The 65,243-nt window shown below is 66.5% G+C and overlaps 4 protein-coding genes across 9 annotated transcripts in view; 3 read left to right on the top strand and 1 right to left on the bottom strand.

The window, feature by feature from the left end:
* The first annotated feature begins 7,047 nt into the window (after window positions 1-7,047).
* On the top strand, window positions 7,048-22,856 carry CARD14 (caspase recruitment domain family member 14). Its single transcript, XM_080681179.1, has 18 exons — window positions 7,048-7,502; window positions 8,467-8,634; window positions 9,359-9,478; window positions 10,031-10,156; window positions 10,473-10,622; window positions 12,339-12,455; window positions 12,930-13,072; window positions 13,188-13,282; window positions 14,649-14,709; window positions 14,878-15,070; window positions 16,499-16,625; window positions 16,924-17,161; window positions 17,745-17,808; window positions 18,391-18,505; window positions 19,170-19,343; window positions 19,831-19,952; window positions 21,213-21,328; window positions 21,820-22,856. Exons 1-18 carry the CDS (start codon window positions 7,182-7,184, stop codon window positions 22,025-22,027), a joined length of 2,658 nt encoding a protein of 885 aa, XP_080537305.1. The 5' UTR covers window positions 7,048-7,181; the 3' UTR covers window positions 22,028-22,856.
* SGSH (N-sulfoglucosamine sulfohydrolase) lies at window positions 22,817-29,277 on the bottom strand. Its single transcript, XM_080681212.1, is given in 9 exon segments — window positions 22,817-24,109; window positions 24,111-24,145; window positions 24,935-25,138; window positions 25,557-25,638; window positions 25,893-26,049; window positions 26,347-26,497; window positions 26,708-26,813; window positions 27,372-27,532; window positions 29,144-29,277. Coding segments are annotated over 9 exon segments (1,533 nt in total). The 5' UTR covers window positions 29,256-29,277; the 3' UTR covers window positions 22,817-23,584.
* On the top strand, window positions 26,997-40,939 carry SLC26A11 (solute carrier family 26 member 11). 6 transcript variants are annotated; one of them, XM_080681195.1, is made up of 17 exons: window positions 26,997-27,305; window positions 30,240-30,472; window positions 30,937-31,129; window positions 31,782-31,867; window positions 32,239-32,318; window positions 32,941-33,083; window positions 33,392-33,567; window positions 34,662-34,734; window positions 34,957-35,007; window positions 35,331-35,391; window positions 36,352-36,407; window positions 36,836-36,976; window positions 37,228-37,355; window positions 37,618-37,717; window positions 38,089-38,222; window positions 39,273-39,342; window positions 40,160-40,938. In XM_080681195.1, the coding sequence occupies exons 1-16, from the start codon at window positions 27,127-27,129 to the stop codon at window positions 39,302-39,304; spliced, it is 1,866 nt and encodes a 621-aa protein (XP_080537321.1). In that variant the 5' UTR covers window positions 26,997-27,126; the 3' UTR covers window positions 39,305-39,342; window positions 40,160-40,938. The 6 variants fall into 6 exon arrangements, with proteins under 6 accessions (XP_080537321.1, XP_080537322.1, XP_080537326.1 ...); XM_080681200.1 differs by lacking the exon at window positions 26,997-27,305 and adding an exon at window positions 27,606-27,778 and having other exon boundaries at window positions 40,160-40,939; XM_080681198.1 differs by lacking the exon at window positions 26,997-27,305 and adding an exon at window positions 29,325-29,387 and having other exon boundaries at window positions 40,160-40,939.
* A 4,489-nt stretch (window positions 40,940-45,428) lies between these two features.
* RNF213 (ring finger protein 213) overlaps window positions 45,429-65,243 on the top strand; it is a gene marked incomplete at its 3' end in the record, with an annotated part of 87,659 nt that continues 67,844 nt past the window's right edge. Inside the window, 15 exon segments of the mRNA XM_080680866.1 lie at window positions 45,429-45,634; window positions 49,701-50,386; window positions 51,734-51,795; window positions 52,088-52,202; window positions 52,728-52,847; window positions 53,702-53,859; window positions 54,456-54,614; window positions 54,898-55,100; window positions 56,251-56,543; window positions 57,774-58,030; window positions 59,154-59,351; window positions 61,195-61,417; window positions 62,284-62,339; window positions 63,085-63,238; window positions 63,865-64,035. Of these exon segments, the coding sequence (XP_080536992.1) occupies window positions 45,538-45,634; window positions 49,701-50,386; window positions 51,734-51,795; window positions 52,088-52,202; window positions 52,728-52,847; window positions 53,702-53,859; window positions 54,456-54,614; window positions 54,898-55,100; window positions 56,251-56,543; window positions 57,774-58,030; window positions 59,154-59,351; window positions 61,195-61,417; window positions 62,284-62,339; window positions 63,085-63,238; window positions 63,865-64,035 (2,952 nt within the window). The 5' untranslated portion in view covers window positions 45,429-45,537.

The following is a 65,243-nucleotide window of genomic DNA, read 5'->3' as shown; positions in this document are numbered from 1 at the left end:
GAGGGGGTCTGAGAGCGTAGGGGGGAGTGGGGGGAGGGTTCTTCCCGAGAGGGTGGAGCCTGGTGTGAGGCCGTTTGGTTTGGTTAAGTGCTTGGGCGCTCTCTGGCTCAGCTCCACCTTCAAGGAGGACAGTGTGGGCCGGGAGGGATGAAGGACGCTCTGTTTTGGACTCTGATGTCCGCATTGGCGCCCCAGGAGGAAAGAGGAAGAAGGGAGGGCTGTAGGTTTGGGTGTGGGGCAAGGAGGACCCGCTGCCTCATTTGTGGCTGCTTTCAAAACAAACCATTTCCGGCTCATTTTGTGAGGCTTGGGAGAGACCGTGTCTGCTCACTCAGCCCTTCCCCGCCCGCTCGCTCGCTGCTTTCACATGTTGGTGATCCAGGGTCTTTGAGTCGGACGCGGAGGGAGGCGCTGCACTCACACGTGCGCCATCTGGCTGTCATCTGGAGCAGCGGCCGCCAGTCTTTGGGGCCTCGTGGGCCAGAGGTCCGCGGACACCGGCTGGCAACCGCTGCTCTAGAAGGCATGAGGGCAGCCTGATGCCTGTGCTGGGCGAGAGGCACTCCGGGGGCGCAGGGAGCCGGGGAGCAGGAGTGAGGAGGAAGGAGCAGAGGGAGGGGCAGCGGCAGGAGGCACTCGGCTTCCTGGGCAGAGCACACAGTTGCTCCCAGCACCCCCGGGCGGAGGGCCGAGCCTGGTGAGCTGGTGCTGCCTGGGCTGGCACCTCGCCCTCCTCGTGTGTGTCTGCGTCTCTCCTCTTCCCGTGGGAACACCCGTCACAGGGGGCTTCAGGCTCGACCTCATGGCCTCATCTTAACCTGCTTACATCTGCCGCGACCTAGTTCCTAAGGTCACACTCACAGGTGTTGGGGGGTTAGGACAGTCAGGGTGCCTGCTCTGAGCTCCTGGTGCTGCCCGCAGCCCTCAGTGTCCCCGGGCCTCTGCCTGCGCTGTCCCCTGGCCCCTCCCTGGGTGTGTCTGGGTCTCTCCTCGTCCCATGAGGACACCTGTCATATAGGGCTTAAGGCTCGACCTAATGACCTCAGCTGTCGCGACCTATTTCCAAAAGGCCACACTCACAGGTGTTGAGGGGTTAGGACTTTAACATTTCTTTTGTGGGGGGCACCACTGAACCCACAACACCCTGGTCCGTGAGCATCTGTGGACTGTCCCCTGCAGAAATGGAATGAGCTGCCCAGGGGCAGCGAGACAGACCTACTCGAGGGCCTGCCCCCCTCCCCCATCCTCACCCATCCCCCCGTCCCCTGTCCCGCAGGCCCTCCCTCCAGCAGCCACCCTGAGGGGAGGGATCAGTGGGGTCTGGCCAGAGGTAAGGCCCCCCCACACTGGCCACCGTGGCACCTGGCCACTCTCCTGGGCGTCGGAGGCTACGGAGCCCAGTTCTCTCCCAGACCCCGGCTTCCCGGAGCTGTGGGCGCTCTGCGTGCCGGGCAGAGCCGGGGTGGAAGGTCTGTGCCCTTGTTTCCTGGGTCAAAGTTGGCCTTTCCCCTCGCACCAGTCTCTGGGACCTGAACTTTGAGTTTTGGAGCAAGTCACGTGGCGTGAAGTCTCGTCAGATGCCCCGGGCACTGGTTTGGCAGGCTCTTCCCGCCCAGCCCCGCCCAGTGCCCGGAATCCACAGAGGAGCCTGAGCCTGAGCCTGAGCCTGCAGCCGGGAGGGCACACGGGCCCACTGCACGCCAGCAGCTCCTGCGCGGCTGGGAGCGCGCGTCTCTCGGTGAGTGTGCGCTGTGGGCCGGCCCCGCGGGGGGCTGGGGGGGCTGGGGGGGCTGTCCGCGGAGAAGGACTGCAGCGGCCATGCCCATTGTCCTTGGTTTACACGCTGTTGGAGCGCGTTCACTGCACACGCCTCTCAGGAGGCGTTCCAGCCAGGCAGCTGGTCATCCCGTGCAAAGGACCAGATCACATTCTCAGGTCCAGGGCAACACTCCCACCTGTGCCCACCTGTGCCCACCTGCCCTACCTGTGCCCACCTTTATCCCCCCTGTGCCCACCTGTGCCCCCCGTGCCCACCTGTGCCCACCTGCCCTACCTGTGCCCACCTTTATCCCCCCTGTGCCTACCTTTATCCCCCCTGTGCCCCCCTGTGCCCACCTGCCCTACCTGTGCCCACCTTTATCCCCCCTGTGCCCACCTTTATCCTCCCTGTGCCCACCTGTGCCCACCTGTGCCCACCTGCCCTACCTGTGCCCACCTGGCCCCACCTGTGCCCACCTTTATCCCCCCTGTGCCCACCTGTGCCCACCTGCCCTACCTGTGCCCACCTGCCCTACCTGTGCCCACCTTTATCCCCCCTGTGCCCTCTGTGCCCCCCGTGCCCACCTGTGCCCCCCGTGCCCACCTGTGCCCCCTGTGCCCACCTTTATCCCCCCTGTGCCCTCTGTGCCCCCCGTGCCCACCTGCCCTACCTGTGCCCACCTTTATCCCCCTGTGCCCTCTGTGCCCCCCTTGCCCACCTGTGCCCCCTGTGCCCACCTGTGCCCCCCGTGCCCCCTGTGCACAAGTGTGATGAGAAAAGAAACAACGTAATGCGCAGCCACAGGACCGTCGGTACATCTACTTTCTTCCCATCACGGAGTCAGCCTGCAGCCCAGCAGGTGTATGTAGCCACGCGTATCCAGGTGCTAAACCCTAACCTCGCTGAGGGCGGCGCCCCGTCCAGCGGAGGCTGTCGTCTGCAGTGAGAGTTAACAGAGGAGACACGGCGTGAGGTGGCTGTTTCATAGTTACGCCACGAGCTGTGTGTTTGTCGCCTCGTTGTCCGGGCAGGAGGGGGAGGGGGCAGAGAGACCGAGCACAGGACTGCGCTGGCGCTGGTGATGTGCCTCCTCCGGGGATCTGAAGTCCAGGACGGGGGCGCGGGCGCTGCTGCGTGCAGGCTGTTTTCTGTGCTCGAGACAGTCCACGTCCACAGCCGTTTAGGATGAGTTACGCGGATTAATAGGCTAAAGGCCTTGTGCCCAGGGAACGCAGTGTGGCCACGGTGGCTACAGAGCAGGGCGGGTGTGCTCTGGGTCGGGGTGGGGGGAGCCCCGAGGTCCTCTTAGCACAAGGGCTTGGGTCCCGCCCACTCAGCAGGGCCCTCTCCTCAGAGGGCCGACCGGGCTGTGACTGCTCCAGGCACGAGATCCACACAGACCAGAGCTGGGACCCAGCCAGGATCTGCCCAGGCCCCGCAGCTCAGCCCTCAGACGCCTGGCCATCCCACCCCCCACCCCCCACCCCCCACATACACACCAGCCGAGGGGTGTGGCCTTGGCTGCTCGCCCCCAAGAGCCGTCCTAGTTTTATGGCGTCTCCAATGCGCGTTTATGGCGCTGCGCCCAGGTGTCTCCGTGCCGGGGTCCCGGGGCTGCCGGAAGCGACAGGCGTCCGCCCTGCCGAGGACAAGCCGTCGCTTTCTGTGCGAGGCCCAGGCCCTGGCCTGCTTCCCACGGATGGACGTGGACCCGGGCACTGCCTCTGGGTGCCAGCGCGTCCAGCCTCACGTCCCCCCGTGGCGGTGCTGGGGCTTCATCACCCCCAAGGAGCCTTTCCGGGCACCCTCCCCCTCCGCGCCTGCCCGGAGGCGGCACCGCCACAGGCGCACTGCTGTCGGCTTACGCACATCTGTGCTGCGGCCACAGGATTCCAGGGGTTTGCTCCCTCCTGCGTCCCCCTGCTGAGGATTTGTGGTCTAGAGCAGGGGTGGGCAAACTTTCTGACTCGAGGGCCACCATGGGTTCTTAAACTGGACCGGAGGGCCGGAACAAAAGCACGGATGGAGTGTTTGTGTGAACTCATATAAATTCAAAGTAAAGGAGCGGAGGGGAGAGCAAGAGAACCGGATAGAACAGCCGGATCCGGCCCGAGGGCCGTAGTTTGCCCACGGCTGGTCTAGACCCACCTGCTAAGCCAGTGCCTGTGAGTCAGAGGCAGGTCCGTGTCCTGAGCCAGAGAAGCCAGGTGTCCCTCCCGCCGGTCACAGGACCCCAGGGCCGGGCTGGTGTCGTCGTCCTCTGGGCGGCGGGCGGGGGGTGGGGGGGTCCTCTCCTTCCCTGGCCGTCCGTGGGGAGGATGGGTGGAATGGGAAGGCCTCCGGGCCGGGGCCCTGCACTGACAGCCCTGGCCACCGCCCCTCCCGGCCAGGTCCAGCCATGGCGGAGCTGCACCGCACGCACTCCTCGCTGGCGGCCCTGGACGAGGAGACGCTGTGGGAGATGACGGAGAGCCACCGCCACCGGATCGTGCGCAGCATCTGCCCCAGCCGCCTCACCCCCTACCTGCGCCAGGCCAAGGTGCTGGGCCAGCTGGACGAGGAGGAGGTGCTGCACGGCCCCCGGTTCGCCAACTCGGCCATGAGAGTCGGTGAGCCTGCGCCGCCATCGGGGCCCTCTGCTCAGCCGAAGCGGAGGGGACCCGCGTTCTGGTGGGGGGGGGGGCTGTGTTAGAGTCTCCGGGGCCGCCCTAACGAACGACCACGAAGTCGGTGGCCAGGGACCGAGAACTGGGCTCTCTCACAGTTTGGAGGCTGAAGGGCTGAAGTTAGGGTGTGGGCGGGGCCAGGCCCCCCCCCCCCCCCCGTGGCTCCAGGGGAGGCTCCTTCCTGCCCCTTCCAGCTTCTGGTGGCCCCGGCACCCCTCGGCTGCGGCCCCGTCGCTCCAGCCTCTGCCTGTCCACATGCCTCCCTCTCTCAGACACTTGTCCTTGGACAGGCCCCCGGGCTGTGCAGAATGCGCTCCGCTCGCGGGTCACACTCATCACACCCAGGAAGACCCTTCTTCCCAGTCAGGTCCCACTGGCAGGCTCCAGGGGGACACTCCTTGGGGCCAGCCCGCCTGTTCCAGCCCAACTGACCACCTACGTTTATTCATTCAAAACCGGGGACCGCCTACCGTCACCGTATCAGCTTCTTAGGAGAGTTGAGTCAGTTTCTGAGATACTTGTTTCAAAGCCCGGGCGGGCCCTGGAGAGGTGGCAGTGGGCGGTCAGTGCCGGCAGTGGGCGGTCAGGGCTGGCAGTGGGCGGTCAGGGCCGGCAGTGGGCGGTCAGTGCTGGCAGTGGGTGGTCAGGGCCGGCAGTGGGCGGTCAGGGCCGCAGTGAGTGGTCAGGGCTGGGCCTTGGAGAGCCGGCAGTGGGCGGTCAGGGCCGGCAGTGGGTGGTCAGGGCCGGGCCCTGGAGAGCCGGCAGTGGGCGGTCAGGGCCGGCAGTGGGCGGTCAGGGCTGGGCCCTGGAGAGGCGGCAGTGGGCGGTCAGGGCTGGGCCCTGGAGAGGCGGCAGTGGGTGGTCAGGGCCGGCAGTGGGCGGTCAGGGCCGGACCCTGGAGAGGCGGCAGTGGGCGGTCAGGGCCGGCAGTGGGCGGTCAGGGCCAGGCCCTGGAGAGCCGGCAGTGGGCGGTCAGTCCCGGGCCCTGGAGAGGTGGCAGTGGGCGGTCAGGGCCGGCAGTGGGCGGTCAGGGCCGGGCCCTGGAGAGCCGGCAGTGGGCGGTCAGTGCCGGCAGTGGGCGGTCAGTCCCGGGCCCTGGAGAGGCGGCAGTGGGCGGTCAGGGCCGGACCCTGGAGAGCCGGCAGTGGGCGGTCAGGGCCGGACCCTGGAGAGCCGGCAGTGGGCGGTAGCTACTGACAGGTTGCTTTCTGCCTGTTGCCTGATGAGCCTCAGAAGCAGGAGAAATGAATCCACGCTGAGAGCCATGGGGCTGGGTGGGCCCAGGCCCGGGGTGCTGCTGCTTGCTGCTTTCCTCCCCGAGCTAGGCACGCACACCCACATCATCTTCCTAGCCTCTTATCCCCAGCTCTTAGCGCACGGTGGGGTCGTAGTAGCTGCTCAGTAAATGCCGGCCTCGCCCTTCTCCAGACTGACTGCGCTCTGGGGCCGAGGGGCCTGCGGCAGCAGAGGGTCCCCGCCCCTCGTGGGGAAGCCCGCCCCGCGCCTTGTCAGCCCAGACTGTCCTGTCCCCCAAGGGCACCTGCTGGACTTGCTGAGGGCGCGCGGGAAGAACGGGGTGCTCGCCTTCCTGGAGAGCCTGAAGTTCCACAACCCCGACGTGTACACCCTGGTCACCGGGCTGCAGCCCGACGTGGACTTCAGCACCTTCAGCGGTGAGAGCCGGCCTGCGACCGGGCCCCCGGGTCCTGGTCACCCCTCTCCCCAACCCTTTCCCGAGGCTCAGGCAGAGGTTCCGCACTGCCCCGTCCAGCGCTCAGGGGAGGAGACCCTCCGCGCTGCAGTGGGACGGGTGGGCGAGGGAGCCGCTGGCCTGGCTCTGAGGAGGAGTCTGTCCTGGCTGCAGCGCCAAGAGGACGGCCTTCAGGGACGCGGGCGCAGGGACGTGTCCTTTCCCCAGGGGCGCTCCCAGGCCCGCTTGGGGCTGTGCTGGGGGGCAGCGCCGCCCCGAGGGGCCGTGCGGGCCGCAGCCCTGTGCCTGAGCTCAGCCCGCCAAGGGAAGGCTCACCGGGCTTGGGGGGCGGGGGGTGAGTAATTCCAGGCTCCCCTGGCGGCCCTGAGGGAGGTGGGGGTTCAGAGGGCGGGACAGGAGCCCTGGAAACGGCACAGGAGGACACTCCTGCCTGGCGCCTCGCAGGCTGTGCTTGTGCCGCGCAGAGACCTGTCACGCAGACTTGCGGCCGTTCCTGCTTTGAGGAGGACGTTAAACTGTGTTAGCATTAAGCACGTCTGGGCTGAGGAGGGGCAGCGGGTCTGGACAGTGGGTCCCACGGGGCAGCCAAGTAGCAGAGAGAGTGGAAGGGAGGGAGGAAATGAAGGGTAGTCCCTGTACCCAAATCTGGAATCCTGGGGGTTATTTACCCCAATCTCGTGTGTAGTTGGGCCCCGAAGCCTTGAAGGAGACGACAGAGAGGGTGGGTCCTCTTTTTTTTTTAAATATATTTTATTGATATTTCACAGAGAGGAAGGGAGAGGGATAGAGAGCTAGAAACATCGATGAGAGAGAAACATCGATCAGCTGCCTCCTGCACACCCCCCACTGGGGATGTGCCCGCAACCAAGGTACATGCCCCTGACCGGAATCGAACCTGGGACCCTTCAGTCCGCAGGCCGACGCTCTATCCACTGAGCCAAACCGGTTTTGGCAAGGGTGGGTCCTCTTGAGAGTCCGGGGCAGGAAGCCAAGCCCTGGAGGACGAGGAGCGAGCAGGTGGTGATGCCGGCTCCCCGCAGGGCTCATGGAGACGTCCAAGCTGACCGCATGCCTGGCCGGGGCCATCGGCAGCCTGCAGGAGGAGCTGAGCCAGGAGAAGGGGCAGAGGGAGGCGCTGGCGCAGCAATGCCGGCGGCTGCAGGAGTGTCTGGGCCAGGCCGAGGCCCGGGCCGAGGGCCTGCAGCAGCTGGAGGCCGACCACGGCCGCATGAAGCGCGAGGTCAGCGCCCACTTCCACGAGGTGCTGAAGCTCAAGGACGAGATGCTCAACCTGTCGCTGCACTACAGCAACGCGCTGCGGGAGAAGGAGCTGGCCAGCACGCGCTGCCGCGGCCTGCAGGAAGAGGTGCTGCGGCCCCCGCCCCCCCCAACCCCGGAACTCCTGCCCCGCCAGCTTTGGCTGAGGCACCCCTGCAGGAAGCTGACCCTTTGCCTCCACCACCAGGGGGCCCCTCCCGTCACCCCCCTGCAAGGAGCCTGCCCTGTGATCCCCCCAGGCCTGGCTGGGGTGCCGGCCCACGGGGGCGGGGGGGCGGGGAGGCCTGCCGCCTATGCCTGGGCCGGGGCAGGTCTGGCTAGTCTGAGCTCCGCAGGAGTCCGCTAGGCCTCCTCCCTCCGGCTGTCGGTGTCGGTGTCTCAGCTGGTCCTGTGATGAGGAACCCCTCGAACCCCAACAATGTCTTTTACTCGTTCTTCCGTTGGGGATTATTCTCTTCTTAGTGATCTGTGGGGTTCTTTCAATATTCATTTGCTTTTTGCCTTGATGGCTTTGGTTTTCCTTTTTTTGTTGTTAGCCCTTAGCTGAGGATATTTTTCCATTGCCTTTTTTGTTAGAGAGAGTGGAAGGGAGGGAGGAAATGAAGGGGGGGGGAGAAAGAGAGGGAGAGGGAGAAAAACATCAATGTGAGAGAGACACGTGGATCGGTTGCCTCCTACATGCGCCCCGCTGGGGGCCGGAGAGTGAACCTGCAGAAAGGGTACAGGCTGGGACCGAACACCCAGCCCTTCGGTGCATGGGCTGGTGCTCTAACCACTGAGCTTACCGCCCAGGGCGCTTGTTCGTTCATTTTATTTGGAAATAATTTCAAATTTATTTTTTAAAATATACGAAGACAATGGTGCAGAGGACCCCCACATACCTTACTTGGACATTTGTGCCCCCTCCCCACACACCTGTGTATATTTCTGTGCACGCATTCCCCCCCCCCCCCCCCCCCCGCGCACACACACACAGTTTCCCCGAGCCTGGCATGGTCTGGCCGGGGTGCTCACGTCCTCCCGCCCGGCTCCTGTCCCCTCATCCCCCGCAGCTCTATCTGACGAAGCAGGAGCTGCAGCGCCAGAGGCTGTCTGCCTCCTGCGAGCGGGAGTTCCGAGAGCGGTCCCTGCGGATGGCCAACGGCCTGGAACCCGGAGCGGAGGAGCTGAGCCGCCTGAAGGAGGAGAATGAGAAGCTCCGCTCCCTGACATTCAGCCTGGTAGGCCCGGCCCCGGGCCCACTTCCTCCCCCTGCCCCCAGGCTGGGCTTCTGACGCCCCTGGGGAGGGGGGCTAGGGGCCCGGTGATGGAAACCTAGTGCCGGCCGCCGGCCCCAGCCCCGGCGCTGGTGGGATTAGCGGACGTCGCTCAGCTCCTCAGCCCCGGCTAGGCTGCCTCGGAGAGGACTGGGCTGGTTACAAGGGGTGGGGTTCACTGCGTGGGAGAGTGGGGAACTCTGGATGCAGGGGTCCCCAGCGCCCGGAGTCGTGCAGCCCCTCAGCCCCTCTCCCGGGTCTCTGAATGAATAAGTACCTGCGCTGGAGCTGTTCCTTCAGGAGGTGCCCCCTCGGCGCAGAGCTCGCCATCCTGCATCCCGGCCTGGGTTGGGGGGGGGGGAGGGGGCGACCTGCAGCGTGAGCCCCAGGAGGCTGGTGTTGCTGGGTCCCTCTCTGGAGCTCCCCGGCAAGTGCCTAAAGCAGGAGGCTCTACCCCAAGAGGCCTGGGCCTCCAGTACCTTCCAGTACCTTCCGGTACCTTCCGGTCCTGCCCAGCCGCGCCCAGCAGAGCCCCAGGGCAGCTTCCCCTCCCCCAGGCCTCCGTTCCGGCCCCGAGGGCAGTGATGTCACCTGCCCACCCGCCAGCAGCCTCCAGCTCCCGTTCCTGGGACAAGCTCCTAGGGGCAGGCGTGTGGGAGCGGGGCCGGCTGACCCCCCTGTGCCCCAGGCGGAGAAGGACATCCTGGAGCAGAGCCTGGACGAGGCCCTGGAGAGCAAACAGGAGATGGTGGACCGCATCCACTCGCTGAGGGAGCGCGCCGTGGCCGCCGAGCGGCAGCGGAAGCAGGTGACCACGGCTTTGCGCCGGGGAGACGGCTCTTCAGTCCATGCTGAGCTTAGGACCGAGTTTGCCCCAGGAACGGGCCCTCGTTAGTTCATTCCTGTGTTGGCACCAACTCACAGTCCGAGACTAGAGGCCACAGCCGTGGGTGGGTGATGAGCAGACAGGCGGGCACGTAGGCGGTGAGAACAGGGGCGCTCAGGGGCAGGTGCGTGCGGCCCGCTGAGAGCCGGGGGCTTGCTGAGTGGCTGCCAATGGTGAGGGGCGGGTGGGGAGACAGGACAGTGAGGGGACAGTGGGGAGAAGGCCGGTGCAGGAGCATGAGCAGGGAGGGGAGTTATCTGTGCGCCCTGCTCTGGGCATGGATGAACAAAACAGCCACACGCGCAGCGCCCACGCGGACTTGGATGGCTCAGCGCCGTCTGCTGGGCACAGCATCTCCGCGGCGCTCCTGGAAATCGCTCTCGGGGCGCGCACGAGCTCACCCTGTTTCTCCCCGTCCCCTCGCTCTCCCTGACGCTCCCCCTCCTTCCTCCACGGCTCTGCCCCTCGGTCCAGTTCTGGGAAGAGAAGGAGCAGACGCTGCTGCAGTTCCAGAAGACCAAGGTGGACTGCGAGATCTACAAGGAGAAAGTGACCGCCCTGCAGAGCCAGGTGGCCGGGCTGCAGAAGGAGCGGGACCAGGTACCCGAGAGGCGGCGGGGCTGGGAGAACGGGAGCCGGCGGCGGCTGGGGGCTGGCAGCCTCGTGCAGCCCGCCCCGCCCTCCGCGGCCACTGGTTCCAGACTCGGGGCCTCCCTCCTTGGTCCAGGCGGCTTCTCGACTCCCTCCGTTGTCACCTGCTGACATGCTCACTGAGACTCCCTTCATCTCTGTGCGCACCCCGGGCGGTGGTACACCCGCACGCGTGCTACGATGGTGAACCGTGGCGTGTGCCTGCGGGTGAGCCCAGTGTTCGCTGCCCCTTCATGCCCCGGGCACCCCGTGTCCCGGCCCGCAGGCCTACTCGGCCCGAGACGCCGCCCAGGTGGAGATTGCCCAGAGCCTGGCGGAGAAGGACGCACTCCGCAGGAAGCTGTTCGAGCTCACCGACCAGGGCTGCGACCTGCGCCAGCAGCTCCGCCAGCTGCAGGCCGAGTTGGCACAAGGGGTGAGTCCTGCCCTGCCGTGCGCCTGGCAGCAGGGGCAGCGTGTGCGTGGGGTGGGGTACGGTGGGAGGCAAGCTGGGCCCCACGCGCGAGCCCTGATGGCGGGCGCTGGAGACGCACAGGGGGCAGCTGCGGCTGCTCTGCCTCTCCCTTCGTGATGATGTCTTGCACGTCCTGGAAGGGGTGGCCCGACAGAAGGTTCTGGAACCTGTCAGGTATGGTGTTGGGCTGAGGAAAGAAAGACGAAGCTGAGCTAAAACGACTATAAAGGCCCTAGTTACGGTCTGGCTGGCCGCTCCAGTCCAGGCACCTGGTGTAGGGGCGGGGCCTCCCCTCCAAGTGCACAGCCCTGCCCCTCGCCCTCACCCCTTCCCGCATCAGCCGTGTGCAAAAGCAAGACTAACAGGCCGGCCGCACCCTGCCAGCTGCTGTGTCTGCGTGTTGGGGGGAGGCTGGGTTTTTCTTCCCTGATTGGTCTGCCCCATTTTCTACGTGCAGTGTGTGCAGATACATGTACACGCATATGTACCAGGTGTGTAGCCAGGAAGAACTGTGTGCACGGGGGTGGGGAACGTTCAGCCATATAATGCCCACAAAATCATTTGGTCTGGCCCTAACAAGGCATTAGGGGTGAGTTAGTTAAATGTTTGGCCAGATAAAGCAGGCTAACGTTTAACAACGTTTTCTTTTACAATCCTGTAAAATAAAAGGGTGACATGCAAACTGACCCTAACGGTGGAACGACCAGAACGACCGCCCGACCAGTCACTATGAGGCGCACTGACCACCTCTCGGTCCCTTCTCCTGGCCGTCAGGCCCCGATCGCCCGATGGCAAACGGGGAGCCAGGGGGCGGGGGGTAGCGGCCAGGGAGGGGGGCAGCTGCGGGCAGCCGGGGAAGGTGGCCCTGGTCGTAGGCTAGGCCTAGGGACCGACCCGCGCACGGATTTCGTGCACCGGGCCTTTAGTGTGTTTGTATTGGTTTCAGAGAGGAAGGGAGGGGGGGAGAGAGAGAGAAACATCCGTGATGAGAGAGAACCATGGATCGGCTGCCTCCTGCACGCCCTCTACTGGGGGTTGAGGCTGCAACCCGGGCATGTGCCCTGACCAGGAACCGAACCGTGACCTCCTGGTTCCTAGGTCGATGCTCAATCATGGAGCCACACCTGCTGGGCGCCGGCTGATTTTTTTTTTTTAAATATATTTTATTGATTTTTTACAGAGAGGAAGGAAGAGGGATAGATAGTCAGAAACATCGATGAGAGAGAAACATCCATCAGCTGCCTCTTGCACACCTCCCACTGGGGATGTGCCCGCAACCAAGGTACATGCCCTTGACCGGAATCGAACCTGGGACCTCTCAGTCCGCAGGCCGACGCTCTATCCACTGAGCCAAACCGGTTTTGGCCCGGCTGATTTTTAAGCTGATCATTTTGGACGGCCCGTGAACGGTGGTGTCCATACCCAAAGGGGCCTTGGCAGAAAAACGGTGCCCACCCCTGACGTATACTCTCTGCCAGAAATGGAGTGCCACTCCCCCAGCCCAGTGCTGTGCATCCCGGTGGCCAGCCAGGGGGGCCCAGGCTGGGTAGATGCGGACCCAGGCTGGCAGCCGTGAGCGAGGGTGGAGAAGGGAAGGGGGAGGTGCCTGGTAGAAACCCCGAGAGCATCCGAGGGGACCCTTTCCTGCATTAACCAGCCCGCCCGGCACCTTGGCAGCCCAAGCAGGAGGCGGGGCCGAGGGAGCCCTGCTGGAGGGGAAAGCAGCGGCTCGTGCGCATGTTCGCCATCTGCCCGCGGGACGACAGTGACTGCAGCTGCCTCAGCTCCTCCGAGGTACGGCCAGTGCCCTCTGCTCCTGGGGACAGGCCCGTGCGGACGGAAGGGGGCCCGGCACATCGTGGGTGCTGAAGGGAGACTTAAGCGGATGCATCCAGGGGTGCATCCAGGCCTACACTGTCCACCTGGCGTGCTGTGCCCCCTCAGCATCTTGCACCGTCCGCCATCAGCACGTGACCCTCGCTAGCCAGTCACTTGGTCTCTCAGGGCCTCGATCGCTTTCTATGTAAAGTGGGAAGATTATTCTTATTTATTTGTTGTGAGGACTAAGCGACGTAAAATACAGGAAACCGCTAATAGAGTGCTGCCACATAGTAGGTGCTCAGCTAATGTGCCCTGGCTGCGAGCTCCCCCTCCCCTCCCTGTCCCCTCCTCGGCCCTGACGTTGGCGGCCATGGCTTACTCCCTCTCCAGAGCGGGGAGGGGTCGTGAGCCCGTGAGCTCGCGCTGACCCTGCCCCCCGTCCTCCAGTCCGAGCTCTGGTCGGACCTGAGCGCCACCTGCAGCCGCGAGCTGGCGGACAGCTTCCGCTCCAGCAGCCCCGCGCCCCCCAGCCAGCTGTCCCTGTACAAGCGAGCCGCGGAGGACCTCCGGGAGGATCCGTGGTCCTTCAGGTAGAGGGGACGGCATCGGCGTCGGAGGACACGGGTCCCCTGGTGGCTCACCGAGGACGAGGGCCGGGCCGGTGCTGGGTGCTCCGGACCCGAGCCGTCTTCTTCCCCCGCGCAGCGGCTTCTCGGAAATCCTGGAGGGGGACCGGGGGGGCTCCCCGGGAGCGAAGGCAGGTGACGCCGACCTGGATTACGAGATTGTAGACAGAGCAGGTGAGTGTGTCCCCCTCTGCCAACCTCTGCAGCTGCCCACCTCCCCTGGGCTGGGCCACAGAGCCAGGGGGAGACACGAGGACAGGTCTCCTCGGGGGCCGGGCAGAGGGAGGGGAACCGGAACGCTGCCCTGACCCTGGGCCCTGGCCGTTCAGGCCGGTGCCCGCCGCTCTGAGCCTGGCGTCCTCTCCATTGTCACCGAGCCGTGAGGGAGTTGATTGTCTCCGTGCCCGCTCAGCCAGCTGTTCAGACAGCTGCTCGCTCCGTCCCTCCTGCTCTGGGCCCTGGGCACTCAGGCTGCAGTGCCCCTCCCGCTGGCCAGGCACCTGGGGGAGCCTCTCCCCTCCCTGTGGCTCATGCCTTGTATCTGTCACTTAGCTGGTCCTCTCTCCTTCCCAAGCCGCGCGCCCCTCACGTCGGCCTCCTTCCCTTCCCACCCTGCACTCCCGCCCCAGCCTTGGGCCTCACACACAGTAGGTGCTCAGCACCCCGCCTGCAATTCGCCCTGCGGCCACCAGGGGGCGCACGCACCCACGCAGGTCCACAGAGGCACCTGTGGTGGGCAGTGGTCACGCGGCCGGGAGCCGTCCTCCTTCCCGGATCGCTGGTGGTCTTATTTGTGACAGTGACCAATGGAGAGGGTGCACCCGGGGAGCCAGCCTGGCTGAGGCCAGGAGGACAGGGTGCTTGCGGCTCTTCTGGGTGAGCCCACGTAATGTCCCGCGTCCACGCGTTCCAGGGGAATTCGCCTCACATGCGCCAGGAGCGCCCAGCGGCCTCCCCGTGGCTGGAACGTACTCAGGAACAGGGTTTCCTGTGAGCTGGGCACGGGCCGCCGTGGCGGGTGGCAGGCAGCTGTCCGCCCTCTGCTGGCCTCTGGTCCTCCGGGCGGCCGGTCCACCAGGTGGAGGAGCAGCCTCTCCCTCCCATAGGGAGGCCGCCGTCTGGGCTGGGCCCATCGGCCTCCCGGGCGCATGTCCAAGTGCAGAGCTGGGGGACGCCCAGGGACATCGAGGCCTCCGCGACCAGCAGCTGACGTGGCCCGGGGTAAGCGGGAGCAGCTGATGCAGGCGGCAGGCGCTGCTATGCAGAAAGGCGGGCCCGGGGGCCACCGGATTTGACTGTTTGAATGAAGGTGGACGTGGGTTCCAGCTTCCCCAGCTCATAAAACGTGGGCAACGTTCAGTCTCACAAAGGACACAGTGGAGGCCAGACCCAGGCCGTGCAGCTCTCCACCAGCTCCTCCCGTGTGGGGAGAGATGAGTCAAGGTCTAAGCAGGAGGAAGGAGGAGGACGAGAAGGTCAGCCACGAGAAGGTGACCTCTAGGGAGGCCGGCGCGGGGTCTGAGCCTTTGCTTCTGCCTAGACCTCCTGGAGTCTGAGAGCGGCCCACCGCTGATCTCCAGGGGCCCCTGCGTCTCAGCCAGGTGAGCGGAGGGGGGCCGGGCCAGCAGGCGGCAGAGTGAGGGCTGTTGGCAGGCGACAGCCTTTTTTGAGGGTGGGGTCGTGGCAGGAAGTGGGGGTGGAGAATTCCAGAATGCTGGGGCTGGGGACGGAGCCGGGCTGCACACGAGCTCCGTCGCCCCTTCCTGCAGCAGCGTCCCCGTGCGGCGGCGGCCGGCCCGGAAGCTCCCGAGCCAGGTCACGGTGCTGGCCTTCCAGGGGGACGCACTGCTGGAGCAGATGAGCGTCATCGGCGGGAACCACACGGGCATCTTCATCCACCGTGTCACCCCTGGCTCGGCGGCCGACGAGATGGCCTTGCGCCCAGGCACGCAGATCGTCATGGTGAGGTTCGGGGCTTCCTGTTGCTCTTTTTTTTTTTTTTTAAAAAAAAAAATGTATTTTATTGATTTTTTACAGAGAGGAAGAGAGAGGGATAGAAGGTTAGAAACATTGATGAGAGAGAGACATCAATCAGCTGCCTCCTGCACACCTCCCACTGAGGATGTGCCCGCAACCAAGGCACATGGCCTTGACCGGAATCGAACCCGGGACCCTTCAGTCCGCAGGCCGACGCTCTATCCACTGAGCCAAACCGGTTTCGGCTCCTGTTGCTCTTTTTAACGGTGTCTCGTTGTCAGCTCCCGTGCGTGTGCATGCACGTCTGTGTGTGCAAATACACATACCGGGAGACCCACCACTTTAACTCTTTCAAAACGTTTTGTTGTGAAATATTCACGATGCTGCAGGAAACATAAATGTACAATTAACTAATTACCATTAAGCGACTACAGCAGCAGGGAGGGGACTTGGATGTCGCTGAAACGTGAACTTCAAGCTTTTTAACATTGTAAGAAATTCACCAAATAGGCGTCACCTGTTCCCGAGGCTCGCCCGTCCCCCGGGGGAAACCCTGTCCCCATGCCACCGGACCCTTTCTCCGTGTCTGGTCGCCAGTGGCATTGTGGTTACAGCGCAGAGCCCTTTAAGGTGTTCGGGGACAGACCTGAGGCCCGAATGGGGCCAGTTCAGTTAAAGGCACATGTTCCTTCTCCTGACAAAGTGCCCTGTCCTCGCGTGAGGCAGCGAGGGAGTGAATGGAGGGACAGTGAGAGCCGAGAGCTTCCACAGCGGGCTGGGGGGATGGCAGCTAGCGGTGGACGCCAGGGATGGCGCTGACATCCTACAGGGCCCGGGCGGCCCCACAGCACAGAGTGACCTGGCTCCCAATGTCAGGAGTCCCAAAGCCGAGAGCCTGCGATCCGGAACGCTCTAGAACGAAGGTCCATTTTGGAGAGCAGACACTGGGTCCTGGGTGGTGCTCTCGGCATGCGGGTGGGAAGGGGTTGGGGGTTGACTCAGGTGGGAACAGGTGTGGCTTGAAGGAGCCAAATGCAGATGCCCCGGTTCAGGGCCTGGGACAGAGGCCCTGATGGGCGTGTGGACGGCTGGGGGTGGGGGGTGCGTGTGGACGGCTGGAGGTGCGTGTGGGCGGCTGGGGGCACGTGTGGGCAGCTGGGGGTGCGTGTGGGCGGCTGGGGGTGGGGGGTGCGTGTGGACAGCTGGGGGTGCATGTGGGTGGCTGGGGGTGGGGGGTGCGTGTGGACGGCTGGGGGTGCGTGTGGGCGGCTGGGGGTGCGTGTGGGCGGCTGGGGGTGCGTGTGGGCAGCTGCGGGTGCGTGTGGGCAGCTGGGGGTGGTGAGTGCAGATCTGTGCTCAGGCTTCGCCGCCAAGCCTGGTCGATAGCGGCCCGCCCTGGTGGTTTGCCCCCAGGTGGACTGCGAGGCCACGGAGCCCTTCTTCAAGGCCGTCCTGCAAGGCGTGACCCTGGAGCAGGCTGTGGGTCTTCTCCGCAGGGTGGACGGCTTCTGCTGCCTGTCTGTGAAGGTCAACACGGAGGGTACACACTGCCCGCCACCCCCACCCCAGGAGCTCCCCTCTCAGGACCTGCCCATCCGCCCAGTCCCGTCTCTGAGCCTTGGCCGTGCCTGCCCCAGCCCCCATGGCCTATCCCAGAGCCAGGCCGCACCCCCAGTCTGCAGAGGCCCCCCAGGCAGCTGGGGCCTCCCACCCACTGACTCTGGCACCACGATGGCTCCTGAGACTTTGGGGCGGTACCTTCTGCCCCTCCTCCTTTCACATTCCAGAACCTTCCTCCTGTGGGTCACGGCCGCGGCTGATCTGTCCTCTCTTACCAGGTTATAAGAAGCTGGTCCAGGACCTGGAGGCCAAAGCGGCCACCTCAGGGGACTCCTTCTACATCCGGGTCAACCTGGCCCTGGAGGGGCGGGCGGAGGGGGAGCTGGCGGTGCACTGCGGCGACACCCTGCACGTCACCGACACCATGTTCCAGGGCCGCGGCTGCTGGCACGCCCACCGCGTGGACCCCTACAGCACCAGGGACACGGAGGGCGGCACCATCCCCACCTACGCACGGTGAGCGGCCACCTCCGGGGAGGGGACACCGCCCGAGTGGAGTCCCCATGTGCCACCCCCACGTGGACAGCGTTTGTTTGTGAAAGGGTGGGCCTCGGTTCTAGAGCTTTCGGCCAGCGTTTCCAGCCTCAGCGCTGCGACCTGAGGCGGCCCCTCTGCCGGGGGCTCCCTGGCCTCATGCTGGCCCAGACCTGTGCAAGCCAACTCTGTCTCCAGACATCGCCAGTGGCCCCGGAGGTGGGCTCGCCAGTCACCTGGCGTGTCCAGGACTGTGTTGGTTTTAGCACAGAAAGTCCCACTCCCGGGACCCTGTCCTGGAACAGCTGGGGCAGGGCCGACCCCTCCGCCCAGCAGCATCCGCCCGCCGGGAGCCGGGTCCCAGGTCAGCCGGTGCGCACGCATCGTGGTGTCGGGGTGGTGCCGCTCAGCTCAGCGGTGCAGGGACGCCAGGAGCCACGTCCCAGCCAGGCTCCCACCCGGCACATCAGCGGGCAGCTCCGGTGGCTGAGGACTTGCAGGGTTTCAGGGGTGCTGCTGGGCACGGGGTGTGGAGCCTCCTGGCAGCCGTGTCTCCCCCTCCCAGGGCGCAGCAGCTGCTCATCACCCTCCTGCAGGACCTGGCTCAGCACAGCAGCTCCGCCCGCAAGGTGAGGCCCTGCCGGGTCCTGGCCCGGGCCCTGCGGGGGGGCCCTGCCTCTCCCTGCCTCCTTCCGCCCTGGGCTGGCAGTGGGGTGGGGCTGGCTGGGGTCCTGTTGGGAGGGTGTAGGCTACTGATCTGCGGGGGTCTCCCTGCGAGTCCCTGCCCCAGGGGCCCTGCACACCCTCCCCTGGGCCCACACAGGGCACCCGGATGGCAGGTTCCTCCACCGCGAGCAGAGGCGCCCCTGCCCCCCTGCCCCCCTGCCCCCCTGCCCCCCTGCCCGTTCCTCCCTCTGAGGGCGGGGCCTGGCGTCCTCCCCACAGAGGACACTGTGCCCTGAGCGAGGAGCTAGGGCGCCCCCCCCCCCATCACAGCGGGCGAGGTGTGGGGGCCGCCCTCACTGCCGTGCCCTGGGCGAGGGCCTCTGCCCCAGGACCCTCTCCTGCTCCCTTCTCCTCCCTGGCACGGGGCCTGGGCTGTTGTGTGGGCACAGCCTGAAGGTCCAGGAACCAGCCTGGATCCCCCGGTGGGGCGGTGCCTGCCCCGGCCCGGTGTGGACGGCAGGACAACTGGTCCCTTCTCCCTCCAGCCATCTCCTGGAGGCCCCCAGAGGGTGGTCCGCATCGTCACTGTGGCCAGAACCAAGGCCAGCGCCCTGTGCTCACCCTTTGACGGGGCCCAGCCAGACCCCAGCCGGCTGGGAGGTGAGGCGGGGCGGGAGGGGCTGGGGAGGGGCTGCTCGAGGCCAGGGTGTGGGGAGGGTGCAGGCTGCTGGGCTGGCTCAGCGGGACCAGGATGGACCCTGAGAACCATACTTGGCGCCTGGGTGGCTCTCTGGAGCGGTGAGCTGGGTGAGGTCTGAGGCCCCGAGGGAGGTCAGCACGGCGGCGCCATGCGGGTGAAACCGAGCTATGAGGGCGATGGGGGTGAGTTTAGAGTAAGCTCCATCCACCTGAGCTTAGTTCCTCCTTGAAAAGTTTTCTGGGTGCATAATATAGGGGGGCCGTGGGAACGGATAGCGACCTGAATGGTTGGGAGGGAGGCGGGGCCTGGAGCGAGGGGAGCGTGGAGCGGGCGTCCGGGTGGCGCTGGGGGCGAGGAGAGGGTGATGGAGGGAGGAGGAGGCCTTCTTCACCCTCCCTGTGCCAACGAGGCAGGTGGGACCAGCCGCACCACCCGCTGGGCCTGGCAGGCCACAGGGCTCCGTGGCCCACCGGCACCCAGGCTGCTCGGCCAGGGCGGTGCGGACTCGGCCCTTGAGCGGCGCCCCGCGTGGCCGTCGCTGTAGGCGCGGGGGCTGCGCGGGGGCAAAGCGCAGGCCCTGCTGCGGGCGGGGCCGGGGACCACTCACGGCTCTTCTCCCCACAGACGCCTCCCCCTGGGGCTTCTGGGCCGAGAGCTGCGTCACCCTGGCGCCCTACACACGGGTGCACCCCCGCAGGCCCCACCAGCCGCGGCCCGTGCTCCTGGTGCCCGGCCTGGTCGGGAGGGTCCTGAGTGAGAAGCTCTGCCTCCTGCCAGGGTTTAAGCCGTGCCCGGCAGGTGCGTTCCCCCTGGGCACCCCTGTGTGCGGGCGGGCAAGGCCTGGGCGGCTGCGGGACGGGCTCCAGCAGAGCAGCGGGGGCGCCACGAGGGCCCTGGGGCTGCCGAGCAGGTCACCACGCCGGGGCGGGCGGCACCCAGGCCCTCAAGGCCGCCTGGCACCGAGGATCTTGGCAGGGCCTCCCTCCCCTCTGGCTCCTGGTCCTCGGCCCCCGGGCTTGTGCGCACCCTCCTCCCCCAGCCTCCTCGCCACGTGGCTTCTCCCGTGTGTCTGTCTCCACCAGAGCTTCCTGTAAGCACCCCGCCTCGGGTTAGGGTGCCCCGCCGAGGAGCCTCTGAGTGGGAAGCGCAGGGTCAGGCTCACGGAGGGGACACCTAGGCAGAGCTCCCCCAGCGCTGGCGGGGCCCGGGGGCCGGGGGTACAGCGTGGGGCTCCCTCGGGACTCCGGTGGTTGGGTGTGTGACCCCCGTCCACTGTCCCCCTCAGAGTACTTGAGCCCGGAGGAGGGCGAGGCCGCCGGCCGGAGAGGGGGCATCGTCCAGGAGAGGGAGGCCGCCGGCCGCCACTGCTGGGTGCCCCGCGCAGCCCTGGAGCGCCTCATGGAGAAGGTGGGGCTGGCGGGGCGTGCAGCTCGGGGAGCGGGAACTGGCAGGGGGTGGAGGCGGAGGTGGGAGGTGGGAGCAGGGTCCCCGTGGCCTTGGGGAGTCTCTGAACTCCCTGCAGCCTGTTTCCCAGCGCAGGAGGCGGTTCGCAGCACCTGTGAAGGGACTACATGAAATGGAAGGGCACCCACGTTCTAGGGCTCAAACGCAGGAAAAGCTCGCTGTGAGCCCCCGTGTCACTGGATACAAGGCGGCCAGGCCGGCTGCCAGCGGAGGCGGGCGCCCCGTGCCCCGAGGAGGAGCTGCGGACTCCTGGGGACTGGCCGGTGCACAGGCCCCTCAGCCCCAGCGTGCAGCTCTGTGCTTCCGGGGGCAAAGCACGCGTGGGGGTGCGGTGCTGCTAGAATAGAGTGGCTGCTTTTTAAGTCCAGGCCACGTTGGTTAACTTCATGTGAGTTTCAGGTGTCAGCACCGTAATTCTACGTCCGTGTACCCGTTAGCGTGTTCACCACCAGCTGTCTATTTCCACCCGTCGTCATACACTGACCGATCCTCCACCCGTGTCACCCTCCCGCCTCCCCTCTGTTCCATGTCTATGGGTTTTGTGCTTTGCTTTTTTTTAAAAAAAATATATGTATTTTATTGATTTTTTACAGAGAGGAAGGGAGAGAGATAGAGAGTCAGAAACATCGATGAGGGAGAAACATCGATCAGCTGCCTCCTGCACACTCCCCACTGGGGATGTGCCCGCAACCAAGGTACATGCCCTTGACCGGAATCGAACCTGGGACCTTTCAGTCCGCAGGCCGACGCTCTATCCACTGAACCAAACTGGCTAGGGCTGTCTTTTGTTTTTTAAAAAATATATTTTAAAAATGATTTCAGAGAGAAAGGGAGAGGGAGAGACAGAAACATCAGTGATGAGAGAGAATCATGGATCGGCTGCCTCCTGCACGCCCCGCACTGGGGATGGAGCCCACGACCCGGGCCTGTGCCCTGACCGGGAATCGAACCGGGACCTGGTTCATAGGTGCACACTCAACCCCTGAGCCACGCTGCTGGCTGGCTGTTCATCTTTCTGGCCTCACGTCTGCCACTTGGCAGAGTACCCTGCAGGTGGATGGAGCTGCCGACGGCTGTGCAGCCGACACCCCGCAGGCCCGGACAGCTGTGGACTCTCCCGTCTCCTGTACCAACACAGCCCTGCCTGGTCCCCTCAGCATCGCTCCCGGATGGCGGACTTGACTCGTCCCTCTTCTCCCCCAGAACACCCACGCCCTCCTGGACGTCCCACTGGACAGCGTGCGTGCCCTGCACAGCATGGAGATCTTCCCCATCGTCCTCCACGTTGTCATCAACGAGAAGGCGGCCAAGAGACTCAGGTAGGTGCGCCCGGGGCTGGCCGCTGGGCGGCTCCCGGCTGGGCCTCCCCAGAAGGCCCTCGTGCCTCTGGAGCATGTGACGGGATTCCTGGAAATGTCACAGGGTGGGGCCCCCACAACTCTGGGACAGAGGCTCCCCTTCCCCCCTGGGAAGCAGTCCAGAGGACAGCGAGGACTTGGCACCTGCGCTGACTCACTAAGGCCCCGTCTGCTGGGGCCACAGGGACCCGCCCGCCCGGTGGCGAGGACCACGCTGGAGGCCGTGGCTTGTTCATGGCTGGGGACAAGCCCAGGAGTCCTGGGCCCTTTATAATTTGACACCCGAGGCTGTAAACTAGACACCCAGCCCTGCCCGGCCGTGTGGTCTGGGGCCCCGTCTCTTCAGGACCCCGTGACACTGGCCGCTGCACCCAGGGGTGTTTGGTCCCCTGGGATCCCGAGCTGGGACGGGGCAGCGGCGCTGTCCCCCTGAGCCGCCTCTGGCCCCGCAGGAAGGCCCTGCAGCGGCTGGGCGCCTCGGAGGAGCAGCTCCTGGCGGCCAGCAGGCAGGAGGAGGGCGAGCTGGACAGGGCACCCTGCCCCTGCTGCAGCCTGGCCCCCGACGCCTGGGGTGACCTGGACGCGCTGCTTAGCTGCGTCCGCTTCGCCATCTCCGACGAGCAGAAGAAGGTGGTGTGGACGGAGCAGAGCCCCCCTTGACAGATGCTGTGTCCTCCCGACTGGCGGACCCCGCGCCCTGTCCTGCGGGCTCAGCTTGGCGTGATCACCGCACACGCCCCCTCGGGTCCCCTCACTGGAGTCCGACCACCACCCTCGCCACGTGCAGGTCACAGATGGGCACTCAGACCGTCCACTCTTTCCTGTGTAAACCATCTCCTCGCACCAGGGCTTGGCATGGTCTGAACTGACACCCCAAGGACGCTCCACGGGCGGGTCCTGGTGCCCTCCCCACAGCCGGAGGCCCAGGTGTCCCCAGATAAGTGCCCATCTGACCGACCCCTGAACTTTGCTCTGCATCTCAGTGTGTCAGAGGCTCCCCCCACACCCACGGAGGTGGCGGGCGGCGGCACTGGTGGCCCCAAGGTCAGGTGCCCCTGCCCAGGCGGAGGCGCAGACCACCTAGCACCAGCCCCGTTCTCCCGGCTGCTGGTGCCGATGCTCAGTCACTCCCGTGTAGGCTGTTTACCACGAAGGCTCATCTCCGAGTGACGGACACAGTGTCTTCGGTGCGTTTGTACCCCCAGACCCCTCTGCTGGGGCCGGCGGCTCCTCCGGGGCTGAGGACTGCCTCTACCAGTGTCCCCCCTCCCCCCATCTCAGGCCACCGTGACACAGTTGGGTACTGCCCAGGGGAGGCCCCCCACCCCAGGCCCCCACCCGGCCCAGCTGCCCCCTCACAAACTGAAAGTCCCTGGACAGCAGTGCCCAGATCTGACGCCCAGGAAGCCGCACGGGAATTCCGGGGGCGCTGCTGTAAATGAGCTCAGAAACGGACTTGCGTGTTTTACTAAAAGAAGCGTGTACAGTGTTCTGGCCTGTGGCTTACCCTCGCCCCCAGGAGGGAGGAGATGGGGAGGGTGGGGGCGCCAGGAGCCCCCCATCGAGAGAGAAAGCGCCCTCCCGGCTTTCCCAGGCAGAGCCTCTGCTTCCACGCCAGGAGGAGGGCCTGGAGCGTTCGGGCCGGCGGTCTGCGCTAGGACCCGTGTCCTCCACCGAAGGGACCAGCCCGCAGACGGGTGGCATCCCTGGGCGTCAAAAGGATGGACACGCACAGGCTCAGACCTGCCGCTCGGAGCCTGCCGGGAGCGGTCCCCCTGGAACCCAGCCGGGGCCGGGGACTTGGCCCGGCGTCCCGTGTCTTCAGGACCAGAGGTCGATTAAAACCACCACTGCGCTCCCAGAGGGGTTGGACCCGCCTCCACCCACGTGGCGCACACAGCCCCTCGTCTCCTCTCGCGGGAAGGGCACGGACATCTGTGGCTCCAGAGAATGAGCAGGGTCCCGGGACCCAACCGAGGGAAACGACCCCTTGTCCACGCCTGTCCTAGGTCGCCCTGGAGTCCCTGTGCTGGGACACGGCGCAGACACAGGGCGGCCATGTCCCATGGCATGGTGGAGACGCGCCCTCTGGCCCCTCCAGGCAGAGGCGGGAAGGAGGCCAGCACCTGGGCTGCGCGCGGAGGCGGCTGTGCCTGGGCCCGAGGCGCCCTCCCTGGCAGGGCCGCGAGGACCGGGCCCGGAGGCGGCGCGTGCGGCTCACAGCTCGTTGTGCAGGGGCCGGCACTGGGGCGAGGGCCTCTCTTCCAGGACCCCGTCGGGGGCGCACACCCAGGGGTCCTGGGTCTCCCACTGCCACTTGGCCAGCTGGGCCCGCAGCCGCTGCAGCGCCGGGGCGTAGCGCGGGTCGGCCGCCAGGTTCTGGGTCTCGCGGGGGTCACGGCGGAGGTCGAAGAGCTCCCAGCGCTCCCGGTAGTAGTAGCCGTGCAGGTCCTTGTACCAGCGCGTGGGCCGGCCGGCCGCCGTGCGGTTCAGCAGGTCCTGGAAGGTGGGCGACACGTAGAGGTCCTGGTCGACGGGGAAGGGCATCTTGAAGTGCAGGTTGTGCACCAGGCGCAGGGCCCCGCGCTGCACCGAGCGCATCGGGTAGAACATGGTGGCCTCGTGGTGGCTCTGGCTGCCGAAGACCGTGGTCCAGGCGGGCTCCGCGTCCAGCGCCGGCAGGAGAGACCTGCCAGTGAGCCGGACCGTCCTGGAGCCGAAGATGGCGTAGCGGGGGTAGGGGGATGGAGAACCAGTCCAGCACGGTGGGCGTGAGGTCTGCGGGGGGAGGGCGGCGCATCAGCACGCACAGGCGGGCACGAGGCCAGGGAAGGCCGAGGCGGAGCCTGGGGAAGCCGGTGGGCCGCCTCTCCCCTCAGCCACCAGCAGGAGGAGCTCCGGCCGGGCCCGTCCCTGCCGCCCCGCTCCGCCCGCCCCTTTGCGTGACTGACGTTCAGGGTCCTTCTAAGACCCTTCGGACCCGTGAGGCCGCCCACCCGGCTCATCGGCTCCTGCGCTGAGCTGCAGCCACCGCGTTCCCGCACGTGCTTTGGGGCCAAAGGGCCCGAGGGTGCTGCTGCCCTGACCCCTGCCTCTGACCCAGAGCCCTCCTGCTCTGCCTTAGGGTTCCCTCCCCTCCTTCCTCAGGCCACCAGGCCATTAGCCTCTCGTAGGACCAATGGGACCGGCAGGGCCAGCCAGCCAGAGGCTGCTGCCCCACCTGCCTCAATGTCTCCACACCCACCCACTGTGACTCCTGAGATCCCACGGGGTCCCGGGGCCGCAGCATCGATCGGTACCGCCCCGGGAAAACGTCGGAAACGCGCTCTGAGGCCCGGCCCGGCCTACTGCGCCAGGACCGGGGTGGGTATCGGGGCAGCAGCACCTTCCGCTCGGTGGGGTGGCCAGGCCCGGCTGGAAGCCCAGCGTGCTCATCGGCCCCTGCTGCGTGGCCGGGGGCAGTTATCCGCCTCGCCACGGCAGGGAGTGGTGCGAACAGCCCGGACATGGTGTCCCCCACACTTCCGCACCCGCCGCCCTCCCCTTCCCGTAGGTGCAGGGCCGTACCGAGGAGGCTCACGTAGGCCTCGCTGACCTGGCCCCAGCGCCTCGGGTGCTCCGGGGACGACACCAGCAGGGGCTCCGCGGCGCCCGGCCGGTACAGGTTGGTCCGGCCGCTGGGGAAAGGGATGCCGTTGTCGGAGGTGAAGATCACCAGGGTGTCGTTCAGGACGCCGGCCGCCCGCAGCTCCTGCAGCACCAGCCCGACGCCTGCGGGCGGAGAGGGCACCGCTCAGGGCAGACGGACACGGACCACTCCCTCCTCCCCACCCGGCGGTGCGTGCCCGCCCTCGCTCCTGCCCCAGCCGCTGGGCCCTGCGCTGTCCCTCCCACCGGCCTGGGCCTCTGCCCAGTACTCCGCCCCCCGCCCCGGAGCTGGCGTGCAGGGCCTCCCCAGCCTTCCTCCCCACCCGCCCCCCACCCCCTCAGACGCCGGCCCTCCCTCGGCACTTCCATGTCACCCCACACAGCTGCCACCGCTGCCCTGTGTTTTCTGGAACCTCAGGTCTCCCTGTGGGGCTGACACAGACAGTCCAGGCAGGGGCCGGAGACAGGAGCCCTTCCACACCCCCTGGTCCCAGGCTCCTGGCCCGCACGGGCACCCCCACGCCGGGGCGTCCTGCCTCACCTTGGTCCATGCGGCCGATGGTGGTGTACTGAGCGGCCAGGTCGGCCCGGGCCGCTGGGGTGTCAGGGACGAAGTAAGGCACCTGAGGCAGGTGGGTGGACAGTCCATGTCAGCAGAGAGGCCGGGACCTGTGCAGCCTTGAACCAGGGCGGGGCGGTGCCGGCCTCCTCCCGGGAATGGGTCAGCCCCCAATCCTCGATGCTGGGTGCGTCACCCGGGCCCTCAGGCTTCTCTCTGCAGGCCCCGCAGAGGGGACCTGGACCCAGGTCACAGGGCCACTTCCGAGCCGAGTCCCACACCCGGGGCCGGGCTGCGAGCTCGCCGAGGGCCCCCTACCTGCACATCCTGGGGGTCGTAGACCTGTGGGGTCCAGTCTGGAATGCGCCCCATGCCGCTCTCCCCGTTGCCGAACTTCTCGCAGAAGGCCCCGTACTGGGGCTGGGAGTGCCCGCAGCGGTGGGGGTCGTGGAAGGCGACGTACAGGAAGAAGGGCCTGCGCAGGGCGGGGCCTCAGTGCCAGGGCCTGGTGTGCGACCCTGGGGAGCCCCTCCTTCAGAAAGGAGCCCCTCGGCTTTGCCTGCTCCTGTCACTGAGAGTCTCCTGCGAGCCTCACTGCCTCCGTTTCCCCAGGGCCCTCTTCCTCTGACCAGGTTCACTTGAGTGTCTGGAACCTTCACCCCTACCCCACTCCACTGTCTGGAGAGTCCTCTCAAGGAAAGACTCTGGGGTGCGTCCCATGCTCACCGCCCGGGTCCGGCCTGGGGGGGGTGGGGGGGGCGGGTCTTTGCACCTGCTATCCCCCGTCCGCAGGAACTCCCGGACCAGCAGCCGAATCCTCGTGATGTTGCGGCCCACCTGGAGCACCGAGTCCGTCTCCTCCGTGTGCGCGAAGTCGAAGGGAAACACCGCCTCCGGCCCCACGTGCTTCTTCCCGATGATGCCTGGGGCGGGAGAGGCCATCCAGAGTCCCCAAAGCCTCCCGGTGCCCTCTGCGCCCTCCTCCGCCCCAGCCCTGCCATGGCCTCGACGCAGGCTGCCCAGACCCGGGCCCGGCCCGGAGACCCAGCCCTGGGGACCGTGCTCCCAGCGGCCACCGGCTGAGGGTGGCTCAGGACAAGGCCCGGCCTCGGGCCCGTGCGGGAAGCCCTCACCTGTGCGCACGGCGGCGCGGCTGAGCAGCAGCGGCAGGCTCCGCACGCCCTCGAAGGAGCTGAAGTGGTGCACGCCCTGGTGCAGGCCGTACATCCCGTTCTGGTGCTGCGGCGGCGGGGACACCGTGAGCCGGGGGTGGGGGCCTGACAGCTCATCACCCCGGCCCTTCACGGCCTGTTTAGTCTTCAGGGGCCAGCACTCTCACTCCTCACCCCGCATGGCGCGTCAGCAGGAAATGGAAGACGGGGAGGAGGTGCCCCGGGCCGGGCGGCTTCCGCTGGCCCCTCCGCTCGCCTGGACTGCCCGCTCCCCTACGTGAGCACGCACCGTGGGAAGGGGACAGCGCGGGCCTGTGACCCGGCTGCTCTACGGTGTGAGCTCGTGGGTGTTACCACTCGGACCAGAAAGATGCCAGCTGATGGCGAAAGGCTCCCCCCTCCCAGAGGCCCGCCGCCCCCAGCGGCCTGTGAGCCGTCGGAGTGTGTGCTCGGGCCACAGGCCCCTCTCCGGAGGCGCCTCCTCGCGGCCTCCGCCTCGGGGGACCCCAGCGTGCACCTGCTCACCAGAGGATGCCACGTGCGGAGCGGGGCATGGAAGGTGAGCACACCTAGGGGGCAGGGAGGGCTCCCCTCCACCAGGCCCTGCTCCTGCCCCGCCCCTCACCTGGGGCAGGCCAGTGAGGAGGCTGGCGCGGCTGGGCGAGCAGCTGCTGACCGAGGTGAAGGCGTTGCGGAAGACCAGGCTACGCCGGGCCAAGGCGTCCAGGTGCGGCGTGGCGATGGCGCTGTTGTTGTAGGCACCGCTCTCAAAGCCTCCGTCATCCGCTAGGAAGGTGGGGGACACGGGACCCGGTGAGCTGGGCTCAGGAGCAGCCACGTGTGGGAGGGAAGAGCGGGGTCCTGCGGCAGTGGCCTGGCCAGTGATGCCCAGGTGGGCAAGCTACCCAGGTGGGCATCACCCAGTGGGCATGATACCTGGATGGGCATTTTACTCAGCAGGCATGATAGCCGAGTGGCAATGTTACCAGCCAAGTGTGAAAAGCAGTGAGCATGTTAGCAGGCAGTACTCGGGTGGGCAGGGCGCTCGGGTGGGCAGGGACCTCGGGTGCATGGAGCTAAGGTGGGCATGGAGCTGAGGTGGGGAGGGTGCTCAGGTGGGCATGGAGCTCGGGTGGGCATGGAGCTCGGGTGGGCATGGAACTCGGGTGGGCATGGAGCTCGGGTGGGCAGGGAGCTGAGGTGGGCATGGAGCTCGGGTGGGCATGGAGCTCGGGTGGGCATGGAGGTCAGGTGGGCAGGGAGCTCGGGTGGGCAGGGAGCTCGGGTGGGCATGGAGGTCAGGTGGGCAGGGAGCTCGGGTGGGCATGGAACTCGGGTGCATGGAGCTCGGGTGGGCATGGAGCTCGGGTGGGCATGGAGCTCGGGTGGGCATAAAGCTCGAGTGGGCAGGGAGCTCGGGTGGGCATGGAGCTCAGGTGCATGGAGCTCGGGTGGGCAGGGAGCTCGGGTGGGCATGGAGCTCGGGTGGGCATGGAGCTCGGGTGCATGGAGCTCGGGTGGGCAGGGAGCTCGGGTGGGCATGGAGCTCGGGTGGGCATGGAGCTCGGGTGGGCATGGAGCTCGGGTGGGCAGGGAGCTCGGGTGCATGGAGCTCGGGTGGGCAGGGAGCTCGGGTGCATGGAGCTCGGGTGCATGGAGCTCGGGTGGGCAGGGAGCTCGGGTGCATGGAGCTCGGGTGCATGGAGCTTGGGTGCATGGAGCTCGGGTGGGCAGGTTACTCGGGTGGGCACATTAGCAGGCAGGTGTGGATCCGTGGAGGGCTCCTTGGTGCCCCTGGGTGGGGTTGAGGGAGCCCCAGTGGAGAGCGGCCGGGTTGCACGGAGCCGAGGCCTGGCCACAGACCACAGGGTTAATCAGAGCACCTGGCGCAGGGCCAGCCTCAGAAAAGGGGAAGAACCGGCTGCCTTGTGACAGCCAGGCTGGCCACCCGAACGGGAAGTCTCCTAAGTCTCCTAAGAGCAGCGGGGACTGGGAGATTCTGGGAGGGGATGGGGCTGAGGAAGAGGGGTGTGGGGTGGGAGCAGAGCTGACCCTCAGAGCTCTGGGGGTCAGAGAAGCCGCAGGGAGACCGGGGGCCCCAGGGCACGTTGGCCTCTGGGGATGTGGGCATCGGCTCCTCTCTGGCATTCCCGCTGGGATCTGTGGACCCCGAGGTCGGGGCTCTGGACATGGGAGGGGTGCAGGGTCAGCCGGCGGAGGAGTGGGGGGCTGAAAGCGGAGCGATCCCAGCAGACCCCGCAGTGAGCGAGACTGCCCCGCCTCCCTCTCCACGGAGCGACCACGAGGCGCCCGGGGCAGCAGCGGTGGCAGTGAGGCTGCGGGCGGCGGGGCGACAGCGGGGTGGGGGTGCGGCGGGGCGGGGCGGGGCGCTCTCACCCAGGATCAGCAGCACGTGGCGGGGGCGCGCCCGGTGCGCGCGGCACAGCCCCAGGGCGAGCAGCAGCGCCCAGCAGACCGGCCCGGGGCGGCGCATGGCGGCAGCACCCATCTCTGTCCGGGTCCCGGTCCGGTCCCGGTCCGCCCCGCCCCGCGTCACGTGATGCCAGCGCCGGTCACGAGGCGCCGGCTCCGCCCACGTCCCGCTGCCGGGCAGGTCTGCGACCCGCGGTGGCGACGTGGGGTGAGTCCGCGGTGGGCGGGGTGGGCGAGCTGCCCCGACGGGCCGGGGTCGCCGAAGGTGCGGGCGCCTCCCGCGGGGACCCCGGCTCCCCACCCACCGCGTCCCTCCCAGGTTCCTGCCGCCTTCGGTCTCGCTGGGGCCGGTGTGGGGGCCTCACTCTTAGACGCCAGGGGCCGGGCCAGGGGCTTCGGGGTGGGGGTCGGGCTCTGCCCAGAGCTGGCCCGCGGGCGGGGGGCCGGGGTGGTCCTGGAGGGTGCTGTGAAATTGGAATTGGAGGAGGGACCTCTGGCGTTTTTCCAGAACCAACTACAACTCTTGGGGCCCCTCTAGGGGTGCGAATGCCACAGGTGGGGGTTGGGGCAGCGCGCAGCCTCAGGATGGGAGACGCCCCCCTCAGCCCAGCGCAGCAGGCCCCTGAGTGGGAAAACCGGGGCCTCAGGGCCTCCTGCGCCCACCTGCCTGCCTCTCCGCTCCTGCCAGTGGGTTCCTGGGGAGGGAAGTGGGAAGGAAAGCTCTCCCCCAGGCCGGCCCTGAGTGGTGTTTAGGGTTCTCATGGAAAATCGGCTTTCTCTTCTTCCCAGCAAGCGCCCTGCAAAGGGTGGGTGGGTGGGGGGGGGGGGGATTCCAGGGAGAGCATCGGGCAGGGAAGGGGGGAAGGAATGGGAGGGGTGCTGGGCAGGGACGTCGCCCCCGCCACCCCCTCCCCTTCCTGTGAGACAGGCCCCTGTGGGCATTCAGAGGCCCCGTGGGAGGGAGGCCCTCTGAACCGCTCAGGGTGGGGGTGGACCCTCTCCCTGTGACCAGGTTCTTCGAAGCTCGTGCCCCGACTCTGTGCCCCCCACGCCCACACAGGCATGGCGTCTGGGAAGGCGATGGAGCAGGCCATGCCCTGGCCCCCCCCGCCGGCCCCCAGGGCCCGCAGCTGCCCCCCTGCCGCCCTGCGGAGGTGGCTGCCCCTCCTGGCCTGGATGCCCCACTACTCCCCGCGGTGGCTGAGGATGGACCTCGTGGCGGGGCTCTCGGTCGCGCTCACGGTCATCCCCCAGGCGCTGGCCTACGCCGAGGTGGCCGGACTCCCTCCCCAGGTGAGGTGTCTGCCTGCTGTCGCCACATCCCCCCGCCGCCTGACCCCTCTCTGGGCCTCGGCGCCCGCCGGAAGCAGAGCCGAAATGCCTGGTGTTGCCCCAGACCGGGGGGGGGGGGGGGGGGGGGGGGGGGCTGTGGGGGGGGGGGGCACCCCGGGCTCAGCCCCGCGGGACCGGGAAGTCTAGAGCCTGCGACTGCCTTGGGCACTTCAGGTGGCCGCGCACCACCAGCTGGTCCTGGGCTGCCCGGGGGGCCGGCGGGCGGCTCCGGAAGAGGGGTTCCCACTCGGACCCGGACATAAGCCCAGGCGTTGGTGCTCGTAGGCGGGTGGGAATGGCCCCTCGTTGTGGCGGCTGAGAGGGGAGCCACGGCGCCCCCGGGCCCCTGCGCTCGGACACGGACACCAGGGGCCCCGTGACCCCGTGACCCGCCTCCTGGGTGCCCATTGCTCTCTCCCCGACAGTACGGCCTCTACTCTGCCTTCGTGGGGTGCTTCGTGTACTTCTTCCTGGGCACCGCCCGCGACGTGACCCTGGGCCCCACGGCCATCATGTCCCTCCTGGTCTCCTCCTACACCTTCCGGGAGCCAGCCTACGCCGTGCTGCTCGCCTTCCTGTGCGGCTGCGTGCAGCTAGCCATGCGCTGCCTGTGCCTGGGTAGGCCCGGGCCTTCCTGCGAGGAGCTGCCTGGGGTGGGGGGGGCGCTGCGGTTCTCTTCCTGGGCAACCAGCCGAGGCCCCTGTCTCCTGGGGTGCCCTGCCCTCCACATTGGGAAATACATATCTCTGTTGACGTCAGAGCGGGAGGAAGAGGGAGAGAAACACCAATGATGAGAGCATCATGGATCGGCTGCCTCCTGCCCGCCCCCTACTGGGGATGGAGCCCACAGTCTGGGCATGCGCCCTGACGGGGAATCGAACCGTGACCTCCTGGTTCATGGGTCAACCCTCAACCCTGAGCCAGGCTGTTCTCAACACTTTCTTCTTGGCCTTTCAGGGGCTGTCCCTGTGAGGGTCCCTGTGAGGGTCCCTGTGAGGGTGGGTGGGGCGCCCGCCCTCAGCCCCCCACCGCCCTCAGCCCCCCACCGCCCTCAGCCCCCCACACTACCCTGTTCTGCTTAGGAGCCAGGCTGCTTGGAGAAGGGCCCAAGGCCTCAGACCCTAGCCTGGCCTCCCGCTCTCCAAACCTGCCAACCGGTGTGTGCCCACCAGGCTTAACCCCAGCCCCACCCGCACCCCCTCCCAGCCCATGTCCACCCCCGGCCTCCGTGCACCACCGGGACCAGCTCCGTGTCCCCCTTGGCCGCCAGGGTTCCTGCTGGACTTCATCTCCTGCCCCGTCATCAAAGGTTTCACCTCCGCTGCTGCCATCACCATCGGCGTCGGGCAGATCAAGGTAAGCCTCTGAGGGATGGACACGGCCTTGGGCCAATGGTGGTGGAGTCTGCGTGGCGGGGGGCGGGCCGCTCAGTGACGGACACGGCTGCAAGCCAGTTACAACAGGGCCTGCGCGATGGGCGAGGTGGAACAATGGGTCCCCCAGATTGGTTTCCCTGGGATATGAAAATAGTGGGTGGGGGGGGGGGGTCATTGACCCGAAGGCTGTGAAATGCCCTCTCCTGGGGTTCACTTTGGTCCGTCTTTGGGGTGTGGGCATGGGCAGATGGTCCCTGGGGCCCATGAGATGTGTCCCCCGGGAAGGCCCCCCGTGGGCGGGGCCTCGGGCCTCACTGGGGAAGGGCGTCTAACCAGAGCCTCTTTGACCAGAACCTGCTAGGACTGCAGCGCGTCCCCCGACAGTTCTTCCTGCAGCTCTACCACACCTTCCGCAGCCTCGGGGAGACCAGGTAGCCTGCCTGCCTGCCTGCCTTTCTCTGCCCCGACCCCCACAGGGACGCTCCCCCCCACACCCTGCTCCTGGCCCCCCTCCTCCACTCTGGGGCCTTGCTGCTCAAACAGGGTTCCCTGGGGCAGCCCTGTCAGCATCTCCGGGAGCCCAGAGCGGCTGAGTCAGCCAGGGGCGTGTGCAGGGGTCAGAGGTCGGCTCCAGCAACCTGAGAGCCGGTCGGTGTGACCCCGTGCCGCGCCCTCTCGGGGGGGTAGCAGTGGGAAGAGATGGTGAGATAGAGAAGGACCAGGCCCCCTCTGAGAAGGGCCGAGTTCAGTGCGGAGGGGGCGCAGGCGAGAGAACAGCAGGAGGTGCTCCCCGCTGAGTCCAGCCGGGAGCCGGGACCCTCTGGCGGGAAGCAGAGGGAAGGAGTGATGTGCAGGGGCGGCGGGGAGCAGCGCTGAGGCTGGAGGCGAGGGAGGCCCGGTGGCCGTCCTCTCCTCCCTTTCTGACGGGGCCTGGGGGCTGACTCCCCGGGAGCACACAGAGCCACGGAGAGGTTTCCGGCAGGAGGTCACCTGGGGGCCAGGGCTTGCCGCTGGACGGTCGGCGGTGACCACGGTGACGGCGTCTGTCCGCAGGGTGGGCGACGCCGTGCTGGGGCTGGTCTGCCTGCTGCTGCTGCTGCTGCTGCGGCTGATGCGGGCCCACGCGCCCCCCGTGCACCCCAACACGCCCCCCGGCGTGCGGCTCAGCCTCGGGCTGGTCTGGACGGCCACGACCGGTGAGGGCCTTGTGGAGGCCAGTCCCACAGCTGGGCCCCACCGCCCCGACAGGCGCCTGGGGGCGCGGGGGCTGGGCGGGGCCCCCCTGGAGGTTCTCCCTCCCCATCTGGGCGTGGCCCGGGCCTGGGACGGTCAGCTCCTGGGGTCCTGCTGTGCGGTGGGGCTGGGCAGGGCTTCCCATGGGGGGGGGGTTTTTCCACCCGCACCCTGTCCCCAGGGTGGAGCGTGAGGGGGCGTGGCTGGGCGGCTCCCGCCCCGTGTACAGAGGAGCCAGCTTTCCTCACGGGTCTCCCCTCCTTCCGCACAGCCCGCAATGCCCTGGTGGTGTCCGGCGCCGCCCTGATGGCGTACTCCTGCGACGTGGCCGGCTACCGGCCTTTCGTTCTCACTGGGGAGATAGTCCAGGGGCTCCCTCCGGTGCGGGCCCCCCCCTTCTCATTGACCACGGCCAACGGGACGGTCTCCTTCACCCAGATGGTCCAGGTGGGCAGGGAGGGAGCGGGGCCCGCCGGGCTGGGCTGCAAGGGGGCCTCGGGGCCTGGTTCTGTCCCCCGAAGGCGCCCGCTGGTGGCAGGGAGCTCTGAGCTCGGCGGGACTGCCCGGTCCTCGGGAAGAGGCGTCGATGGGTGCAGGGACAGGCAGGGGAGAATTCCAGATCGGGCACAGCCTCAGGGCCTCACGTTTGTTTTTCTGCCGCGTCCGCACCTGGCGTGGGCGAGCTCACAGCCCTGCAGCCGAGTGCGCGTGCCTGCGGGAGGCCGGTGTCTGCTCTGCCTTCACAAAGCAGGGTTCCAAGAGACCCCCCTCCGCCCCCCCCCCCCCCCGAAGCCAAACAAAACGAAAACAAAACAAAAAAGATCACCACAAACACAAACTGAAGGAAGACGGGGTCGGACCCGTTACAAACCGACAGCGGTGTGACCCTGAGCGGCGGCCGGCATCGGAAGGGGATGCCCCTTTTCTTGAAAGCCAGTGTTGGTCTCCGGGTGTATACTTCCCTTCTTCCCTACTCGGCCCCTCCCTGCCCTTTATTTTTTATGATTATTTTTTTAAAAAAATATATTTTATTGATATTTTACAGAGAGGAAGGGAGAGGGACAGAGAGCTAGAAACATCAATGAGAGAGAAACATCGATCAGCTGCCTCCTGCACACCTCCCACTGGGGATGTGCCCGCAACCAAATTACATGCCCTTGACTGGAATCGAACCCGGGACCCTTCAGTCCGCAGGCTGACGCTCTATCCACTGAGCCAAACCGGTTTTGGCATGATTATTTTTAAAAAACGTTTATTGATTTCAGAGAGGAAGGGAGAGGGAGAGAGAGAGAGAGAGAGAGAGAGAAACATCAATGATGAGAGAATCATTCATCAGTTGCCTCCTGCACGCCCTCCCCTGGGGATGTGCCCGGAACCCAGGCGTGTGCCCTGACGGGAACCGAACCAGCAACCTCTTGGTTCATCGGTAGATGGTCAACCGCTGAGCCGCACAGGCCGGCGGGAAAGGGGAGCCCTTGGAACGGACATCCCTGAGGGTCCTTTCCTGCCCTGCAGGTCACTCACCCTCCCTCTCCCCTCAGGACATGGGGGCCGGGCTGGCCGTGGTGCCGCTGATGGGCCTGCTGGAGAGCATCGCCGTGGCCAAGGCCTTTGGTAAGATGTCGCCTGCCCCGCTCGCCGGCTTCCATCTGAAACCCACAGACGTGCCCCGCGTGCTCCTGAGCGTACGCGTGTGTTTCCTGCGTTTACGTTGACGTTTGCGCCTCCAGACCGAGTGCTGTAGGCGGGGACGTGGGGCCTGTTTTTCGTCTCGTGAACGTTTTCCTAGCGAGGCCTTCCCTGTGGTGACGGGTTTTTATCGTCCCTCCTCTTCAGCGTCTCAGAACAACTACCGCATCGACGCCAACCAGGAGCTGCTGTCCATCGGTGAGGCCGCGTCGGGCGCGTCTCCGCCCTGTTGCGTTGGGCCGATGGCGGTGACGCCCGCCTTGGCGGTGTTGGCCTGGGCTCCTGTTTCCCTCTGGCTTTACTCCGTCCGCCACCTCTGCTTGTTCTCCGTCCGCCACCGCCGCCTGTTCTCCGTCCGCCCCCTCCGCCTGTTCTCCGTCCGCCCCCTCCGCCTGTTCTCCGTCCGCCCCCTCCGCCTGTTCTCCGTCCGCCCCCTCCGCCCGTTCTCCGTCCGCCACCGCTGCCTGTTCTCCACGTCGTGCGCCTTCCCTCCCGGTAACCCTCTCCCGCTTGGTGCGCAGGCCTGACCAACGTCCTGGGCTCCTTCTTCTCCTCCTTCCCGGTCACCGGCAGCTTCGGACGGTGAGTGCCCGCCCTGCGTGTCTGAGTCCCCGGGAGGTCCCGGCCGAGGCCGAGGGTCCTGTCGGCTCCCCGATCAGCTTCCCTGGGGGCGGCCGGCGGCCAGGAAGGGCCTCCATGGACAGGCGCACACAGCAGGTTGCGTCCCAAGGGGTGCAGCTGGCCAGGGGCGCGGTTCGGCGTTGGCGGGTGGACGAGGCAGCCCTGTGCTGCTGGGCCCGGCCTTGGTGTGGGGGGAGAGCTCCGGCCTCGGGTGTGGGTGCGGGGCTCCCAGCAGGCCGCGCGGCTGAGCCAGGCCCGCCCCAGGAGCCCACAGAGGGTTTGGTGTGCGCCCGGGTGCTGTGCTCACAGGATGCACCGCGTGACCGCGTGTGCTGTGTGTCTGCACACGTGCCGTGTGTGGGTTAAGTGGGACCCCCACCTGGCAGCTCCGTCAGATTTTCTCCGTAAAAGCAGCACCCCCCACCCTTCCCCAGGGCCCGGGACCCCGGGGGCGGGAGTGTTATCGGGCAGACCCGCCCAGCCAGCGCCGGCGATGGCGGCTCCAGCTCCAGCCCCAGCCACGGTGCCTCGCTCAGGAGGCCCGGAGCCGAGGGCAGGGGCCGGCAGCCTGGCTTCCCCTGGGGCCGCGTTCGGGGCTGGCAGGTGCTGTCTCGCTGCGTCCCCCACGTGGCCGTTCCTGTGTCCGTCCGGCGTGTCTGTCCTCACCGTCTCCTGAGAAGGATGAGGGCCTTGCTTGGCGGGCTCAGCCCTCGCGGGCTCAGCCCTCACGGCCTCTGCGGGCGCGGCCGCCAGTGGGAGGCTGATTGCTGTGCTCGGGGTGGTTCCCCTTTGCTGAGGGGACCCCAAAGCTCTGTTGTGCTCCTAAGCCTTGGGGGCAGCCCTGTCCCCGGAGACTAGCTGCCTGTGTGGACCAACACCCCCTGCTCTGGCCGCCACTGATGGCCTCCATGTTTTCTTCAGGACGGCCGTGAACGCCCAGTCGGGGGTGTGCACCCCTGCGGGGGGCCTGGTGACAGGTGAGCCCCCACACGCTGCACCCCCATGTGCTGAGGCCGTGACATGGGAGGAAGGGGCGGCAGGACCACAGTGCAGGCGGCCTGGCTCCCCCTGCGTCCCGGGTGGGTGGCGGGCTCCCCTGCGTCCCGGGTGGGTGGCGGGCTCCCCCTGCGTCCCGGGTGGGTGGCGGGCTCCCCTGCGTCCTGGGTGGGTGGGGGGCTCCCCTGCGTCCCGGGTGGGTGGCGGGCTCCCCCTGCGTCCCGGGTGGGTGGCGGGCTCCCCCTGCGTCCCGGGTGGGTGGCGGGCTCCCCTGCGTCCCGGGTGGGTGGCGGGCTCCCCCTGCGTCCCGGGTGGGTGGCGGGCTCCCCTGCGTCCTGGGTGGGTGGGGGGCTCCCCTGCGTCCCAGGCGGGCTCAGGCCCCGTCAGTGGAGTTCCCCCCCCCCCACAGGGGTTCTGGTGCTGCTGTCGCTGGGCTACCTGACCTCGCTCTTCTACTACATCCCCAAGGCCGCGCTGGCGGCCGTCATCATCATGGCCGTGGCCCCGCTGCTGGACGCGGGGATCGCCCGGACGCTGTGGCGCGTGAGGAGTACGTGGCTCCTCGTCTGTCAGCGCGAGGTCCCGGCTGCCCGCCATCCCCTCCGACCACGGCGCCGGCTGGAGCGGGAGGCTCACGTGGTTCTGGGAGGTGTCCCCCCGGGGCCAGGGTCAGGCTGCCTCCCCCAGACCCTCAGGCCCCGAGAGTGCCTTCAGCCCCTGCGGGGTGCGGGGTCTCCCTCCCTCCTGCCCTCCCCCGGACCTGACCCTGCCGGAGGAGGCCTCAGCGCACCCTCTCCCCAGGGCTGGACCTGCTGCCCCTGAGCGTGACCTTTCTGCTCTGCCTCTGGGAGGTGCAGTACGGCATCCTGGCGGGCACGCTGGTGTCGCTGCTGATCCTCCTGCGCTCCGTGGCCAGGCCCGGCTTGCAGGTACCGCCGCCGCCGCCCGCAGGCCCTGGCTCTGCGCCTTGAGCTTCCCGTGTGCTGGTGGCCCAGGGCGTGGCTGCGTGGCCGCTCAGCCTGCGGCGGGAGTGCCCACAGCGGGAGTGCCCACAGCGGGAGTGCCCACAGCTCTGTTGCGCAGGGCTCGGGGGCGGTGAGGGCTCGTGCGGCTCTGCCCCGGCCCCCAGCCTGGCCCGCTGCCCCGCCCGACGTGCCTCCAGGACTCAGGGCTGCCCCTCCCCTGTGCCAGGTGTCCGAGTGGCCGGTGCTGGTGGTGCAGCCGGCCGGCGGCCTGCACTTCCCCGCCGTCGAGGCCCTGCGCAAGGCGGTGGCGAGCCGTGCCCTGGGAGGTACGTGGGCCAGGCAGGGATGGCCGCGTGTGACCCCCGAGCTCCCCGCGTCCCCTCCGCACCCAGCCTGCTCCCGGGGCCCCAGGCCCTGCCCTTGGTCAGGGAGGAGGTCTGGGCGTCTCAGCGGCGTCCCCCCGGCCTAGCCCCCTCACTCCCGGCGCCCGGCGAGGGTGGCGTTTCCCCAACGTTGTCCTGAGCGCCTGCTCCCTCTGGGACTTGGCGTTTGGGGGAAAGGGACCGGTTCTTCCTTGGAGGGAAACTGCTGGTGTCGGCGGACCCCCTGACGCCGCCCGCCAGGCCGGAGCTGCCCGTGGCCTCGCCACGCCCGTGCCTCGTCCTCGCCGTGTGACTGCCCGCGCCTGTTCCCGCAGCGTCCCCGCCGCGCTGCGCGGTCCTGGAGTGCAGCCATGTGTGCAGCCTCGACTACACGGTGGTGCTGGGGCTCGGGGAGCTGCTGGAGGACTTCCGGCGGCGGGGCCTCACCCTCGCCCTCGCCGGCCTGCAGGTGGGCGCCCCAAACGGCCAGCGCCTGCCGCTCTCGCAGCCCTGAGGCCGGTGTTACCTCGTGCCGGGGTGAGGGTGTCCAGGCCCAGAGAGCTGAGGACCCTGCCCAAGGCCACAAAGCGAGGATGTGGCCACATATCCCACTCAGGCATCTGGCCTCGGGGCTTTGCTCGTCACTGTTAGCTTCTGTGTCGTGTGTGCTTGCTTAGAGACGTTTCTCTTTTCTTTCTTTTCTTTTTTTTTTAAATATATTTTATTGATTCTTTACAGGGAGGAAGGGAGAGGGATAGAGAGCTAGAAACATCGATGAGAGAGAAACATCGATCAGCTGCCTCCTGCACACCCCCCACTGGGGATGTGCCTGCAACCAAGGTACATGCCCTTGACCGGAATCGAACCCGGGACCCTTCAGTCCGCAGGCCGACGCTCTATCCACTGAGCCACACCGGTTAGGGCTGTTTCTCTTTTCTTAAACGCAATTTTACTAGAGGCCCGGTGCACGGAATTCATGCACCGGTAGGTCCCTAGCGGCTGCCAGCCACCGGCCGGGTACTTACTCCCTTCCCCCGATCACCTGACGCTGCTGCCATCGGCCAGGGCCTCCCTCCCTTCCCCCGGCTGGCCCCGCGCCCTGGCTGAGCTCCCGGTCAAGGGGACAATTTGCAAACTACGCTTTTATTACACAGGATTGATTTCAGAGAGGAAGGAGGAGGGAGAGAGAGAGAGAAACATCAATGATGAGAATCATGGATCGGCTGCCTCCTGCACACCCCCTACTGGAAGTTGAGCCCACCACCGGGACATGTGCCCTGACCTGGAATTGAACCATGACCTCCCGGTTCATAGGTCAATGCTCAACCAGTGAGCATGCCAGCCTTCCTCTTAACCCGTCCCCGTCCCCGGGGGCCTGGTCTGTGCTCTGTCTCCCTGAGGGGGGAGTGGTACCCACCCGGGGACCGAGAGAGACCGTGCTCGCCTGAGGGTGCCGGGCAGCCTGCCCTGTGGCCAGAGCATGCCGTTCCCGCCTGGCACTGACCTCTCCGTCCCACAGGAGCCCGTGCGCCGTGTCCTGCTGTCCGCTGACCTGAACGTCCAGCACTTCCCCAGCCTGGAGGAGGCAGGTGGGTGCCGGCGAGGTCACCGTGGACGCTGGGCTCGGACGCTGCATCCGGTTGTGGGGTGTGAGGGTGGGGGGCGTAGGGCCCTCCGGGGCGGGGGTTCTATTTTTCGGGGCGTGTCTCGGGTTGAGGCGCGGTTGGCACACAGTGAGCCGCGGAGACTGCAGACTTCGGTTCGGGCTCTGAAGGGCCCCGCAGGGCGCCAGCGGGCGCAGGAGAGGCTGTCACTCCTGAGCAGCCCCGCCTCTCGCGGCCCTTTCGTCTCGAGCACCACGGAAGGTTCCAGACCCTGGTCGTGTCCGGTTCCTCGGCTCCGTGTGGCACCGAGAAGTCTCTGTTGTTGCTGGAAGGAGCAGCACTGAGGCTCCTCCACGGGACGGGGGGGGGAGGGGGCGGGGGGGGGGCTGCGGCGGGGGAGGGGCGGGGATGACAGGCAGGCGCAGCTACCAATCAGAAAGGGCCACTGTGGTGGGGAAGGGGATGCCACGCAGGGACCCTGAAATGGGTGAGGCCTTTAACCCCATTCCGTGAGCTGACCCCGTCTCACCGGTGCTTGTTTAGCGCTTAAAAATGTTGTGTGTGTTTGTTTTTTAAAATATATTTTTGTTGACTTTAGAGAGGAAGGAAGAGGGAGAGAGAGAAACATCAATGAGAGAGAATCATGGATCGGCTGCCTCCTGCACACCCCCTGCTGGGCATCGAGCCCACAACCCGGGCACTTGCCCTGATCGGGAATCGAACCAGGACCTCCTGGTTCATAGGTCGACGCTCAACCACTGAGCCACGCCGGCCGGGCAAAAAAATGTTGACTTTTCTGCAGAGAGATACCTGAGTCAGGAGCCGGGCACCCAGCCCCACAGCTTCGGCGAGGACGACTCTGTCCCGGAGCCCACGCTGCCCCGCTGAAGGCCGGAGCACCCGAGGGCGGGGCGGCCGTGGTTTGGAGAGCCTCGCAGAAGGTTCTCGTGCGAGGCCGGAGCGGCGCTGGCTGGAGGGTCTGAGGAAGCGGGAGCTGGGACCCGGAGGAAGGAGGACGCGGCCTCACTGGCTTCCCCCGGGACGATGGAAGCTTGACCTCCTGCCGACCTGGGGCAGAGCCCTTGTTTGGAGAGAGACTTCTAGAACGAAAGATTCCAGCGTGTCAGTCTGGGCCAGGAAGGTCCCCGCAGCCCAAACTTCCTGGCTTGGGGGGCGGGTGGGGCGCATCTCCCCGCCCCCGCCCCCGGCGGTGCTAATCCCCCTCCTCCCCCACAAGGTGTGCCGGTGGCCTCCTGCCTGCCGAAGGGCGGTGAGGCTGGACTGCGTTTTTACCTCCCGGGAAGGTATTTTTCCGTGGACTTTCGGAGCAAGTGGAAGGGCAGGGACGAGGCGGAGAGAGACATCCATGTGAGAGACACATCGGCTGGCTGCCTTCCACACGCACCCCCACCAGGCCCGGGGCCGAGCCTGCAACCGAGCGACGTGCCTTTGACTGGAGTCTCACCGGGACCCTTCAGGCCTCGGGCTGACACTACCCACTGAGCCAAACCAGCCAGGGCCCATTTGCCAGTTGTTTTTTTTTTAATTAAAAATAAGTAATAGCCTTAATGGTTTTGTAACAACCAAATGCGTATTGTGAAAGCTGCAGGAGCCATCCCCTGGCCCGTGCGGGTGAGCCCAGCGGGGGGCAGGGGGGTAGGGGGGGTGTCCCCACGGTGCTCTGCTCCCTGCAGTCCCTGCGGCGCCGTGTTTACTGTGGTTTCCGTGGCTGCTGGGACTCTGCACGTGTCGATTTCCCTGCTGGGCCCCTCCGCGCACTGTTGCCCCAGCAGCATGGCCGGCAGGCTGGAAATTCCCCCTGTGGAGCCACACGAGGGCCTCTGCGCTCCTGGGCAGCTGTGAGCCACCTCCCCGTGCAGACGGCTATGCCCCTGTGCAGACGGACAGCTGCATCCCCGTGCAGACGGCTATGTCCCCGTGCAGACAGACAGCTGTGTCCCCGTGCAGAAGGCTATGTCCCCGTGCAGACAGACAGCTGCGTCCCCGTGCAGACGGCTATGTCCCCGTGCAGACAGACAGCTGCGTCCCCGTGCAGACGGCTATGTCCCCGTGCAGACAGCTGCATCCCCGTGCAGACGGCTATGTCCCCGTGCAGACGGACAGCTGCATCCCCGTGCAGACGGCTATGTCCCCGTGCAGACGGCTGTGCCCCTGTGCAGACAGACAGCTGTGTCCCCGTGCAGACGGCTATGTCCCCACGCAGACAGACAGCTACATCCCCGTGCAGACGGCTATGCCCCGTGCAGACGGTCAGCTACATCCCCGTGCAGACGGCTATGCCCCGTGCAGACGGACAGCTGCGTCCCTGTGCAGACAGACAGCTACATCCCCGTGCAGACGGCTGTGCCCCTGTGCAGACGGACAGCTACGTCCCCGTGCAGACGGCTGTGGTGCCCCAGCATCCCTTGTCCCTGACCCTTCACGTCACACAGATTAGAGGGAGCAGAGGGGGACGAGCGGCCTGGCGTGTCACCAGCCCTGAGTAGATAGCGGCTGCTGTTCTGGAAGGACCTGTGACGGGACGGCCCAGAGCCTGAGGCCCACACGGGGGTCACCAGGCAGAGGAACCCGTACTATGGCACCAGCTTTGGGGAGAAGAAAGAGCTTTTATTGCGAGTTCAGCGCAAGGAGACGGGGCGGGGCTCAAATCCCTCCCCATCCAGGGTTCGGGCGGGATCGTAAGGGGCTTCAGCACCGGGTCTCCCTGGACAGCGTGCCCCCCGCCCCTCCCCCCCCCCCAAAGGGTTCTGGCCTGAGTTTCCCGTGGTGTCCATTCTTGTGGTTCCGTGGGGGAAGCAGTTAAGGGCTCACACATGTCATTGATAGGTCATGTCCACACGTGTCCCGTGTAAGTGGGCTCCACGGGTCCCCCGTAAGTGGGGTCAACTTGGGTTCCGGATCTCGTTGGAAGCAGGACAGGACCAGTTTGAGCTGGTTCTGCGGTTCCACGGCCGGTCCACAAGCCTCCACTGCCCTCCGGACATTCAGCGGAGGTGCCACCAGCTGGCAGGGGTCCGGGCTGCGGCCCCCGCTCCCCTGGACACTGACGAGGTCTGCTGGTGCCCCCCTCCCCCCATCTGACGGTGATGGTGTCAGCGGGGGCAGAGCCAGGCTTCCCCTTGGCCTGCTGGGCCCCCGCCGTGGCATGTGGCTGAGCACTGGGTCCCCAGGGGGCCCCTCCCGCCAGGACCAGAAGGTCGGCCCAATTAGGTCTGCTCCCTCCCGGACAGACAGCTTGGTGACCAGGGCTCCCCCCCACTCCCGTGCACCCTTTCTTTCTGGCAAGCTCTGCTGGGGCCCCCAGGAAGGCGCCACCAGGTCGAAGGCCACAGCCGTGGGCGCTGCCTGGATCCAGGTGAGCTGGATGGGGTGACGGGGTGTACACCTGCGTCCACGTCCGCGGAGGCTGCCTGAATGCAAGAACACGCCCCGCGACCTCTGCTGGGGCCCCGAAACACTGCCTGCGCCCCAGTCCTGCAGTTGAACCCTGACCTTCTGGTTCGTAGGTCGATGCTCAACCCCTGAGTGGCCGGGCAGTAACAACCACTCTAATCAGCGTTGGTGGCCGCAGTGGGGTGCCCTCAGGCTGCGCTGGTTGGCCGGAGAGGAAGGTGAGGCGCGAGGAAGAGCATCGCACACGTGGCTGGGGCGTTGGCTGTGTTGTCGAGCGGCCCTGGGTGCGGGACCACGCGCTCACAGACAGGAAACAGGCACAGAGCAGGGAGGGGTGAGAGCAGACCCCGCGGCCTCGGTGATCGGCGACCAGGGGGCCCTGCGTGGGGCAGCAGACGTCACTGCCACGTTGGGTCACTCATGGGCACCAGGCTGCCCTAGGATGGGGCTGTGACCTCCCCTTGGCACCCAAGTGGCCTGAAGCTTGGCTCAGCGACCCGCCTGGTGGCCACGGCCCTTCTCCCGCTGCCGCTGGCTCTGCAGGGCCGTGGGTACCGTCCAGGGCACATCCCCCGCTTCTGCTCCCAAGGGCCCCGGTATCAGGTCGGCGGGGCGGGGTGGCTGGGGGAGACCAGGGTGCAGACTGGCTGGAGTCGGGGCTGCCCCCGTGCCTCTTGGCAGGCAGCGCCCCCGGCACGGGTCCACTGGGGGGCGCCCCCGGCAGGGACATTCCGGCCTTGGCCTTGGGGAACCTGCAGCACAGCCAGAGGCGCGAGGAGGGGCGGGACTGAGCCAGAAACGAAACCAAGTGGCCCAGCGAGGTAGGCGCGGGATGGGGGGGGGGATGCTGGGGGCCGCAGCGGGTCTGGGTCGCAGCAGGGGCGAGCTGGGCAGTGACTCCTGCGTCCGGGTGTCTGTCCCCCACCACGCCCCCGCTCTGTCCCCTCTCCTCCCGCCGCCTCTTCCCAGGGCACAGGTTTCAGTTCCGCAGCCTGGTCCCCGCCCCGCCCCGCCCCGCCCCGCCCTCTGGCAGCACGCATTCCAGGGGCAGCGCACATCCCAGGGCCCCCCCAACACTCCCGGAGGCCCACCCCGGGGAGCCTGGGCCGGAAGCGTGAAGTGAGACCCTGAGGAGGGGCCTCGCGGGCGGGCGGATGGTGGACGGGCGGCCAGACGGGGCGGCGCCTCCCCAGGAATCCTGCCCTTTTGCTGATGGCAGTGACAGGGAAGAATTGTTCCGGAAACACAGCAACTGTACCAGAGAGGCCGCCCTGCCCACACCCCCCTGCGCCCCGAGCACGCTTCTCCCGACAGGACAGGGCTGCCTGGCAGGGCTCGGTGCCGGGGCACCTGCTGGGTGGTGGCCTTGACAGCCAGGCGGGTGGAGGGGGCACAGAATGAGGGAGAGGCAAGACGGTGGGGTCTGCACCCACTCCAGCCCCCACCCACTCAGCCCCCCGGTTTTCCGGGGGTGGCTGGGGGCTTTGAGCTTGGCACAGTTCAGCAGGTGGAAATAAAGGGGAAGGAAGGTCTGGCAGCTGGCTGAGTAGAGAAGGCATTCCCCTCCCCGAGGTCCTGGCGCAGGTGACTGTGGGTTGTGGGTTACGGAGCTGCTGGGGCTTCTGGTCTGTGGGGAGGAAGAGCCGGGGAGGAGAGCTTGGGGAACGGAGAGGCCTGGGCTGTGGGAGCCATGGGAGGTCTTGGAGCGAGAGAGTGCCCGAGCCCCGGTGGGGGTGGCTTCGGGCTGTGGTGGGGAGGGCGAGGTGGAGGCCAGGGCTTGGCTGTGGCAGGCGAAGCCAGGGCACCCCACAATCGAGCATCTTCGACCCTGCCCTGCCCTGCCCGCAGGAGAGCACATCTGCCGGAGAGGAAGCCAAGCCCACAGTAGCAGGCGGACAGGCAGCCCTGCCCAGAGCAGCGAGCGGGGGCGGGGCGCAGCAGGAAGGACGGCCGAGTCCCCGTCCCCCGCCCCCCCCCCCCCGTGTGCCCCGTGGCCCCTGGGAGCGGGGACCCTTGACTTGAGTTTGGCCTTGGCCTGGACGAGCATGGCCCCGCCCGTGCTTCCACGCCCCCCCGACCCCCCCCCCCGCAGCGGGCGTTCTGAGGGAGACATCACAACAGGAGACGGCGCTTCGTAGGTGGCAACCCCTGCCCGTTAGCAGGCCCCTGGCTGGGGCCCCGCAGCCCTGGGCAGCCCCGTGTGGCCGCCAGCACGTCCGTCCCCGGTGCTCTGTGGGCTCCGCCTGGATGCCTCACCTGAGCCTCCTCACCTGGGGCCAGGGTTTGAGTCTTGTGAGCACCTTGCCCTGGGCACGCAGCAGGCACCTCCCCGCAACTCGGCGGCTTTTGCATGTCCTGTGTCCTCCGGGGACCCTCCCTGCTCCCCCCCCGCACCCCTCCTCAGCCACCCGGCCCCAGTCTCAGCCTCAGCCGGGCGGCCTCCCTAGGAGATGGAGAGCACAGAGCCGGGCTGGGGGGCAGGGGCGGGGCAGCAGCAAAGCAAGTGGGTGCCGAAGCCGGGGTGGGGGGTGGGGGGACAGCAGGGACCCGGAGGGGAGGACGGCCGGTCGGAGGCCAGGCTGAGCTGCAGGGGAGGGGCTCAGCTGAGTTTCGATGAAGCTGGGACCTTCTGAGCTGTTTGCAATTTCACTTTCCAGAAAATGAAACTGAAGCGGGACGGTGGTCACGTGACGGGCGGCTGGGAATAAAGGCGGCCGCTTCCTAGGACTGGCGCTTCCAGCTCTGCAGGGCGCAGGGGAGGGCGGCATGGAGTGTCCTTCCTGCGGCCATGTCTCCAAGGAGGACGCGCCCAAGTTCTGCTGCGAGTGTGGGGTCAGGCTGCCCGCCGCGGCCCCCGCCCCGGGTAAGGCTGGGGGTGCCGATGGGGGGTCAGCCCGGTCCTGCCTCCTCTCCTGGGGTGGGAACAGAGGGCCGGCAGAGCGGGGGTCTCCTGGGGCCAAGGGAAGCGCCTCTGGCCAGAAGCACTTTCCCGAGCAGCTCCCGGGCTTTTGCTGGAGGCACCTGTCGCTTTGTCAGAATTTCATTTCGTGGAGAGACTGTGAGGTTCCCTGCCCCCTTGGGAGTGGGGAGTGTGGCTGAGCTCGGGGATGGGGTGTTTGGAGGATGCTGCATGGAAGTGGGACCCCAGGCACAGGGTTGGGTGAGGGGTCGCCTGGCGAGGGTGGCCGGTGGCACCTCAGGGTGTCACAGCCCCGGCTGGTGGGTCTCACCCACTGACTTGCCCACTCGGCATCCTGCTAGCACCAGGTTAGCCCTTCTGTCCCAGACCCGTCACCTAAACAGCCGCTCTCCCCACCGAGTGTCTGACAGCCTCTCCATTTCCTGTTTCTGAAGCCCAGCTCCTACCCCGCCCCCCCCAAACCCACCCCTCAGGCTTCCCACCTGCCCTGAGCTGGGTGACCCACCCCTCCAGCGCCTCGGGCCCAACCCCCAGCGCCGACCTCCCCTCCTTCCCTTCTGCACACCCCACGTCTGCTCCCAGGACCCTCTGGCTGCATGGGCCCAAGCGGTGCCCGCCCCCCCTCCTGCCAAGCCTCTCAGAGTAAAAACTGCAAGTCCTGCCTGAATGCCCCTCTGGTGCCCTCTGACCTCCTCCCCTGCAGCCGCTCCCCCACCCGATGGCCTCCTAGCCTTCTGGGGACACGGCTGGCTCTGACCCTGGGACGCCTGGGACACACCTCCCCCGCTCCAGCCTTTGCTCTGCTGTCTCCTTCCTAAGCACCGCCCCCCCCCCCCCCCTTTGAAGCCTGCCGCCTGCCGCCAGCCACGCTCCCTCTGTCTGTCTGTCCTGTGGCTTCAGGGGAGACTGCTGTCTGGCCTCCGCTTTACCCCAGGTCCCTGGCGGTGCCTGGCGCCCTGTGGGTGCTCCATAGACCATGCTGTGGGACTCAGAAGTCCCACGTGTTCTGTAAGCACACCGCTGTGTGTGCATGTATGTGCACCGGTGTGCATATGCATGTGTGTGGGGGGGTGCATGTGTGAGTGTGTGTGCATAGCGGACAGACGCCGCAGTCCCAGGCCTCCCTGCTCGCGCCCGGGTGACCTCCAAGGGTGCGCCCTGCGGTCGCTCGGGTCGGGCGTGTGTGTCAGGTGCGCAGGTTGTAGACACTGTGCTTGGGCTCGAGGGCGCGGTGGGGGGGGGGGCGGGCGGGAGGGGGGCGCGGCGCTTCATGCTGTGCATCGTGTTCTATTGCTTTGCTTCTGCGGCCGAGCCCTGGGCAGAAGCTCTGGGTGGCAGTCAGCCCTGCGGGCCCCTGAGGGTCACAGACCAGGGGCCCTAGGTGGTCAGCGAGCGTCCGCTCCCTCCTCGATTCCTCGCTGCCCGGATGCCCCGCGTGGCCAAGCGCCTGGGGTCCCAGTGGGACTTCCGCCCGCAGGGCTCCCCGCCCCTCGTCATGAGAACGTCTGCCTGGCGGGGGATGGACCTTGGGACGGCAGGGGCCTCTGGGGCTTCAGAGACTCAACAAAATAGAAGCAAATCCCGCCCTGCCCGTGTGGCTGGGATTGAGCGTCGACCTATGAACCTGGTCACAGTTCGATTCCCCGTCAGGCCCATGCAGGACAGTTTACAGGAAGGCAAACAGGTGTTTGCTGGGGCTGCAGAGACGTGGGACCCGTACAGGACGTGGTGCAGGCCCTGCTGGCTCCACGCCCCGCCCTCCCCCCCCCCCGTCCTTCTCCCCCCACACCAAGCCGCTGTGAATGTCTCCATGGCCTGGACCAGGCCCTCTGTCTACGTCCCTGTTGGCGGTCCAGGGGGAGGAAAAAGCCCGCCCTGGGTCTCTGGTTCTGAAAGGTAATCGGCCTAAAATAACGCTCGGGGCAGAGACAGCCTGGGGGGTTGAGACCCTGCTCCCTCCAGCAGCCATCCTCGGGCCGGGCCAGCCCCTCGCCCCGGGCCCCGCAGGGCACCGCCACTCCCTCTTAGAGCCCTCGCCTAACCCTCTTCTCCCTCTGAGCACATGGCCTTTTGTTTTTTTAAACTATTCTTACATTTTTATTGATGTCAGAGAGGAAGGGTGAGGGAGAGAGAAACATCAATGATGAGAGTCATTGATTCGGTGCCTCCTGCACGCCCCTCCCTGGGGATCGAGCCTGCAACCAGGGCCTGTGCCCTGACCGGGAATTGAACCCCGACCTCCTGGTTCATAGGTCAGCGTTCAACCACTGAGCCACACCGGCCGGGCACCATTGACCTTTTTGCAGGGGTGACTCTGGGGGCGTCTCTCCCTTGCTGTTGGGAGTGGCAAGTGCTGCTGGTCCTGGTCAGTCCGTGGGGGCGCACAGTAGGGCCAAACGCCTGCGCCTGAAGGATGAGGCCTGCCTGGCTCCGCTGGCCTCTGAGCACCCACCCCTCGGGCCAGGGCTCAGGGCCACAGCCCGGGGAACACACAGACTTCCTGTCTGCTGGCTCCTAGCTTCCCCCCCTCCCCACCCCCCCCCCCCCCCCGCCCCTGCCTGGCTGTTCACAGAATAGAAAGTGAAAGCAAGAGGGAGAGCTGCGGCACAGGGGGTGGGGGTGGGGGTGGGGGGTGATGGCTGGGACCTGCCAGGACCCCGGGGTCTGGGGGGGGGGGGGGCGCATGGAAGGGGAATGTGTGGCCGAGTCTCGGGCCACCCCAGGCCGGGGGAGGTGGCGGGCTCTGCCAGTTGGGCTGCTCTCAATGGAGAGCTTCGAATACCAGTCGAGTCAGCATTTGACGAGCAGGGAGTTAGGGGGCCCCTCCCCACCCCGAGTCCTCACTACCCATGCCCCGGGGACGCAGGTGGGACTTCCAGGGGCCCTGCCGTGCTGGAAGGTTATGGGGGACGGGGAAGCTCTGGACAATACATTTCGTTCTTTTAAATATATTTTTTTATTGATTTGAGAGAAACATCAATTGGCTGACTCCCGCACGCCCCCTGCTGGGGATCCAACCCACAACCAGGCATTGCCCTGACGGGGAATCCAACCGGTTCCCTCTGGGTGCCTGGTGGACACTCACCCACTGAGCCACACCGGCCGTGTTTTTATTTTTCTTATCTGCATTTTCTGCATTTTCTACATTTTCTTGAGAACACCCAGGAGGAGGGGGAGGGGGGACACCGGGGCCTGAACCGGCTGCTGTGTCCAGGAGTGCGTGTGTGGGGGTGCTGGGCCAGAGCCGGCGGCCGTGGGGAGGGGGGGAAGGGGGTCGGGCTGTCCCGGGACGCCCACGTGCGTTCCCCTGACGTCGGGCCCGCGGGCAGCGGCTGTAGGGACGGAGGGCCCCCCCAGGTTCCTTGGCTGATCCAGTAAGTAAAGCGATCGAGGTCAGGTTAGCGAAGCGAACCCCACACGAGAGCAGGAACCCTCCTCCCGAGGGCCCGGCACAGGCCCCCCGCAGCTCCGTCCCCAGCGGAAGACGGGGTGCGGGCTGGGGTCGGCGACCCGGAAGGCCTGCGGGGCCTGCAGCTCTGGTAACTGCTCCCAGAGAGGGGGTCCCCTCCTCGTCCTGTGGGGTGCGGCCCCTTACCCACGCAGGCTCCCCGCACGGCAGTGTCCCCCCAGAGGGGCGCCTTCCCTCCGCCTTCAGAGCGCCCGGGGCCGCCGACCGCATGGCTCGGTGAACAGAGCGTCGGCCTGCGGACCGAAGGGTTCCGGGTTCGATTCCAGTCAAGGGCACGTAGCTTGGTTGCTGGCTCCTCCCACTCCCCCCCCCCCCAATTCCCTCCGGCCCAGGCCTTGATCGGGGCACGTGCAGGAGGAACCCATCGATGTGTTTCTCTCCCATCTGTTTCTCTCTGTCCTTCCCTCTCTCTTCCACTCTCTCCAAAATCAATGGGAAAAGATCCACGGGTGAGGATTTAAAAAAAAAGAAAAAAAAGACCAGCTCAAACGAATATTCCAGAGGGTGACGGCCTCTTCCCTTCCCTGCCTTGTATTATAGAGTCTGAGAACGACCTGAAGGCGACATCGGTCCCCGAGGGGAAGAAGGAGAGCAGAAAGGAGCTGAAGGAGGATGGGGCCCCCCAGGCGACGTCGGTCCCCGAGGGGGAGAAGGAGAGCGGACAGGAGCTGAAGGAGGACGGGGCCCCCCAGGCGACGTCGGTGCCCGAGGGGGAGAAGGAGAGCGGACAGGAGCTGAAGGAGGACGGGGCCCCCCAGGCGACGTCGGTGCCCGAGGGGGAGGAGGAGAGCGGACAGGAGCTGAAGGAAGACGGGGATCCCCAGGCGACATCGGTCCCCGACGGGGAGAAGGAAAGCGGACAGGAGCTGAAGGAGGACGGGGCCCCCCAGGCGACATCGGTCCCCGAGGGGGAGATGGAGAGCGGACAGGAGCTGAAGGAGGACGGGGGCCCCCAGGCGACGTTGGTCCCCGAGGGGGAGATGGAGAGCGGACAGGAGCTGAAGGAGGACGGGGCCCCCCAGGCGACGTTGGTGCCCGAGGGGGAGATGGAGAGCGGACAGGAGCTGAAGGAGGATGGGGGCCCCCAGGCAACGTCGGTCCCCGAGGGGGAGATGGAGAGCGGACAGGAGCTGAAGGAGGACGGGGGCCCCTCCTCATCGCTGGACCCCAGTGACCCGCAGGCACAGCTGGCCCAGCCCAGCCCCCGGTCCTGGAAGAGCCAGAAAGTGAGTAGTGCCGGCCCCGGCCCCAGGCGCCCAGGCTCTGCCGCCGCCACTTCCTGCCGTGGTGCCCCAGCTGCCGGCCCTGGTGCCCGAGTCCCCACGGGCCGGCCCCAGAGCCACCCGCCGCAGCCCCTCCCGTCGGCCCCGCAGGCTGGGTGGCAGAGCGGGCTGCAGAGGTGGCGGCCTCGGCGCAGACACGCTGGGCGCCCGTGTGCCGGGGATCGTTCTGGGTCCGGACATGGCAGCGAGCAGAGCACACGGACTTTTGTTCTAGAGGGGACAGGAAACAAGCACACGGCATGTTGTGTTTGTGAGTGTGCGTGTGCATGTGTGTGCATGTGCAAATGCATGTGCGTGTGCAAGTGCATGTGCGTGTGCATGTGTGTGTATGTGCAAATGCATGTGCAAACGCATGTGCGTGTGCAAATGTATGTGCGTGTGCATGTATGTGCATGTGTGTGCGTGGTGACAAAGCAGGTGGCAGCTGGGAAGCCTGGAATCGCCCTCAGGGCTCTTGGAGGGTTCCCGGAGCTGACCCCGACGAGGCCCCCCCACCCCATGCGCAGACGCACCCACGTTCTCCCATCCCCCTCACCCAGGTGACCGGCCTTCGGGGTCATGGGTCACTGGTCCTGAAGGGACTGCTCAGCCCTCAGCCCGGAGCCTCGTCCCCACAGGGTCCTGTTACACGCGCTTCCATAGCTGGGGACTCTTCGCCCGGGGCAGGGCCTCCTGGGGGCTCCGTGCCCGGCGCCGGCGGGGGCCGCTCTGCCCGCTCACCAGCCCCAGCCTCTGCTCTGTTTCCATTTCCTGCGCATCGTACGCTCCACACGAGAGTGAGTGAGTCCCGGCAGCGCGGACCTGCTCGCTGACGGCCCCCCATGAGGCTGTCGCCTGCACTTAGGCCCACTGTCCCCCACTCTGTCCCCCACTCTGTCCGCCACCCCCATCCTCTTGTCTCAGCGTCATTCTTCCCGAGATAAAGCGATGGCAGGTGCCCAGCCGGCACGCTCTGTGGTTGAGCGTTGACCTGTGACGGTTCGATTTCGGTCGGGGCACAGGCCCGGGTTGTGGGCTCGATCCCCAGTGGGGGGCGTGCCGGAGGCAGCCCATCCGTGATCCTCTCTCCTCATGGATGTTTCTCTCTCTCTCCCTCTCCCTTCCTCTCGGACATCAGTACGGATGTATGTATATGTTTAAGTTCTGGGTTTTAAAAAAGAGATGGAAGTTCCCTCGGGAGTCAGATGCTGGTCGAGCTAAGCTGAGTTCGTGAGCAGCTGAACGGAGGTGGGGGGAAGGTGGATGGGTGCCGTGTGCACCTGAGGAGTGACCCAGCGTCTCTCTGTCTAGAGCAAGAGGAAGAAGAAGAAAAAGAACGAAAAGGTGCCCGTGTCCAAAGGGCCAGAGTCCTTGTGCGCCACCCCCCTCCGCGCCTTGTCGTCTCGAATCGCTTGCGGATCCTGGGGTCCAGGACGTGGCCCCGCCCCAGAGCTCCGCTCAGCAGGGTGGGTCCCCCAGCCAGCCGCCGCCAGGCGAGGGGTCCGGTGGCTGCGGAGGGTGTCCGCAGGGCCAGGCCGCTGGGGCCCCAGAGGCAGCCTCGGCAGGAGCGTCTCCAGGCGGCGCAGCACCCCAGGACCAGACCGCAGGAGGTGCCCCCCCAGGAGGGAAGGACCCAGAGGGGGCCGGGCCCCCCGCCTCCGCCAGTGGGAAGGAGGGCACTGCCCAGGAGCCCCCGCCGCCCGCACCACAGGGTGACGCCTCGGAGCCCAGGAATGAGCCGCCCACCGTGGGGCAGCAGGCCGCGCCCCCCGCTCCAGGGGTGAGTGGTGGGGAGGGGAGGACCCAGTGGGCCTGCGGAGTCCTTGGCGCCTGGCTGCGCCGTGTGGTTCCAAGGTCGCTTCCTGGTCTGAGTGGGGCGTCCTCTGGGGCTTGCTCCTGGGAATGGGGCTGAGGGAGAGGCTGCCCTGCGCCCCGGGTCCCCGACCCTGTCCCCGAGCCCCTGACCCCGTCCCCGAGCCCCCAGTTCCGTCACCGAGCCCCCGGCCCTGTCACCCAGCCCCCGCCCCCCCCGTCACCCAGCCCCGCCCCCGTCACCCACCCCCTGGCCCCGTCACCTGGTCCCCGCCCCTGTCACCCGGCCCCCCCGTCACCCGGCCCCCCGTCACCCAGCCCCCCGTCACCCAGCCTCCCGTCAGCCAGCCCCCGACCCCCGCCCCCGTCAGCCAGCCCCCGGCCCCCGCCCCCGTCACCCAGCTGGAGGCGATGCTGACCCTCACGCCGTGGAGTCCGCCTCCCTGTCCATGTGGTCCTCTGGGCCCTGACGTTTGGTCTTTATTTCTTCCAGGCGACTGACGGGGCGGCCAGGCTGGGGGAGGGGGCTGAGGTGCAGAGTGAGAAACCGAAGGAGAAACCGAAGCCACCCGGCACCCCTGCCTCCCCTCCTGCCTCCCCGGAGCACGGCCAGGTGAGGGGCTTGTTCTGGGGGAGGGGCGTGGCCAGGGGAGGGGCTTGTTCTGGGGGAGGGGGAGCAGGGCCAGGTTAGGGGCTTGTTCTGGGGGAGGGGGAGCAGGGCCAGGTGAGGGGCTTGTTCTGGGGGAGGGGCGTGGCCAGGTGAGGGGCTTGTTCTGGGGGAGGGGCGCGGCCAGGGGAGGGGCTTGTTCTGGGGGAGGGGGAGCACGGCCAGGTGAGGGGCTTGTTCTGGGGGAGGGGCGCGGCCAGGTGAGGGGCTTGTTCTGGGGGAGGGGCGTGGCCAGGTGAGGGGCTTGTTCTGGGGGAGGGGCGCGGCCAGGGGAGGGGCTTGTTCTGGGGGAGGGGCGAGGCCAGGTGAGGGGCTTGTTCTGGGGGAGGGGGAGCAGGGCCAGGTGAGGGGCTTGTTCTGGGGGAGGGGCGTGGCCGGCCATCTGTCCCACAGCCGCTCCGTTTGGCCGGTCCTGCCACCGCTCCTCCTTCATTCGGTTACTCACCCATAGGTGCTGGCTGGAGCCGGGAGTGCCCGCTAGGCCTGGGGGCTCTCTCCAGAGGAGAGAGATGGCGCAGGGAAGGGGGCGAGGGCTGAGGGCAGCGGGTGGCGCCCAGGGGCCATGGCCGGGAAGGCCTTGCCCACGAGGGGTTTCTGTGATCGCCTGGATGGGGCGAGAGGCAGGCTCCGGGGAGATTGGGGCCGTGTCCCCAGCAGAGGGAATGGCAGGGGCAGGGCCCGAGGGACCAGCGGGAAGCGGAGCCCCCGAGCGATGCGGGAGAGGCCGTGGTGGGGCCCCAGACCGTCGCAGGCAGCCTTGGAGGCTGGTGTTCAAGGTGGAGGCTGGTTCCTTGTCTCAGGAAGCTGACCCCAAAGGCAAGGCTGCCGTTTCTGGGGAGAAAGGCAAGCCGGGAGACCGGAGGAAGCCTGACCGGGGCCTCAGGGCCGATGCGGCGGCCCCGAAGGGCGAGGGCGGCCAGAAGGAGCTGAGAGCTGACACGCGGGAGGTTCCGAGCAGGTAGGGCGCGCGGTGCAGCGGCCCGTGGGGGCCGTGAGGTGCCCGCCCCGGGGAGGCGGGCCCAGTGCTCACCCGCCCACAGAGGGCACCCCCAGGCTCCGGGGCAGGCGGCGGGTCCCCGGGGGCCCAGGGGCAGCGGGCCTCAGGGACTCGGGAGGGAGGCTGTGATGTCCGAGCGCTAGCCCCCCACCCAGCGCTTCCAGGGCAGATTGTCCCCGTCCTGCGCCCACCACCCACCCTGCGGAGGGCGGCGAGAGGACCCCGCGGGCGGTACATCTCAAGTGTCCATGCACCTGAGTTTTGCTGGGTGCATGTTAATGCGGGCGAAGAAATACGGTTACATGTGTGCACATGTGTGCGTGTTTGTGCATAAGTGTGTGTTCGTGTGCGTATGTGCACATTTTTGTGCATGTGTGCGCACAAGCATGTGAGTATGTGTGTGCTTGAGTGCGCATGTTTTTGTGCATGCGTGTGCACAAGCATGTGAGTATGTGCGCGCGCATGTTTTTGTGCATGTGTGTGCACGCGTGCTTTGCGTGTACGTGGCTGGATAAGACAGTTGGGTGTAACCGTGCTTCCCGGCGGCTCTCCGGCAGCCCCCTGAGCCCCGGGGAGGGCGTCACGGTGTTCTTCCACGCCATCCTCTCCAAGGACTTCAACTTCGACCCCAGCCAGCACCGGCTGTTCGTCCGGGGCGGCGAAGCGCTGGGGACGCCAGAATGGAACCTCAACGTGTGCGAGCTGCACGTCACCAAGTGAGTGTCCCGGGCTCGCGGGCAGCGGGGCGTCCTGACGTCCGTCTTCGAAGTGCTTGCGAGCGCAGCTGGTGGCATTAGTTCGGCAAACGAGCGTTTCGAGCAGCTCTGCCCCTCGACGCGCTGGCCCTGCGCCCCCAGGCCCGGCTGCCCGTCAGTCCCGTCGGGGGACCAGCCGGCGACCAGGTGTCGCTCTCGCCCTGCGCTCCACCCTGAGTTTCAGAAGAACTAAAGACTTCGGGGAGGCTTTCCCGACGCCTGGGCATGTCTCCTCTGTTCTCAGAACCCTGGACCCGCACGGGGCCCTCGTCGAAGGCAGCGCCGTGCTGCCCAAGCGGCTGCTGGACCAGCCCGCGCCCTACAAGTACGTGGTCGTGAAGGGCAAGGAGTCCACCGTGTACGAGTTCATCTACAAGCAGCAGGACAAGGAGGGCAAGCACGTCAACCGCTGCCTGCACCTGCGCTCCGCGCTGCTGGGCTCCGGAGGTGGGTCCCGGGCGGCCGCGGCACGCAGGCCTCCGACGGCAGGGGCTCCCGGCCCGGCGGGCCCTCTCTGCCCGGCGGGGCCCCACCCGTGCCCTGCGTACAGACCTGGGATGGAAGCGAGTTTCCATCTGTGCAGCCTCAGTGCTCACCGAGGAGAGGAAACGGGAGGGATTTGTCGTGAAGGGCGGGGAGGAGAGGCAGCTGCTAGAGCGAGGCGCCGGGCATGGGGGCGCTGGGCACGGGGGGCTGGGCACGGGGGGCTGGGCACGGGGACCCTGGGGACGGGGACGCTGGGCACGGGGGCGCTGGGCACGGGGGCGCCGGGCACGGGGGCGCAGGAGTGGGGGCGGGAGGGGCGGGAGGGGCGGGCCCTTCGTGGAGATGTCCACAGGCCCTGGGAGTGAGCATGCGAGGAGCTGGGGAGCCCCGCCCGCCGCCCCGCTATGTGGTCGCGGCAGCTCCGCTTGCTCTTCCTTTCTTATCCTCCATTTTGTCTTCTCTTTCTTTCTTTTTAAAATAATTTCTATTGATGTCAGAGAGGAAGGGAGAGGGGGAGAGAGAAACATCAACGATGAGAGAGAATCAGTGCCGGCTGCCTCCTGCCCTCCCCGCCCTGGGGACCGAGGGCCCCGGCCAGGAATCGAACCGAGACCTCCTGGCTCGCAGGGCGATGCTCATTTTCCCGTTCACACCGTTCACCTCCTTCCGTGTTCCCCTCTGCTGTGTTTGATGCTCACCACGTGCCGTCGAGTGCGTGTGTCTGCGTGTGTGCGTGAGTGTGGCTGTCAGCCCGGGGCCGAGGGCTCCGTCTGCCTTGTCGCCTGTACCATCCTTCGTGGGGGCGGGGGGCGGCTCGGTGCCCCGTAGGCTGGTGCGTGACGCAGTTCCAGTGTAAAAGGGTTACCCCCCGAGCGCGCATTTTCCTAGGGGCTCGGCTGCCGGGTCTGTGAGCCACCGAGCTTGCCACGGCACTCCCTGCGCGGCCAGGCCCGGACGGCGTGGCCTCCGTCTCGCCTCCCCCGTGTGGCGTCTGCACGCCTGTGCCCAACCCAGCCGGCTCCCCACGGGCCAGCCCCAGCCGCCCGCCCGCCCGCCCTCTGCCATCCCTCCTCCCCCGGCTGGGCTCACTCTGCTCCTGCCCCTCCCCTAGACTGGCATCAGTACGACGACATCATCTGCAAGCGGCCCACCGGGAGGCTGCGGGAGATCCGGGACTACTTCCTGAACCACTTCACGGACCAGATGAAGAAGAATGTGCAGGGGAAGCAGCTGGCGGCCTCCGTCATGCTGGGCCGCGTCCTCAGCGTCCTGCAGACCTGGAGCGCCGTCAACCTGAGCAGCTTCGTCACGCAGTTCCGCCAGTTCCTCTCCGTGGTCAGCGAGCCTGTGGTCTACGAGGCGCAGGAGAAGGCCTGGACTTCCCTGAACTACCCGAAGGAGCAGGTACCGCTGGGCGCTGCCCCCCCCATCTTCTGGCAGCAGCGTCCCCCCCCCCCACTAGGGGCCAGGGGACCCTGGGATGCAGTGGGCAGGTGCAGATGGGCCAGGGGGGCCAGGGTACTTCAGCCCCTTTTCCGAATACCTCCTCTTGGGAATGCTTTGTTCTTCCCATTGTCCTCCTCCGCCCACTGCTGGCCCCACCCACCTGCCCCACCCTCACCACTGGTCCCACCCCTAATATTGCCCCCACCCCCACCACTGGGTCCAACCAACTGCCCCCATCCTCACCACTGGTCCTACCCCTAAACACTGGCCCCACCCCCACCACTGGCCCCACCCACCTGCCCCCACCCTCACCACTGGTCCCACCCCTAACACTGCCCCCACCCCCACCATAGGCCCCACCCACCTGCCCCCATCCTCACCACTGGTCCCACCCCTAACACTGCCCCCACCCCCACCACTGGTCCCACCCCTAACACTATCCCCACCCCCACCACTGGCCCCACCCACCTGCCCCCATCCTCACCACTGGTCCCACCCCTAACACTATCCCCACCCCCACCACTGGCCCCACCCACCTGCCCCCACCCTCACCACTGGTCCCACCCCTAACACTGGCCCCACCCCCACCACTGGCCCCACCCACCTGCCCCACCCTCACCACTGGTCCCACCCCTAACACTGCCCCCACCCCCACCACTGGCCCCACCCACCTGCCCCCATTCTCACCACTGGTCTCACCCCTAACACTGGCCCCACCCCCACCACTGGCCCCACCCACCTGCCCCCATTCTCACCACTGGCCCCACCCCTAACACTGCCCCCACCCCCACCACTGGCCCCACCCACCTGGCCTCACCCCTCACCTGGCCTCACCCCTGGAGTAGACAGGGGTGGAACCCTCCTTCCTGCCTCTCCCCAGCACTGTGGTGGGGACTGGGCAGCTCTGAGACACACCCGGGCCCACATCTGAGATGATGCTGACCCGCTGTGAGCACCCAGGCCCTACCGGAAAGCCCCTCCCCCGTGCCGGGGTCTCCGATCCCATTATGGGGGGCGGCTCCCAGAAATCAGGGCAGCTGGGCCCGGGGCGGGGGGGGGCTGCTCGGATCACAGAGCTGTCCCTGCCCCTCGGGCCATGGGCTCTGCGGGGTGAGGCGGACCTCGGGGCAGCGGTGGGGCAGCCCGATGGCTTCGGCTCCACGGCCCTATCCGTTTCCCCTGCGTCAGGTGTGGGCGCACCTGTGGGAGTGTTTGCAAGAGCACCTGGCGCCGTTCCTGGAGAGGAGCGAGGACTCTCTGCCCGAGGACGTCCCTGTGAGGAGGAAGCTGAGGATGGGCATGGTCGCCCTGCACGTGGCCGAGGAGCTAAAGGTCCCCCTCTCGGAGCGTGACCTGAGCGCCCTGTGCAGCCTCCTGTGCGCCAGCACCAGCTCCCCCCACAACCTCCAGGACGACCTCAGCCTCATCCTTGAAAACCCTCAGAGGTAGTGTGTGTGAGTGTGAGTGAGTGTGTGAGTGTGTGTGTGTGTGAGTGTGTGTGTGTGTATGGGTGTGTGTGTGTGTGTGTGAGTGTGTGTGAGAGTGTGTGTGTGAGTGTGTGTGTGTGTATGGGTGTGTGTGTGTGAGTGTGAGTGTGAGTGTGTGTGTGTGTGTGTGAGAGTGTGTGTGTGTGTGAGTGTGTGAGTGTGTGTGTGTATGGGTGTGTGTGTGTGTGAGAGTGTGAGTGTGAGTGTGTGTGTGTGTGTGTGTGAGTGTGTGTGTGTGTGAGTGTGTGTGTGTGTGAGTGTGTGTGTGTGAGAGAGTGTGTGTGTGTATGGGTGTGTGTGAGTGTGTGTGTGTGAGTGTGAGTGTGTGTGTGTGTGTGAGAGTGTGTGTGTGTGTGTATGGGTGTGTGTGTGTGTGAGAGTGTGTGTGTGAGTGTGTGTGTGAGTGTGTGTGTGTGAGTGTGTGTGTGTGTGAGTGTGTGAGAGTGTGTGTGTGAGTGTGTGAATGTGTGTGAGTGTGTGTGTGTGTGTGAGTGTGTGTGTGAGTGTGTGTGTGAAACGATTTTATAGCCGCTTTTTAAAAAACACATTGGTATTGATTTCAGGGAGGAAGGGAGAGAGAGAGAAACATCAATGATGAGAATCATGGACCAACTGCCTCCTGCACGCCCCCCACTGGGGATGGAGCCCGCAACCCGGGCCTGTGCCCTGACCAGGAATCGAACTGTGACCTCCTGGTTCATAGGTCGACACTCAACCACTGAGCCACACCGGCTGAGCCCCTTCCCGTTTAAAAACTTGCTTTATATTTAGATTGGCGCCAGACGCCCGGGCCCAGGTGGGATCACTCAGCCGCCAGAGCCTCGGTTTCCCCCGCCGTCAGGAAGGTGGAATTGGCACCATCGGGAGTTTGCTGGGGGCCTCTTCGGTGCCCCAGGCGTTGGGGGTGACGCTGAGGGTGCCCTGTCTCCCGTGGCACCTGTGCCCCGCTGGCCCGGCCGCTCTGCTCAGCCACTCCCAGTGGCCCGCCCGCCCTGGGCGCACGCCGGCCTCCCCCAGGGCCGTCAGGCAGCAGGGCAGCTGCCGGCGCCCCCGGCTCACGGGGCCTCTGTTCTGTTTCCAGGTGGCGAGAGCACCTGCTGACCCTGTGCCGCAGGAGCATGAAGCGGGAGGTGGGCTCCTGGGTGGGCACCCTGCCCGTGCTCCACCTCTGCGCCGAGCCGCGCCCCCCCGCACGGCAGCCCGGGACGCAGCCCGAGGACGTCTGGGCGGCCCTGGAAGGAATCTCCTTCTGGGAGTTTCGGCGGAAAAGGGCGCACGAGTAAGTTGTGGGCCCCCCTTCCCTGCGCAGTCTCGGCGGACCCCCTGCGCACGCGGTCCCGCTTCTAGGGACGCGAGCAATGCGTCTCTCCTCCTAAAATGACCTGTTTGAAAAGCGTGGAACATACGACCCAAACGGGACACGCCAAGGGCCGCCCGCAGCCTTCGGGGTGCGCTGGGGCGGCCTCTGCTCAGAGGAGCCCGGGAAGCGATCTACGGGGGAAATGGCGAAGAAGCGCAGACATTGAGCTGAAGTCCAAGAAAACGCAAAGGCGGACGAAGGACGGGAACAGGAAGGCGGGCGCCCGTTGCCGAGCGCGGCCCCCGCTGGCGCTGCCTTTTGTCCGAGAAACTGTTCCAAGTGCACCCCTCCCCCCCCCCCAAATCAGAGGGGGCTCCGGCCTCTGGGCTTATAGGGAGTGAATAGTGACCGGAGGGAGTGGGTTTCTTTGCCACGATCGGGCCCCGTTGAAACGGGAGTGCACGCGCCGTGGGGTGCGGGCCCCCACGTGGCTGTGAAGGGACAGGCGGGTCAGAAGGACGAGGTGTTGGTAGCCCCGGGAAAGAAGGCCCCCCTGCCGCTTTCTACAGCCTGGATGGAACCGCGGGGCGTGAAGCCGGGGGAGATGCGTCAGACAGAGAGGGACAAGGGCTGTGTGATCTCACTCATCTGTGGAATCTGAAACAGCCGAACTCGTAGAGACGGAGAGAGTTTGGTTACCAGGGGCTGGGGTCGGGGAGGGGCGGGTGCTGGCCAGAGGCACAGACCTCAGCCGGAGGGCGTCCCGGGAGCTACACAGCGGGGACTCGTCAGCGGGGCTGCGTTACACAGGGAGCGGACCTCGGACGTGCTGGCCACCCGAAGGGAAGGAGGACAGGCCTCGGAGGCCCAGTGCAACATGCCAGTGTATCGAATCCCCCCTCCCAGCGACACATGCTTTCTACCAGCCCCTCTCAGCAGAGCTGGAAGCGACGCTGAATCCTCAGTGTTTTTATTGTGAAACACGCATAACTGAGGACTTGCCAGGGTCCCCGCTTTCCGTGCACAGCTCCGCGGCATTAAGCACATCCACAGGACACCCCGAGCTCCTGGCCCCGCGGAAACGCCGTCCCTGTGAGGCGCTCACTGCCCGCCCCCCCCACACCCCCCATGCCTCCTCCTGCTTCCTGTCCCCGTGGGCGGGACCAGCCAGGTCGTCCTGTCCCGGAACCACACGGGGTGTCCCTGGGTGTCGGGCTGATTGCCCTCCGCACCATGTTTTCAAGGTGCATCCCTTCTGTTCAGTCCACCTCTTCGCACTGACATTTTTATTTATTTAAATGTATGTTTATTGATTTCAGAGAGGAAGGGAGATGGAGAGAGAGAAACATCCACGATGAGAGAGAATCCTGGACCGGCTGCCTCCTGCACGCCCCCCACTGGGGATCGAGCCCGCAACCCGGGCCTGTGCCCTGACCTCCCGGATCCTAGGTCACGCTCAACCCCTGAGCCTCGCCGGCCGGACGGGCTACTTTTATTTTTTATTTTTATTTTTTTAAATATATTCTATTGATATTTCACAGAGAGGAAGGGAGAGGGATAGAGAGTTAGAAACATCGATGAGAGAGAGACATCGATCAGCTGCCTCCTGCACACCTCCCACTGGGGATGTGCCCGCAACCCAGGTACACGCCCTTGACCGGAATCGAACCTGGGACCCTCCAGTCCACAGGCCGACGCTCTATCCGCTGAGCCACACCGGTTTCGGCATGGACGGGCTACTTTTAAAGCCCGCGCTCCCTCGCTGCTTCCTCCGGGTCTGCACGGCACTCAGCGCCCTCCCCGCCCCGCTCTCCCCCCGCAGGAATCACTTAGTCCAGTTCATGGTGGAGAAGCAGCACCTGCTGGGGGCGGACGAGGCCCTGTTCCGGTCCTGGTTCAGCCTGCTGCCGCTGAGCAGCCTGGCCGCCTACCTGCAGGAGTTCACCAACTACCTGGCCTGCTTCCCGGCGCGCGTCCTGGACTGCCTGCTGGGCACCTGCTACCGGCTGCAGGACCCCAAGGACGTCCCCCTCGGAAACCCGGAGGTCTGTCGCCCGCGCAGGCGCCCCGGCCAGTTAGCGCGCAGAGCCCCGCGTCCTCTTCCCGGGAAACCTGACGGGGGCTCCTTACCAACCGTGCACTGTGCCCGGGGGCACGGCTCAGGGGCGGAACTTCGACCCAGGAACCAGAAGGTCAGGGTTCGGCTCCCGGTCAGGGCACAGGCCCGGGTTGCAGGCTCGATCCCCAGTGCGGGGCGTGCAGGAGGCAGCTGATGGGTGTTTCTCTCTCCCTCCCCCTCTGCTCTGTAAAAGTCAGTGAAAAATATTTTTCTTTTATTTTTTTAAAAAATATATTTTATTGATTTTTTACAGAGAGGAAGGGAGAGGGAGAGAGTTAGAAACATCCATGAGAGAGAAACATCGATCAGCTGCCTCCTGCACACCCCCCACTGGGGATGTGCTCACAACCAAGGTACGTGTCCTTGACCGGAATCGAACCCGGGACCCTTCAGTCCACAGGCCGACGCTCTATCCACTGAGCCACACCGGCCAGGGCAATATTTTTCTTTTAAAGGAAGAAACTGTGCCCTGGGAGGCTTCCTATTTCTTCCGTTTCAGTAAAACCCTCGCCGTCCCCGGTTATGTCTGCGCCAGGCGGGGGGGGGGGGGGGGGGGACACCACCCCGCGCACGAGGACACGGCTGCCATCGTCCTGTCCCGTTTCGGGGGTGGGAACCGTTGTATGACGCTCAGCCCTGCCGTTTATTCCTGGGAGATCAGCTTTAGCTTTAGCACCCGAGCACCTTAGAACACACTCACAGACGGGGTGAGATCCTGGCGGGGGCGTCGGGCCGTTTCAGCAGAGGCGGCGGTGCCGAGTCATCGCTGCTGTTTCCTTCCTGCGCCCCCAGGACATCGAGATGACGCTGAAAATGCTGCTGCACCTGCTGGACATGTTTCAGGACCAGTAAGTGGCGAAGCCCAAGGCCGCCCCTCGCCACGGGGTGCCCCCGGGGTGTCCCAGAGCCGCCGCCACCGTCCGAGGCCCCACCCCGATGCACACCCCCTTCTTGGAGTGATTGATGTGATCATCCTGGTTTTTCGTTGTTTTTTTTAAATATATTTTACTGATTTTTTACAGAGAGGAAGGGAAAGAGATAGAGAGTTAGAAACATCGATGAGAGAGAAACATCGATCAGCTGCCTCCTGCACACCCCCTACTGGGGATGTGCCCGCAACCAAGGTACATGCCCTTGACCGGAATCGAACCTGGGACCCTTGAGTCCGCAGGCCGACGCTCCATCCACTGAGCCACACCGGTTAGGGCTTTCGTTGTTTTTTAATATATTTTTCTTGATTTCAGAGAGGAAGGGAGAGGAGGGAGAGACAGAAACATCCTGCAGGCCCCACACTGGGGACCGAGCCCGCACCCCGGGCCCGTGCCCTGACCGGGAACCGCACCCCGACCTCCTGGTGCAGGGTCGTCCCTCAGCCACGGGGCCAGGCCGGCCGGGCCGTTTGCTTTCTGTCTCGCTCACAAGTTGGCGATGGGCTGGGATTGCCCCGCCGTTACGCTGTGCACGGGCCCGGGCGGCGCCTCCGCTCGGGTGTTTCCCCGGAGCACCGTGCCCTGGCGGAGCACCGTGCCCCGGCGGCGGCGCTGTCTCCCGTTTCCCGGGACCCATGATTTCCTGTCACTCTCTGTTGCGCAGGGTCCTCGAGGCGCCCTCGGTGCCGTCCTACCTCACCGTGTGCCTGAAGCTGCACGAGGCCGTCTGCAGACTTGCCAATCGCCAGACAACTCACGAGCTGCCCGCCTCGTCTGCCGAGATCGTCTGCCGCGTCATCAGACTGAAACCCGTGGCGGTGAGTGGGGCACGGCCACCCCAAGGCCCGGCGGCCACGGAGCGTCCAGTGCCCCCGCTCACAGGGGCTTGGGGCGGCCCAGCGGCCACTCGTCACCCGCTCGGTGCCGGCTCCCCGCGGCTCTGTGTGTGGGGGGGATGCCGTGTGAGCCGTGCACCTGGCCCCCGGGCTCCTGTGGAGGGAGGGAGTCGACGTGCGGGTTGTCGGGTGACTGGGCAGTTACAGAGCAGAGCAGGGGGCCGGGAGGCAGGTGACAACCCCAATGCACGTCCACGGGCCGTCTTTTCCACTGAGCTTTTCCCTACACTTTAAAAAAAATGTATATTTTTATTGATGTCAGAGAGGAAGGGAGAGAGAGAGAGAGAGAGAGAGAGAGAGAGAAACATCAATGATGAGAGAACCATGGACCGGCTGCCTCCTGCACGCCTCACACTGGGGATGGAGCCCACAACCCGGGCCCGTGCCCTGACCGGGAACCAAACCCTGACCTCCCGGTTCACGGTTGACGCTCAGCCCCTGAGCCCCGCCGGCCAGATGACCCTCCACTGGAATGTTAACAGCAGCAGAGGCCGGACCAGGACGAGCCTCTCTCTCCCCCTCCCTCCCTGCCTCCCCTTTGCTAACAGGATTCCGCGGAGGCGCAGGGCAGCGACACAGGGGCCAGGGCCTCCGTGGGGGACGTGGTCCAGGGAGCCCTGAGCACCACGAGGGCGTGGCTTGCGGGGACCTTTAAGCTGAGCATGTTCAGCATATCCTATGCCGCATCCGTCAGGTTCACCTACAGCCAGGAGATCCAGGTGAGCCGGCGACCCCAGCACCGGGCCTCGGCGGGTGTCCGTCCTGGGGGGCCTCGGCGGGTGTCCGTCCTGGGGGGCCTCGGCGGGTGTCCGTCCTGGGGGGCCTCGGCGGGTGTCCGTCCTGGGGGGCCTCGGCGGGTGTCCGTCCTGGGGGGCCTCGGCGGGTGTCCGTCCTGGGGGGCCTCGGCGGGTGTCCGTCCTGGGGGGCCTCGGCGGGTGGCCGTCCTGGGGGGCCTCGGCGGGTGTCCGTCCTGGGGGGCCTCGGCGGGTGGCCGTCCTGGGGGACCTCAATGGGGTCTGTCCTGGGCCCGGGCCTTGGGCCCCACTCCCCAGCGGGATCTGCAAGGCCAGAGCTGGTCAGGCCTGCGGCTAGAGCCCCGTGGGGACAGACCTTGTGGGGAGGCGCTCTGGGGCGGGGTTGGGGGCACTGGGGTCTGACTCGGTGCTGAGGTGATGAATGAAGTTTATGACGTCGGACGTGGAAGGAAAGGGTGCACGCAGGCGCTGCTCGAAGGGAGGCTGGGCAGAATGGCATCTGAAGTGAGAGAGACCTGAGCCCCAAGGTGGGCGGTGGGGTTTCCAGGGCGACAGGCGTGGAATGGAATCACGGCCGCGGCGGAGGACGGGGGGTGTGAGGGTGGGGGTGGGTGGGGGGTGGACCCATTGGCCACGGGGAGGGCGGGGCAGGGCGGCCACGGGGAGGGGGGGGCAGGGGCTCCGCCAGGCTGGGCAGGGCACCCCCTGGGGAAGCTTTTGCCGCTCCCCTTTGGGTTTTTATTTTTTTTATTTTTTTATTTTTTATTTTTTAATATATTTTATTGATTTTTTACAGAGAGGAAGGGAGAGGGGTAGAGAGTTAGAAACATCGATGAGAGAGAAACATCGATCAGCTGCCTCCTGCACACCCCCTACTGGGGATGTGCCCGCAACCAAGGTACATGCCCTTGACCGGAATCGAACCCGGGACCCTTCAGTCCGCAGGCCGACGCTCTATCCACTGAGCCAAACCGGTCAGGGCGGTTTTTATTTTTTATTTCCGTTTTTTTAAACGTATTTTTATGGATGTCCGAGAGGAAGGGAGAGGGCGAGAAATAGAAACACCCATGATGAGAGAGGATCGTGGACCGGCTGCCTCCTGCACGCCCCACACTGCGTTCGAGCCCACCACCCGGGCCTGTGCCCTGACCGGGAACCGAACCCTGACCTCT

This window comes from Plecotus auritus (genome assembly GCF_963455305.1).
Source record: "Plecotus auritus genome assembly, chromosome: 7".
In the NCBI taxonomy this organism is placed as follows: Eukaryota; Metazoa; Chordata; class Mammalia; order Chiroptera; family Vespertilionidae; genus Plecotus; species Plecotus auritus.
The sequence above is the reverse complement of the archived record's forward strand: the minus strand, read 5'-3'. Positions and strand labels throughout refer to the sequence as shown.

Bases quoted from the DNA above. Each gene is read 5' to 3' on its own strand.
- CARD14 (XM_080681179.1), top strand. From the start codon at position 7,182: ATGGAGACGTCCAAGCTGACCGCATGCCTGGCCGGGGCCATCGGCAGC. The intron at 15,071-16,498 runs GTGAGGTTCGGG...GTTTGCCCCCAG, and splicing joins CAGGCACGCAGATCGTCATG to GTGGACTGCGAGGCCACGGA. The intron at 17,162-17,744 runs GTGAGCGGCCAC...TCCCCCTCCCAG, and splicing joins ACCATCCCCACCTACGCACG to GGCGCAGCAGCTGCTCATCA.
- SLC26A11 (XM_080681200.1), top strand. From the start codon at position 27,631: ATGCCCAGGTGGGCAAGCTACCCAGGTGGGCATCACCCAGTGGGCATG. The intron at 37,718-38,088 runs GTACGTGGGCCA...CTGTTCCCGCAG, and splicing joins GGCGAGCCGTGCCCTGGGAG to CGTCCCCGCCGCGCTGCGCG. The intron at 39,343-40,159 runs GTGGGTGCCGGC...ACTTTTCTGCAG, and splicing joins CCCCAGCCTGGAGGAGGCAG to AGAGATACCTGAGTCAGGAG.